The following is a 72,089-nucleotide window of genomic DNA, read 5'->3' as shown; positions in this document are numbered from 1 at the left end:
TTACAAAGTGATCAATTCCTTTGGCATAATGTGCCAAGGTATGAGTTGTTTTGTTTCCTTCACGCCGAACATGCTGCACTCGTGATTGTCTGAAGTTTTGCAGCTTAAGGTGAATGCCTCCTATGCAGTTTTCAATAGTAATCAGTACCATGGACATGTCTGCAAAAGCTCCTGAGAGAGCCAAGGAGTCTGTCTCAAAGATGGCCTCCTGTATTCCAATGTCAGTGGCGAAAGAGATTACTTCCTCCATTGCTTTGGCTTCAGCTTCAAGTGATCCCAGTGGTAGTGGCAAACGCTTGCTTAAGGCAGCAAGTACTGAACCCTCATGATCACGCACGACGACTCCAATTCCAAATGATTTGGAATTTTTGAAGATTGCTGCATCCGTGTTGACTTTATACCATGGGAAAGAGGGAGGAGTCCACCGTGAGTCCTCGGCAGTCTTGGGCTGAAGGCGTCTGAAATGTGCTACTTGGAAATCCGCAAGCAGAGTTTGGGCTTAGTATATCATCTCCTCGCTGGATTGTCGTGGAGATCCAAGCCGAGGCTTGTTTCTATTGCCCAAGTCAACGTGACAATTAGCTCAAGCATATCCTTTCCCACGTGTTGCATGAAGATAAGGTGCCAAAGAAAATCCACAAACTCCCTGTAGTGGACGCCTCTAATATCAAGTGGTAGTCTTGCTTTTTCCCATGTCTCACGTGCTTTGTCACAATTCCAAAAGATATGTCAACCAGTCTCCTCATGCATGGCACAAGCTTTACAAGTGACTTCCTCTAGAACTCCACAGTGGTATAGATTAACTTTGGTGGGTAGTATATTGCGACAAGCTCTCCACGTGAAGGTTTTGATTTTGTTTGGAATATTGAGGCTTCAAATGGTGTTACAAAACAAATGATGATCCTGGTCATTTGATGCACGACCTTCATAGGCTTGAGAGGATAAGGATAGAGCTAGCTTATAGGCACTATTGACTGTGAAAATACCTTTTGGATGGTAGGCCTAGATAAGACGATCTTTGGCGTGACTGCAGCTACATGGGATACTAAGGATTGCGTCGGCATCTTCAGGGAGAAAAATGAGGTTGATCAAGTCAAGCTTCCACTCTCTTGTCTCATCATCAAGAAGGGTACATACCCGTGCATCCAAGGGGATTGTGTTTGGCGTGAAGATGGGTTGAAAGGTGGATTGCCTTGGGAGCCATCTGTCAAGCCAGACTTGTGTTGTTGTGCCATCACCAATCTGCCATCTATATCTGGCTCTAACCAAGTCTTGGGCAGCAATGATGCATCGCCACGCATAAGAAGGTTTCGGGCCTAGTTCTGCCTGAAGTAAGTCAGTGTGCGGAAAGTATCGAGCTTTAAGGACCCCGTAGACTAAAGGTTGGGTGATTTAATATGGGAGATTGGGCAAATAATGTGAGCATTTGCTTTTTACTTACCAAGTATTTGATAAATTACATAGTTTTAAAAATCGGTACAGTGAAAGAACGAGAAAAGGAAATAGTTACCAATTTCCTAGTTGGACCGAAGTTCGACAAGTGGTAGAATCGGTGACAACATATTTTAAGTTTTTTAACTAAGAATATTCAAGTTAAACATATATATATATATATATATATAATTTTAAATTTTAAACATATATATAAAATTTAAAAAATAATGTGAGTTTAGTTTTTGTGTATTAAATTTAGGAAATAAAAATAATAAAACCCACAACCCATATATAAAATTTTATAACAGTTAAGAATCAAATTAACAATATATAATATATATTTATTATTATTATATATTTAATACTTATATATATATATACACACACTAAGTACTGACATGACATAGTTTTTTTTTTTTTTTTCCTTCTCCTAGCTATACTGAGTTTTCCTGTAAGGCTGTGTTTGTTTTGACTTCAAACTACTTCCGGAAAACCATTTCTGTAAAATTTGGGTGTTTGGCTGATTAGGAAAATTCGGTCAACTGAAAATAATTTCACCTTTGACCGTAAAATACCCCTCCCCAGGCGGAAATCCATTTCACCTTTTATTTTCCCTTAAACCAATTTCCAGAAAAGAGAGCTCTCTCACACAGCAACTCTCCAAGCTCTCTCACACAGCTCCAAGCTCTCTCACACAGCAACTCTCTCTCACACAGCAACACAGCAACTCTCCAAGCTCTCTCACACAGCTCACACAGCAACTCTCCAAGCTCTCTCACACGCACTCAGCAGCAAGTCTCCAAGCTCCAAGCTCCAAGCTCCAAGCTCTGACCACACACCGATGAGCAAGCTTCGATCCACAGACCGACGACCTCCAAGCTCGAAGCTCCGATCCACAAACCGACGACCTCCAAGCTCGAAGCTCCGATCCATACACCGACGACCTCCAAGCTCGAAGCTCCGATCCACACACCGACGAGCAAGCTTCGATCCACACACCGACGAGCTCCAAGCAAGCTCCGATCCACACACCGCTGAGCTCCAAGCTCCAAGCTCCGATCCCCACACTGACGAGCAAGCTCCAATCCACACACCGACGAGCTCCAACCTCCAAGCTCCGATCCACACACCGAGCTCCAAGCTCCGATCCACACACCAAGCTCCACCATCTCCCTCACGCAGCCGATTCTCTCCATGCACAGTGAGTTTCCCTTTTCCATTTCTCAGTTCGATCCCCTAATTTCTCAGTCCGATCCACCCTCATTTCTCAGTCCAATCCACCCTCTCATCACTTCATTTCTCAACCCGATCCACACACCAAAAATACAAAAAACTGAAAGGGCCGACCCACCCTCAAACCCATAAACAATCCAACTGAAAATCATCAGTCCCTCATAAACAACCCAACCTTTATTATTATTATTATTATTATATTTTTTTTAGGCTATGATTGAAATTTCCTCAGTTTTATTTGTTGATAATGAGTATTGGGTGTAGCTGATGTTGAGTGGGTTGCATAAATTTGATGTGGATACTGTGGGTTTGGGTATAAATTTGATGTAAAAATAGTTGCTGTGGTGGGAGTTGGTTATTGGGCACAAATTTGATGTGGCTATTGTTGTTCTGTGAGTTGTGAAATTTGATGCGGCTATTGTTGTTCTGTGTTTTTCTTTTTTTGGGAAACCCTTTGTTCAGTGTTTTCTATAATAACAATGCAATGTGATTTGTTCATAGGTGTAAATATTGATTGTGATGGTATTATATTGTGTACGTTGTTGATGATACAATTATACAGAAATATATGTGCATAAAAATTTTGGTACTCGTTATCAATGTGGTTTGGATATTTTCTGTTTGTGACTGTTTTTATTTACTGTGTAATCAATAGTATGCTTGTTTACATACCTCTTAGACCACAGTGTTTGTGATTTTTTAGATGAAGAAAAAAACCAAAGCCGCAATTCTTGCCTCAGTTGCATCTGTCCTTCTTGTGGGTGTTGCATTTAGGGATGGCAATTTTTACCCGGCCTGCGGGTACCCGGCCCGGCCCGACCCTAATGGGCCAGGTTTTACCCGGTCCGATTAGAAATAGGGTCGGGTATGGGTTTAAAAAAAAAACCCGAAGCGGGTCCGATGTGTTCTTCACATGTTCTTGATTTTTCATCACATGTTCATGCATAAACACTAGTTTTGATCTTAAATCCACATCAAAAATATGAAAAATATGTTTGTTTCATAATTCTTTAAAGTACTTGAATCTAGGATATCACCGTACACACACATTCACTAGAATTTATTTGTCAATCCAAATGAAATGCTTAATAAACTGAATTAGGGATTATCATATGCACACACTTTAAATTCAACATGCAAATTGATTGATAATATATTGGATGATGTGATATGAATGTTGGCTATCATAGTCTAGAAGACCGATTTCACCGGGCAAGGTGGGTGCCTAATACCTTCCCACTTTGTAACATAGCCTCTGAATTTAGATCAAAAGTTAGTAGATCAAATGTTTATCCTTGTAATTTTCAATTTCTAGATTGTAACTAGGAAATAAAGCCATGTACTTTATCTTAAATTGTATCTAGGACCAAAGTCATGTAATTTTCCTATGATCAAGGTACATTCAATTTCAAATGAATAAAATGAGGAATTTTTCAATTTTGGTTTTCTTATTTATTCCAATAATTAAATAAGTGGCGACTCCATTGTAAAACCCTTAATCTAAAGGCGAAAATATAATTAGTCGAACCTCTATTTTGAGAGGCAATAACACGACTCCACCCATTTATGTGGGTTAAGTCCAACACACCTTAAAACGGGTGCCGGGAGCGCGGTCTCTCACAGAAGCATATGAGTGCAGTACAAGTAAGAGTGTAGTACAAGAATGTGTGCTATACAAGTAATCTAGTTGGACCTGAAGCCCACAACACTATACACGTTAACAATATGGAAATATAAGCCATTTGATATTTGATTTTTGTTCGCAAAGAGCTTCTTCTCTCTTTGGTATTTCTTGGCATTCTTTTTGAAGCACTTCCTCTATTTCTCTACCTCATTGGAGTATTCTCTCTTTTGCCTTGTATCCAGGGGAGTCAATCTCGTACCGAAGGCTGTACCGGTTTGGCTAGCGGAACGATATATTTCGGTACCGGTTAATACCGGTGTACTGTTTCGGGTTTACCGCTATTTTATATATTTAATACACACACACAAACACACACACACACACACACAGAGATATATATATATATATATTATAAATGTGCTACGTCCATAATATATTCTCAATACTTTTACAACAAATCATATGTGTGTTATTTTTTATTGGTTCTAACTTGAACATACTACTAAAATAACTTTTTTGCCCTACCAATAAAAACTCATAACAATCTAAAACTTAAAACTTGTTGTGAAAGTATTATAAAAATATTGTAAATAAATTTTTTTTTTTGGTACACGTATCTCAATTTTCCACTACCCTCTTCCAACAAATTTTTTTTAATAACTCACTTTTTTTCACCTCCACTCATTCTCTTTTACTTTTACAATTTATCTTTCTTTATTTTTATCTTGATTTTATCTCCTCCACATGTTTACCTCCATTGAGTCTTGTCTCATTTAAAATTTCAAAAAGCTAGTCTTATCTCCTTACCTTTGGTCAATCATCACGTGGGCGCCCAAAGCAAGACTCTCCGAGAAACACTTAAGACATAAAAAAGCAAAGAAGAAGAAGAAGAAGAAGATTACAGGAACACAGAGTCACAGACATTACAAAGACTACGAAGAAAAATGGAAAGCTAAGTAGAAAAGAGACTGAGATACAAGAGAGATGTATCAGATCAGGAAATTTGTTAAGAAATTATCTTAGGTGAGTGAAAAAATACAAAGAAATCTATGTTTTTGTTTCGGGTAGGTATCCATTTTCCGGCCGAAATCCGGTATTTCTGCTGGTGTGTAGAGAAAGTCCACATTTATTACACTTCTAATTTATTCTTTACTTTTCCCCCTTTTTTCCCAAATAAGCTTATAGCTTAACCCAAGCTTTTCTAGATCTATTAATTGAAAGAGTTGTAAAAGTTGACATAATGTTATTTATGTATATATATATATATATATATTTTTTTTTTAATAGGACATGCTGTTCTATAATTTTATTTGAACCTATATGGTTTTTTTCCTAACTTTGAATGCATATGAATTTTGCCAAAAGTTTTTTGTTTTTTGCCTTATACCATGCCCTTTGAATTTTGCTTATTTTCAGTAGCCTATCTGTATAATGTTTATAAAAAATAATTTATTTTAATTTAAAAAAATGCGGAGACAAAAAACAAAAAAACAAAACAAAACAAAAAGTAAAAAGTAAATAATATTTAAGCAAAGTTCAAACGCACACTCCAATTGAACATGTATCGATTGAGGCACTTAGAAAAATAGTTAGTAATAAATAGCAAGTAAAGGCGAAGCGGCTATGTATGGCCTATTAGATTATTGTGGGCCCTTATCAGTAATTATTTTGGCGGGTGGTATATGATCCTTGTAGGGACCACCTATTGGAGGAAAAATCGTGAATTTTGCATGTGGACCCTCGTATGTTGGTCATTATTCAATAAAATAACCCTATTTTGAAGGCATTGCTCATCTCTTTTTTATTTTAATTTTCCTTGTTTCTTTTTGGTGAGGGGAGGGGGTATATTTTTGTTTTTAGTTATTATAATAACTAGCTTATAATAAAATTTTTTTTTAGAGGATTTTAACATATGACATTTACTCTTGATGATAATTTTTTATTATCAGATCAAGACACCAATCAATTTTTAGTGTAATATCTTTGTATATGCACAAATATATTTAAGAATAACTATGGACCTATGGTTATATATGAAATGTTTTTTACAAAGGTTAATGTTACTTTATTTCTTTTTAAATATTTGCAACATAGCAAGAAGTTGAAAGGGCTGGCGCTTGAAAGAATCTATTGGCATGGTAGAATATTAAGATTCTTTGTTTGGGACATATTTGATGTAATTGGCCAATTTTTTAACAAAACGCCATTTACTTGTAATTGGATAGATCTATAATGGGTTTAGTACTTCAAGAAACAAATGTTCAAGTTTAGTATTGAAGTCATGCAAGTCTGACAAAAAAACAAATGAAGATGTGCTGCTCATTAAAGCTCGACAAATGTCTCGACAGAATACTTTCTATCGAGGTTTAATGTTGAAGCTCGACAGAAGTTGTATCTGTCGAGAATTACGAAATCAGAAATTTCATTACACTCATATCCTTGAGTATTTATGTAGAGTTTCTTTTCTCATAACCCTAGACATATATAAGGATTATTTTAAGGGCCGTCGCACTTGATACAAAGGTTGTTGTACTAGTTGTTACATGCATTGTGTGACCAGAGACAGAAATTTCCCTAGTTCATCATATTCTCTCTAGAAGCTATTGCGTTTTTACACCAAGGGTTTTGTGACCAAGAAGCTTCTTGATCTTCATTGTTGTATGAACTGAAGAACTTTGCTACAAACATCTTCCTCAAGTTGGAGTGTTAGTCACGTATTAGGATCCGTGCATCATTGGTTAGTTATATACTGGGATTCGTGCATTGAAAAGAGAGATTGCCGTTACAATATAAGTCCAATTGGGTATTGGGGTAAGGGTTCAGTTGTAGGTTGGTATTAGGTACTGGGATTCCTTTTACTTGTAACCATTTGTTTTGATAATAGTGGATTCTTAGGAGTGGTGACCTTAAATTCACCCAGTGGGGTTTTGTCTTGGTGGTTTTCCCCATTCATAAACAAATCATCTGTGTCAAATTTAATTTCTACTGCATTTAGTTATTTGGCGATTTGTTTGTGCTACCACATTATTGCATGTTAAATTGACTTAATTAATTGACTTGGACAATTAATTAATTAATTTACCAAAGGGGTCAATACATTTTTGGCCTATTAACTGAGGTGGCGTGTGAGAGATCAAATGGACATAGTTTTGGTGGCATTAGGTAGATTGGAGCAATATATTTATGATGGTGGTAGTAGTGAGCAATATATTTCGAAGGGAGTTAATGGTATGGTGGCAATATCGTGCTTTTAACGACAATTGAGGGATACTAGAGAGTTGATTGTGATAGTGGTATGTAAGAGGAGGTGAAGGCTAGTAATGTCAAGGAAGGGAGAGGCGGCTTTTGAACAAATTGAAAGATTAGAGTTGTAGCTTTGATAGCATGTTAAAAGTTAAAACTCTAAAACAGAGAGAGAGAGAGAGAGAGAGAGAGAGAGAGAGCCTATATACTAAACCTTGATTATTAACTATGATTGGACTTGGGTCTTGACTTGAATTAAATTTGATATCTTTAAGTTTAATAGTAACTGTCACACACAAATTTGATGACCCAATTCAATAGCAACTTTGAGATAAGGCTCGAATATTCGAATTCTTGTACTCTACTATTCAAATGGATGACAGTGCATAACAATTACGTGATACCCTATTGAACAAAATATACTAATAACTAATTTATGACTAGTATAAAGCATTTCATGATTTTACAATAATAATATTTTGTCCACAATATTTTCATAATAATTCTACTATAAATTATAAATAATAAGTTGTTATTAGTTATAATCTCACATTTTTACCCATTTATAATCGCTTATTATCTATAATTTATTGTAAAATTAGTCTAAAAACATTATGAACGTAGCATTATTTGTTATTCATTTAATAATAACCAAAACTCTTGAAGTCAAGATTGGCGGAATAGATGCAGTACTGATGTAGTTCCCGCCATAAACTATAGTGCAGAGGAGGTGGAAAATCTAGAAGATGGTAAGGGAGAGAAAAATGAGTAAAGATATGTGGGTAATGTGGACATTTAAATAGGGGCATCAACCTTTTAAGCATGTTAGAGGATTAGATGCCTCCTTTGTAGGGAGCCTGACTTTCAACGCTAAGGTGTTAGACAAAATACAATTTATACTCTACCGAAGTAGGGACTTATTAGATCAACAATCACTTCAGCTACCCCCTTAGTCCTTGTACCTTTTCTTCTGTGAGTGCTGTTAGTTGGAAAAAAAAAAACATTATTTTTAGGGGCAAACACATGGGATGGTATAGCCCGTTTTTGTATATCTTTTTATATTACATTATCCATAATGCTTGTACTGTCTTACAAACTACAGAGTACAAACTTAAAGGGTTTATATTTTTCACTTTTTTTAAATTATTAATTTAATTAATATTCCTATACTTTTATTTGTTTATTTCTTTGTGTTGCATCCTCTTCTCTCTAATTATGTATGCATAAAAAAGTCCACTTGGGTAAATTTATATTTATCGACTTATTTGATTATAATTTTTTTAGGCAAAAACAAGTTCTGCTTACCCAAATAAACCAACAAATGAAAAAGTAAAAAAAAATGATCTATTCCAAACACACACTAAAACACTTGCATCAATGCTTTTATAATAGAAAAAGTACCACATTTTGGTCAACTAAACCAAAAAATCACTCATGTTAGATTATGCAAAGTTGGAATTTTATTTCGAAATAACATTAAATATTAAAAAAATTTGTTAGTTGACACGTTTCAAAACAATGTTGAAACTAGCATCTCGAGTGTCTAAAACTCGAGTTTCAAGATAAAAATCGAGTTTTTAAGTCTCGATTTGTGTAGATCAAATGTTGGAAATCGAGTTTTTGAGACTCGAGTTTGGAAATCGAGTCTTAAAAACTCGATTTTCACTTCGGTTTTTGCTTTTTGGATCTCGAGTCTTAGAGACTCGAGATGCTAGTTTCCTACTTTCTTTATTACCCATCTTAACTTACTATATTCTCCCTCCATACTATGCTATTCTGCACATTACCCTTGCAAAGTTGTATAAAAATACATAATTGTTATAGTAGCCATAAAAATACATAATTAAAAATTTACAATCCACTATTAATTTCACAGTTAGATTTTTTTAAAATAATATTTTACATATTTTAAGGATAAATGAAGAAAGTAGTCAAGTAGATAGTGATTGTTGTGTGAAGAAAGAGAAATAATTTTAAAAAATAAGAATAATTGATAATTTAATAAAATATAGTGTAAAATAGATAATTTGATGTGAGGTGTTTTTTTTTTTTTAAGATATAAAGTATTTTGAAAAGTGAGTATGTAAAATAGAAAAAATAAATTTTTATACTAAAGTAGATAAAAAATTTTGTACGAACATTTAAATAGAACAATTGGCTAATTTTCTGAATGCAGATAAAAGATGGTTCTAAAAAACTAGTAATTTTCGAAGAGATGCTTCAAATGTACTGATCCTGTTTTCAATGCAGCTTTTTTTTTTTTTTTTTCTTTTTTGGGCATCCTCAATGGAGGAGGATATTAAAATTTAGAACCTACAAGAGTATCTTAGTTTTTTTATTTGCTAATTTGCTACCAAGCTCAGCTCAGGTTGGTGGGACAGCCCTTTTAACAATTTTTTATTTTTATTTCGGACTGTAAACCATACAGACAAGTAAGTAGTAGCTTCTCAAAATTTGGTCCAGTGGGCTTTTTTTTCTTTTTCTTTTTTTTTTTTGCCTAGCCATCTCAGTTCTTCCACTGGTCAAGGTACATTACTGGCTCCGAGTTATATAAACATCCGAGGTGTATAAGGTTTTGCAAGGTTTTATTTGGACTTTTGGAAGGGATCCTAACTTGACCAATTTATGGTTTTATATTGCGTTCATCTTGCTGTTCTTTTAATACAACTCATAAACCACTCCTAATAAATAAATAAAAAATTAACTCATAAACTACACCCGAATTAAATCTGTGATGTGACCACCGCGTACCATGATGGTTACTCAAGTGAGCAAGAGTTAGATTTTAAGTATCCAATAAGTAGGTTAAGTAGAATTTTAAAAAAACTGTGATATCCCTTCCTGGTTACATTTTTTTATGAAGCAAGAGTATGCAACTTGATCCAAAAACAATTGGTTAATAATGTTTCTTATAGGTCTATATATATATATATATATATCTAAAAGAGAATTAATATCTGCCGCCGATAAGGATGCTGAGGAAATAGTTGATGAAGTTCTTGAAGAGTTGAGAGAGGAGGGAAGATGACATAATGTGAAGGTGGCAGAGAAGTCCCCGAGCTTGCTGCCAACACTGTGAATGAGTAGCACAGCTAAAACCGCAACATATTGATACTAAGGATTTGGAAGAAGAATAAGAAGAGAGACTTTTAAGTAGCCCAGCTAAAACCGCAACATGTTGATACCAAGCTTAACTTTTACAATTTACACTATAACAACCAGTTCTGACCTAACTAAAAAGCAATATACAACATTCAAGTACAGCAAGTGAATCTATTGAAAAAAAGAGTAAAGTTTCTTACATTTGAAGTTCAGAAGAAATAACAGGCAGCTCAAAAATTGAAGAGCCAACATCAGCCTTGCATAGTTACATAGACAATGAAACAATCAGAGTCCTACCTATTAGTCTCCTCAATTAATTAGACTAGTCTGCCAGCTTCAATTTCAGACACCACCGCCTACATTCCTCTTCTCAGCTATTATTCCACCAGAACTCCACTGAATACACGGTCCATTGTTTGCTGATAATGGAACATAGTGCTTACAAATATAGTAATGTACTTGCTAATACACACATATAACTGTACAGTGTACACATGTATTTCATATAAGGAGGATCTACAATTTACAAAATTTGTCTCCAAACTGTTTTCGGATGAATCTTGTTCAACCCATTTCATGACATTTTATATAATTTTATATAATTATCTATGTATGCTTGTGATCAAATGAAAATTAAGTCATCTAAACTGGTTAGATTATTAATTATTTCACGTGATTAAAAGCACATGTAGATGGTTATTTTGATGATCATGTAATGAACTTGAAGAATATTCCTCCTAATGCAGTTTGGACAAAAATTCTGTTAATTTAGATTAGAAAGGCATGAAACACAGATACTTCCTAAGCTTTCTCTTTCTGGCAACAGCAGCCGTGTTTTCTTGATCTGCAGCTACTATTTGGCTACTGAATGGTAGGGTCAGATTGTGAGAATTTGATGATGAACCTTCATTCCTGAGGTTTGGCTTTGGAATTTCGCTTCCTTGACGGTGCACAGCTGGTTCAGGTGTAGAACTATCAGTTTTGAGGATTTCTGAAGGTGTCAACATTTTTTCTCTATTAAGAGATCCTGCAGAGCAAACATAAATTACATTAATTGATGTATATTATTATAGAGAAACAACAGTAGCAATTGATAGTAGAAGGATTCCCTGTTTACAGCAATAAAAGAAAGTGTAACAAAAGCTCAGATTTTAGTATGGGCATCAAATTTGATGAGAGTGCTATAATAATTGAGCAGGAGAAATTCAGAACTCAGTAGAAGATGGTTGAACTGCAACAGATTAGAGACATACTGGGAATCTAAAAGAAAGTAACTAATGCAATTTAAAATCCTAATCTCACTAAAAATGCATCTGGTCTCACTTGACAGCCTAAGGGCTGAACAATAAGATATTACTAACATATTTACCGCAGAATGATAATACATGAAGAAACAATTGTCACAATGAAATCTATAACAAACAGCTCGAATGGGGCTTACAGACATCTAGTGAGTCTTGAACTCATGATCTCACCCTCTATCTTACTGTTATAACTGGAGGAACTGTCATCTAATCTATAGCTCATTGGTGAATGGACTTAGGAATTCACAGTTGTGGTGAATAAAAATTTGAACTTAGCCAAGGACAAAAATGCTAAACTTCAGCTGTAACATGATACTATTTTATTAATTCCAAATAAGTTTCTTAAATCAAATCGTAATCACATTGGAATGGAATGGGAATATCGTTGTAGTACATCAAACACTAATCTTAAATTAAGCAATTATGCCAGGTATTGAACCGGAACATTTCACAGAAATCAACACTTTTAAATCTTCAAGCCATGTGGCTGCTCAGCTTAAGCTACAGACAGCATGAAAGTAACAAATCAAGTCCCTTTTGATAAACACCATAATAATATATGTAAGTGTTAGAATTATAATTAAATGATTAAATTCACTATTTCCTGACAACTTAAGATTTTGGGACAATTGCTAATTTATTAGGGTATCAAAGCAGAAAATCCTAAGTTTGATCTTTGTTACTACTCTGCCTCTTGTATAAAATGTTAAAAGTCCAAAATGTTGGACCCCATTTATTAAGGGGGAGTTTAGGCCTACACGTGAGGGGGAGTATTAGAATTATGATTAAATGATTAAATTCACTATATCCTAATAGCTTAAACTTTTGGAAAAATTGGTAATTTATCAATAAGAACCAGTACCTTGGATTTACTCGAGTTCAAAGATGTATGTGTTATTCAAGAAAGATGATAATGATACTAATAGTTGTCATAAAAACTACAACAATTAAAGTGGCGTAGAGGAAAGTCGAAAATGTTGACAGACCTGAAGTAGCTGGAAGCACAACCACCTTGTTTGGTTTGACAGGTGCAGATACATAACCAGCATTCCTCTGGTTATTTTCAGAATCTATTTCTTGAATCAAAGCCCCTGAGTCAAACCAGTCATCTGATGATTTGGTCACGCAACTTGATTCTGAACTTGAAGAAGGGGATAAAGGATTCTCAAAATCCAACATTTCAATAAAACCATCTTCAAAATGGTCCTCTACTTCATGCAGATTTTGATGCTGATGATCTGGAGATCTCTCCATCACAGCCAGCATGACTCTGTTGTCATCCACACTTACCTACGAAACATAATTACACATTAAAAAAGAGAGAAAAAATAAACCACCACACACACACACACAAATAAAAGAAGGTTAAGTGTTACAAAGTTATAACTCTGGGGGGTCAATTGTGTATTTCTATAGTTCAAGGGGCAAAGTGTAAAATGGGGTATTGTTTAGGGAAGAAAAGTGTAATTTCCCCAATAAAATTCTTCTAGATGAATCTTTATTGTGTCAAAGAATGCCTTATGTTCATTGTGTTATCATCAAGAATTGTCATTGTCTTCAAAGGTCTATTAGAGAAAAATCCTCATTTAATCAACACTTAGCAATTAAGAATATACAAACTTCTAGGATGTGGAAAACCAAAGCAATATTCAGCTCTAATATAGGTAACTCTTGACAATCAAAATCCAGATCTACTCCCAATTTACAATTACAAGGATACCACCTTTCAAGTCACTGTGAAACGCAGTTTTGCCTTTCTTGTCAGGTTAAGTGTTCAGCCTATTGATCGACACTGCACCATGCCAGTTTTGACCCTTGCACCCCTTCTCACCTCTCTCTACCCGACTGGACAACACAACGTGTCCGCAACTTGTGTTTGGCTAAGCCAAATTTCTAGCTTATTTGGCTTGTCTGACTAGTTACAGCTCTTTAAAGCATATTTTTCTAAGCAAAACTTTAAACTTATATTGTAAGCTAAATGTAAGCTGATAAAAATAAGCTATCCCAGACACACACTAAAACAGTATACCTGACCAGAAATTTCCTTGGTTTAAGGCATTTGGTATATTCTTGTTTTAAGTTATCTAAATGCATTTGCCAATGAGCTCTAGCTCAACTGGCATCTCCTCCCCTTATAAGTCCTGGGTGGAGGGTGAGATTGTGAGTTCAAGACCTATTAGTGCATGTGTAACTTACCAATTAAAAAGAAGAAAGAAAACTAATCTAAATGTCAAGGCCAGGAAGCTGAGGTTGACACACCTGAGGCTGGCTTGTGGAACTTTGTCCAATACTATTGTCGGCATTTGGAACAACTGATTGAGTAGTGTGAATGTGATTTTCACTTGCAGTATTAGTGCTACCCAGTTTCAGCTGCTTTTCATGGTTTTGGCTTTGCTCGCCATCACAGAAGACTCCGCACAGCGAGTTGCTTTCCTGCAGATTTTTCACCAAAACAGCAGTTGTTTGGTGTTGATAATAAAAGAAGAGGTTATTATGTGAGGTAACAAGCATATAGTGCTAACAAATTCCATAGAATACCTTCATGTTGCCACCTTCAAACTGTCCTCTCTGCATCCTGTATTCATGCATCACCCAGTTGGTTCTACGCTCATGAGGCCCTTGGCCTTTATAGAATTCAAATGTAGTTCTCAAACAAGTGGTCATAGAGTCTAAGACAATTTCATAGGCCTCTCCTTTGATACTCCATTTTCCATGCTCATAAACTCCATCCACCTCAGAGTGAATTAAGAACCACATGCCTGCATATACCAAATTACCAGAGATTACACTTAAAATGGTACAAAACATTAAGTCAAAACCCAGGAATATATTAATAAGAGAAATTTTTATTCAAAGATGAACACTAATTGAGCATATGCAGAAGGAGGAAAAAAAAAAACTGAACATTTTTCTTACAATAAACATGTTCTCTCTGAGTATAACAAAAAATTCTTTGTCTAATAAGTAAATGCTTACTAATACATATAGCGTAAAAGATTTCTAAAATGCATAAGTGAAACACCAAATGTTGTGGATGAGTTAATGTCCTCAAATTTATGCAGACTACGTGGAAGAAATAAAATGGATTTTTTTTTTCTTTTGTGATAAATGTCAATATATGCGATATCAGCACAAGGGCCAGCAACCATAATGGCGAACAGAATTTACCCAAGACTGTAATCAATGCAGTAAAATGACATAATTTTGGAAGTAGAGATGTAAACAGTTAGAATCTAAACACACATAATATCCAATGCCTCAATCCCTCAAAATTTTACCAATCACTAAAATCAGAGTTCAAATAGGTACTAAAAACGAGTGATATTTTGGGAAAAGAAGAGAGGGGGGGGTGGGGGGGGGGTTTGAAGATTCCAAAATATATAAGCTACCAAGATTTCTACACTATCAAAATATTATAAATTAAAAGAACATGAGACTTACCAGGGGGCAGATTTTCAGGGTCATAACGAAAAAAATCAGAATCTTTTATCAAATTGCTGGGGAGATCTCGGAGATCTCCCTTGTTGATTTTGTACAAACACCCAATGATTTTCTCAGCAGTCGAATGTGATTCAATACCACTGGGAACTGGTAGAGGACACATTGTCAGACAATTCAAAAGGAAGGGAAACAAATCTGCGACCTGAATCTGTCCCTGCATAGATTGTAAAACAAAGGTTCATCAAGCTGCCGAAGACAATAAATAATTAGATGAGGTAGTCATATGTTGCCAATTCAGAAAAAGAAGAAAAATGAAGACTACTATTGTGGAACTAAATTATATGTTAGTTTCAGCATGCGAGTAAACTTCAATTTCATGAAAGATAATCATGCTGCATCATCGGACATGGTCCTTTTGGGACCAATATCAAATGAAACACTCAAACACAGAAAGAATAACAACAAACAAAAACCCAATTAGAGTATCCTCAAGAATTGGATCTGATATAAAATCTAAAGTTCGAATTTTAAGAGACCCAGACCAGTATCAGCTACCTGTAAGACTGTAAGAGCACCCCAATTGCAAAGTTCAATGCTTGGGACAAGATTTACATCCAAACATAATAGACAAACATGAATTAACCAAAAACTCTGATCTAATCTCAATTAAACAGTATATACAAAGTCTAAAAAGGTAGTTTGGCATTCAAACAATCCCAGAGTTGACTAACAAATGCTCTAAAACAAGAAATCAATAACCAATATGATTTTGCACAAATATTGTGCTTGACCCGACCAAAATTCAGAACAAAAATTCTTACTCACAAAAATTCAAAGCAAAAAACAGATAAATTCATCAAATTCAAACATCGATTACACTCAAACCAACTCTTACCAAAATAACAGAGTTTATTCCAAAATTAAATTTCCAAAATTTATCACAATACCAGTTTGATTCATAAGGGTTTTCTCTTTAAAAAAATTTAAAAAAAAAAAAATCTAAAACTTCTGGGCTTCCTAAACTTTTCTATAAAAAGTAAAATTTTTTTTAAAAAAAAAAATTTGAAAACTTTCCTACGCTTTTCTTTTTCCTTTTCTTTCACTTTCTCGTTAAACAAACAAAAATACCCAATAAGGAAAAAGGCCATGAATCAAGAATAAAGGAATTGAAGATCTAAAAGGGAAATCTAGGACAATTAATGAAATTATAAGACAAAACCAAACAGAAAATTAATGAGAAATCAAACCTTAGAGAGAGAAAAAAACTTCTAAGAGAGATTGGTCACAGAGAGAGAGAGAGAGAGAGAGAGAGTGAACACTGAATAATTACTACACCAATAATCCCCAAAGCAAAAAATGGATGCAAGATAGGCTCTTGTTATTTTATAGGCAAAGCTCTACTCTAGTGAGATTGACTTGAGATTGACCATAATTAAAAGCAGATTAAGTAAATTAAAGTAATTAAAACTAGCCGCCGCAATTAAAAATTTAATTACCACTCATTAAAAAATTTGATTACGTCACCCACCGTAAAGTTTTTACGCGGCAAACTCCTTGCTGTGCACGCTATCCCATTATTAACGGAAAATTAATTTGTTTTATGCATGGGAAAATACATATGGGTGATGTGTCAAATTGTGGTTGGTCTTTGTCGATATTCTAGTGACAGGTTTGTCAGTTTAACCTAGCATATGTGTTCAGACATCGAAATGTGGCAATGATTTTGTTGCAATTTTCAGTTACAACTGGTTCGGAGATTCGATTGCTGATAAAGTAATCACTACGCCTAAACATGGTACATGTCATATGATAGATTAATGCATGCATGGCACATTAAATTGGACATCATAAGTGGCCAAATATTTGGAAAACATTAAATAACATGTCACTCATGATATGTAGCAATCGAATAGTTTTTACCCAAATATATATATATATATATATATATATTTGAATAGTTTTTTGCATTAGCTAGCCATACGTAACCTAAGCACCTAAGCACGGACCAAAAAAATTATTATGATTTAGGCATAGCCTCAATGTTAGAGGAAAAAGTGTCTAAAGAATATATTTAATATAGTGAAAGTTTTTTTTAACTGAATAATATAGTGAAAGTTAATGGATGCACCGACTTGCATTTTCAACTCACAATTTCAAATGTTATTCATTTTTCAGGCGTGCTTGTAAGTTGGCATGTGTAAACTTCAGTAGAATTAATGATTATATTTAATTAAAGAATTTAATATATATTACATCTAAAATAATGAATCCTATACCTAGGTTTTATCTTATTTAAAGACTAAAGACAAAGACTTTTTTTTTTTTGAGCGGTTGTGTCATGTATGTGACTTGGACAAAATGTTTATCACCGAATTATAAGAAACAAAATTATAGGTCCATTTTGCGTAACCTTATTTTGGTGAGGTGAAAATAAGTTGAAATTTAACTAACTTGTAACTAATATATATATATCACTGGTGCTAGATATGTTCCTGAAATGAAGCTTTAGATGCGCATCTTGAAAAAGAAAGGGTTGTCAAACTGGCAAAGAAAATCTAAAAATCATGTCAGTTTCAGTACATGCATGTAATCCTAAGCTTCATAAAGACAAACACGTGGTATCCAGGAATATTCTCCCTTTGGTATTTATATCAAATGAAAAGAAGATAACAATAATAAATAATAATAAAAAAGTCAAAAACCAAATGACAGTGTCCTCCAATATTTCAGATAGGATTCGATATAATAATTTATATAACTTAAAACTCAAGCTCCAAGTTTTAATCACCCAGACCATTATTAGCTACCAACTAACAGCATGATCTATGCTTTGGGAGACCATTTCATTCATACGTAATAGGCAAAGATATGTTGATGATAAGATAAACACTAATCCAATCTCAATTAAAACATTCTTAAAGGGCATGCATGTTGTCATTCAAGTTTTCCCACAAAGGTCACAACACATGGTCTAAGAAAATAAATCAATAAATATTAATATGAATAATTAATGCTTAAAAAAGAAACATAATTAATATTCAGAAAATAATCACTATCTTAACTAGATGTCCCTGTGACTCGAATACGAACACTTTGATCAATAAATATTGTGCTTGAGCCAATTAATGTTCAATTATTCAAGTATTGGTTTTCATGAAAATTAATTCTAACAAAAAATATCTGAGTTGAATATTATAATCAATTATAGAGTTTGGTTCTTAAGGGGAGACAAAAAAAAAAGGCATTGACTAAAACTAAGATTCCAAAATCTTTCACTGTTATAGATCCAAAAGAGTTGTGCTTTTCTTTTCCATGATTTTAAATAAACCCCCCAAAAAAAAAAAGTCATATTCCTATTTCTTTTCATGCCCCAGAAAGGAAAAGGCAACTAATCAATAATAACGAAATCGTGGTTCGATTTATATCAAGAAGTTAATGAAAGATTAGAATGTAAGATCGTAAAACTAACCAAAATTAATTCCCAGCTGATTAGTGAAATCTAACCTTAGAGATGGCTAGAGATCAGAGAGATTGCGGAGAGAGTAATCATGACTTATATTCCTTAATGAACAAGCAAAATCAGAGGGGAGGGGTTGGTATTTATAATTATTGATACTTAACTGTGGTTAACTTTTGACCCGGCACACAATCAAAATTGAACTGTACGTACTCCCTTAGCATTTAGCCAGTTAGCACTTAGCAGTGTCAATGTGACAATGTGTTATTAGCCACCCTCTATAGGCCATGGCGCAAAAATGGAGGGCACTTAAGTAGTGGTGTGGCTACGTGCTCTTAACCATGATTAACTTTTAACACAGCACACAATTAAAACTTGATTGTCGACTTAGCTGCGTCATTGGCCACCGACCCAAAATGTGAGGGGATAGGGTTGGTAGTAACTATATATATTATATATAATATAGAGTTGAAAATTTGATACTTAATACTACTATTAAAAGTGGCTAAATTTGACACTTAATACAAGTTAGTAGTGGTGTGGCCGTGTGGGTGACTCTTAATTAACCATGTTTAATTTTTAACCTGGCACACAATTAAAGTTGGGACTGTCACTTGGCCACCCACACTGAGGCACTTGATTACGTGGTCTTTCAGCATTCGCTGAGCTCATGCATTCTTTGTTATAAATTTTTTTCTCAAAAAAGAAAAAGGAAAAAAAATTACACATTAATTTATTAGCTTGGAGTCTTTGACCCACTTTCCAATCGTATCGCGCATGGGAGATTTATGAAACCTTCTAGATGATGACGTGTCACATTATGGTTGGTTTTGTCTATATTCTACAACAGGGTTCACATGAATTTAGTTTTTTTTTTTTTTTTTTCCTTAATACTCTTATCGGACAAAGTGAATTTCCTATTAAGTTTCCCTTAAAAAAATATATTTCACATTTCTCTCTCCCACTATCTAACTAAAAAACAAAAACAAAATTGTCCATATATGATATGATATATACTCCACAAGATTGACGTACGGCCAGGCCAAATTATTTGATACGCTAAGCTCATACGTCTAAACGTCGTAGGCATAGTTTTTTTTCCCCCACGTATTGGATAAATGCATCACAACTTGGCTCTTGGGTACATCACATTTCACAAGATATTAGAAATCAAATCATGTCACTCACTACATATAGCATATTGAAATATTTGGATAGTTTATATTGTTTTAGTCATATGTGACCTAACTTAGCTTTTTAAGCTTGGACAAAAATGATCATGATCATGACATGACCTCAATGTTAAAAGTTAAACATCAGATTGAAGTTCATTGTTTCTCAATATATTTAATCACAACACTAAGTGCGAAGTGACTTTTATAGCCATGAAGGGAGATGTATCATGAATGTGATTTGACCACATTTTTATTGTCGATTCTATAAAAAACGAAAGATATGGAAGTTATATAAGTCAAGAAGCTTGCAGATTTAGTTATTGAGAAAAGAAAGAAAATACTTACTTTTCTTAATTTAAAAAAAAAAAAAAAGAATACTTACTTAATTAGTTAAGGAAGTAAGGATATTGGGTTGAAAAAATACTAATGATGTAACATATTTTGTTATATATGACTTTACAATACAAAGTGACATGGTAATGACCGTCATAATAGATGGATTTCAAATATTATAAGTTATGTTATGATAATGACTATAATGGATAGATTTCAATTATTATAAATTGTGTTATGGTAATGACTGTAATAGATGGATTTCAAATATTATAAGTTATGTCATTTTTTCTATCTTTATCCTTCTCTTAGCCAAGGCATAAATTCATTAACTTTGTTTTATGCATTGTAGAAGGCAGATTTCATGTTCAACTCACCATAAATATGCAAAACTTGATTCCTAAGATGCCAAATAGTCTCTTATTTATTATTATTATTTTTTTTCTAAAAAAAGAGAAAAAGAAACTCACAGTCACGGATGTGATCACTGCTTTCAATTCACTTAACCTTATCATGTATGACGTGGAACTATGTGCACTATAGCGAGACTTGTCAGTACTCAAACTCAAAACATACTCCTAGACTCAAGGTATGATTGGTCACAAAAACTTCGTACCAACACCTCAACAAGCGGATAAATCCTAAACAGAAAATAGACTCTATGCTAATTATTAATTGTTCCGCAAATGTCAGCAACACTGAAATTTTTTTCAGGTGGAGAGAATGCAGTACTACTATAGTAGTACTTCGCAAGCAAGCAAAAGCACTCAATATTATTCCAACAAGTCTACCCATAAACGTTGCAACTATATCGACCACAAAGTGATCTCCAATTCCTAATTGGCTAGTTGTAAAAATATAATTAATTAAATAATATAGTTAAGCAATTAAAAGTTAAAAAAAGAAGAAGTGAGACACTTTGAATGTAGTCACTCATACCATATGTTATTGGAGACGTGTGGAACAAGGTCACAAAGTTGTGGTCAAATTTTAGTGGACCCCAACTCAAGGGTCTTATATTAGATTGTTATGATTGGTTAAAAAAATTAATTAAAAATTTGTAATAAACAGGAACCGTTGCATATAATCGTGCTTTATGAATAGATAGATTAAAAAAAAAAACAACTGAATTTTATATAAATGGTGCGGCTTTTTCTTTCTTTTTTTATGAATATAAATGGTGCATCCTAAACCTCAATTTCATCCCCTTCTCAAACAAAAGAAAAAAGTTCATCTGATCACACCGTCAAAGCAATTGGGACCGTTGATAGAGGTGGAACTTAGTTAGTCAATGAGTACTGACACAAGGACCCGAGGTATATTATGTAGGGCTTATCCATCCAGAAGGTACTTCTAGAATGGAATAAATTTATTAGTTTTTCATTGAAAATAGAAAAAAAAAGAAAAAAGAAAAAAAGAGAGTGGAATAATGAGAATATGCCCCGGCAGAGTCGGCACTGCCTTACCAAAATTTTGAACTTCAAACACTAATAATAATAAAGTTGCTCTCTGGGATGTTGGGTTACACGTGAACGATTTTATGGCTGGTCAGTGTCAAAAGAATTATCAAATAATTTTTCTAGCTAAAGAGAATTCCTATCAATAATATATTGAAATGTACTTGTCCAAGCTATGAGTTAACATAATTTCTGTGCTTCTTATTTAGAAGAACATTTAGAAAACGAAATGAATTAGAGGTTTTTAATGGTAGGTTCTGAATTTCTAGTCCCTAATCCCACTAATCTCATTGTAACTTTGTAAGTTAAGGTTTATTTGATATTTGTATTTTAAATTTGGAAAATTGTATAATTTCTTATTTTGTGTTAAAAAGAAATGATAGAAGTACTATAATGGTATTTGAGCTATTTTAATTTCATTGCAAAATATGCACAAGATTTATGCTTCATCATGTGTTTTTTGAAATATGTCTAAATTAGGAAGATTAAAGACTTGTTTAGTAGCAGTGTTTAAGTAATGAAAATTGTTATTTAAACATCTCAACATATACTTTTATATTTTTTTATTCGCACGTATTCTTATAAAATTTAAATAACGTTATTAAAAATCTTTTATGAAACCTGGGCCTAATGCTTCATTATTGACGATTACACTATGGCGTTTCAAAATGACGTTTCAAAATTCGCACAAGATTTATGCTTCATCATGTTTGTGCTTATCCTCCAAACCGACTCGTACGCTTGGACTACTTTAGTATTTTCAATGACAACCTTTTTTTTTTTTTTGAGTAGTTTTCAATGACAACCTGGTTTTATAACATCCCATCAACTATAATGCAGAGAAGAATATATCAGTGAGAACACACATTATTCTTTGACTATTTACGAAAGTAAAGCAATTACTTAGGCATGTGCCACACACTAAACACAGGCATAGCTCCATGTATATAGTTTATTATATCCGGTTGGCATATTATATTACAGCTTTATAAATATCATGAGTGGTGAAAAGAAGGAACCTACTAAAATGTATATTTCCTCAAATCAGTCCAAATCCATCGTGATAGATTTCAAGTAGTATGTGTTTTCATCCACCCATAAAAAAAAGTGTTATTTATTTATTTGTTTTTAGATTTCATAGAATTGAACATATAATATTTTAGGAATATTGTTTTTTTATTGTCGCAGTTGGTGAAATTTAATATCTTATCTTTTATTTTATTACAATTTTTTTTATTAATTGAGTTAATACTCAAATGTCCTAAATTATTATCGCGCATCATTAGTGCGGTGGTCACTTCACAAGTCTAGATGTTTGTGAAGTGTGCATAGTAAGGACTGACGTTCAAGTCTTCAATTAGCAGACGTACGTCATAAATTGTATTTATTATTGTATTTATAATAATAATAATAATAAACCACTCAAATATTCCAAACTGTGACAGAGTTCAAGAATTAAAGTTTTTATTTTGTTTTCTTTTTAATTTAAAGAATTAGAGCCGTTATTTCTGTTGTACATACCCCAAAAAACAATGAAATGAAAAGATACTTGTCCTTAATGCTCTCTCCTGGATGCCATACTCTCTTCAAATTTGTAAGAGAGTATAGTTTAGTCAATAAATAGTATTGCTCTGCTAAATGAATTGCTTTTGCTTTTGGCCAAATTTTAAACACATAACAACAACAACAACAACAACAAAATTGTATTAGAGGGAATGGTAGGTTCTGAATTTCTAGTCCCTAATCCCACTAATCTCATCTTAACTTTGTAAGTTAAGGTTTATTTGAGATTTGTATTTTAAATTTGGAAAATTGTATAATTTCTTATTTTGTGTTAAAAAGAAATGATAGTAGTACTATAATGGTATTTGAGCTATTTTAATCTCATTGCAAAATATGCATAAGATTTATGCTTCATCACATGTTTTTTGAAATATGTCTAAATTTGGAAGATTAAGGATCTGTTTGGTGGTAGTGTTTAGTCAACGAAAATTGTTGTTTAAACACCTCAACACGTATTTTCATACATTTTTTTATCCGCACATATTTTTACTAAGTTTAAATAACGTTACTAAAAATCTCTTATCAAAATCGAACCTAATGCTTCATCATTGACGATTACACTATTACGTTTCAAAATTCGCACAAGATTTATGTTTCATCATGTTTGTGCATATCCTCCAAACCGACTCGTACACTTAGGACTACTTGAGTATTTTCAATGACAACCTGGTTTTATAACATCGCATCAACTATAATGCAGGGAAGAATCTATCAGTGAGAACACACATTATTCTTTGACTATTTACGAAAGTAATGCAATTAATTGGGCATGTGCCACACACTAAACGCAGGCATAGCTCCATGTATATAGTTTATTATATCCGGTTGGCATATGATATTACAGCTTTATAAATATCATAAATAGTGAAAAGAAGGAACCTACTAAAATGTATATTTCCTCAAGGCAGTCCAATCCATCGTGATAGAATTCAAGTAGTATGTGTCTTCATCCACCAAAAAAAAAAAGTGTTATTTATTTATAGATTTCATAGAATTGAACATATAATATTTTAGGAATATTGTTTTTTTATTGTTGCAGTTGGTAAAATTTAATATCATATCTTTTATTTGATTTCAATTTTTTTATTAATTGAGTTAATACTTAAATGTCCTAAATTATCACCGCGCACTATTAGTGCGGTGGTTACTCTACAAGTATAAATGTTTGTTGAGTATGGGGTGGAAAGGGCTGGAGTTCAAGTCTCCAATAGGGAGATGTATGTTATAGATTGAAATTCTATTGTATCTATAAAATATAATAATAATAATAATAATAAACCACTAAAATATTCCAAAGTGTGACAGAGTTCAAGAATTAAAGTTTTTATTTTATTTTCTTTTTAATTTAAAGAATTAGAGCCGTTATTTTTGTTGTACATACTCCCAAAAACAATGAAATGAAAAGGATATTTGTCATCCACAGTAGTGGAGCTAAAAATTTAGCTATTTGGCTCCACTAAAAGTTATTTTATTTATTTTACCTACACATATGCTGCAGCAGTGGATCTATTTTAGCTTTCAATACAATAAAATAATATAAACATCACAATAAAATAATATATCATCTACAATAAAATAATATATCCCACTACCCAAAAAACATTCACAGCACCAACCACAATCACCTCTACCATCAGCCACACCCATAACCACCACCACCACCATTAGTCCACAATAGGGAAAAAAAAAACAACCAACCCAAATCTTCAATTTTTTTCCTCAACCCAGACCAAACAAAATCACTAATCACAGACAAAATAAAAAATCACCAATCACAGAGCTGGGCTTCGATGAGGAGGACAGTGTCGACGTGAGTTTGATCGGCAGAAGAGAAGTGGGTTTGAGGCGGATCGGCGACATGGGTCTGACATGTGCGGCGGTGAAAGAGGCAACGCTGCCAAGGAAGGAGAGGAATCCAGAATTCGCTGGCTCTTGATCGTCGAGGAAGAGATCATTTTGAACTCTAAACCCATTGTTTGCGCACATGATCGTGAAGCCGAGCATCAACACCGAGATGAGGAACGATCTGATGGAGAACGTGTGGCTGAGAATGACGAGAGGCTGATTGTAAAGTCTAGGTAGCGAGGAGAGAGAGAGATCGGCTGTGAGGGGAGAAAGAAAGTGAGAGACGATTTTGAGAGAGTTTGAGGGAATATTATTTTAATTAGGGCCGAGAGTAAAATAGTATTTTTTTTGTTTAGCTCTCATGAACAGTGCACATTTATTTATAGATGTGTACTGTAGTAATGGAGCTAAAAAAAATAGATTTAGCTCCACTGCTGGAGTATGCTTTTTGATGTTTGAGGAGCTAAAAAATACCAATATACCAATATAGCATCACTGCTGTGAGTTCTCTTAATGCTATCTCCTGGATGCCATACTTTCTTCAAATTTGTAAGAGAGTATAGTTTAGTCAATAAATAGTATTGCTCTGCTAAATGGATTGCTTTTGCTTTGGCCAAATTTTAAACACATAACAACAACAGCAACAAATTTAAGAATTTTTTTTTTTGTTTTTGTTTTTGAATTTTAAGAAATTTTAATTTACTTATTATGTGATTATATGACATCAATTTCGTTCACTTTCATGATAATTGTTAGAATTTATATAATTCTATATACAAAAATAATAACTATCATATTAAATATTTTTGTGTATTGCACGGTCCATGGCCTAATGGGCCACAGGCCCAAGTATGTCCATGAGTCCATGACGACAAACTACGAAGGACGCAAGTGCAAAACCCTAATCGGAGTTGACGGAAGACCCGAAAATGACCGATAAGCTATCAACGCTCTTTGATTCCGGTATTTACTGGTTCGAAAACTCGAACGCGGTTTTCATCGATCCGGTTCGAGCCATGAACCGTTCATACACCCGGTTTAGGGTTTCTCCTTCTGCGTACTATCCTCGCTTCTTCGAATCCAAACCCACGGGTCAAGAATCCGAGGTTTCATCCAATTCGAGAAAGCGAAAGCGCAAGGAGAAGAAGAAGAAGCAGCCTCACGCTCTCAATGAACGCGAAAAAATCGCCGATCAACGTCACCAGGTATTTTACCAAACGTCACCGTTTTTAGTTTCCGAGAAAATTGTAGGAAATTTAAGCAGTTTGAGTCATTTTCCAAGAAAAGCATTTCCTGGAAAATTGTTTTATTTTCTTGTGTGAGCTGGAAAACGTTTTCCGGTGTTTGGTATGCACAGAAAATTAGTAATATTTATTGTGTATTTCAAAACACGAGAGAACAACTGTGAGATTGAGATTGTTAATTGTATTCCAGAAAGGCAAAACTTAGGTACATTTCATTAGGTGCGGTACATTAGGTTTCCCAATTAAATTTAAAAGCATAATTGTGTTGAGTTTAATTGCGCTTAGAAAAGAAAACACTGTTTGTGCGTGTGTTTGAATCTAATTGAGGGAACCTCATGTTCAGTACCTAAAAAACTGTACCTAAGTTTTAGGGAAAATAAAAGCTGAAAATAAGCTACACTAAGTTTTATTAGGATTTTTTGATGCTGCCAAACACTGTAAAACTTGGAAAACTACCTATAGAAAACAAACGGACGTTAGTTGAGACCAATTTTGTATTTGAAACATATTGTGGAAGAGGGGAGAATTAGGGTTAGGTGCAGGGTTTATTCTTTTTGTTGTAGACGGTTCTGGAAATGATTGAGGGTTGTGAGGTTGGTTATGCTTGTGTTGCAGGAAGTAAGGCCTTTGTTACTGAAGGCGCACGAATGTTTGATGAGAGAAACTGATCTATTGGAGGTAATGAGCAATCTGCGGAGTGATTTTGATTCCTCGAGAGGATGTAGGGACTCAGTTTCGCCTGGTGTTCCGGAACAATCTTTTGTTGAATTGGGACAGGTGTGGCAAGCCCCTCTATATGAGATAACTCTTAATTTCGATCAATGTGAGAAGCCAAATGCTGATGGAGGTTAGTTTCATTATCAAGAATGTTCCTATAACTATGAAATATGTAGGGAAATGAGGATTGAATTATATATATGAATTCACCAAAGTTTCCTATTGACTAAAAGAGATTTCGGCTTATTGATTCTTAGCAAAAACCCAAAACAATGTGATATATTTACTTATTGTGTGTTTGGATAAGGAATTTTTGGGCAGAATTTGGGCACATTGTGAAATTTTATATTTTATAATAAGTTGTTGTTATTGGGTGGAAGTTTCTTACTTTATATTTTTGAGGCTTTATTTCCAATTTCTGCCTAAAAGTGCAGCAGAATAAATTTGTAAGAGCTTTGGCCACTATTGGTAACCACAGTTTTAGTGTCTTCCCTCGATGTCTTAGAAACATTTCTTGGACTGCCCTTGCATGAGCTTGCAAGTTCTCTCCTTGTCTATGTGACGGAGATATGAGCTTGTTGAAATCTTTCCATGAATTATTGCATGCTACTGAGTACTGACTAGAGATGATGGAGGAACTATTTACTCATATTGCTCCACTTGTTGGTCCATGCCCAGACTTTGATACCAACTTTGTATTCTTAACTGTGATTTCTATCAAGTTACTAAATAAAGATTTATATAAATATTTATACTTAAACACGTCAGCTAGGATTAGCTTAGATGGGATTATTTGATCAAGTCAATGCTATTTATATTGGTTAGTTACAAAATAATGAATAGGTGAGAATTATTGTTTCAAAACATGCCTAAAAGCTTGCTTTGGAGGCATTGGTTTCCCTCCATAGTAAAACCATCTGTCTTCCTGTGTGTGCTGCCATTATTTGCTCTTTCCAACACAATAGGTGGCTGAGGTGGCCATAACACACACACTCTCTCTCTCTGGGTCCCAACTTTCTCTTTCTAAACATTCAAGAAAACAAGCTTTGTAGAGTTGAGCTTCTTATCATTGATTGCGATAAACTCCTTTATATCTTATCGATTTTATATAGTAGTGGTCAGTGAAGTTTTTGTTGGTGCAGATGATTGAGACTTCTTTCGGTATGAATTTTATATTGAAAAAATGAAATTAGTTATTGCTGGGATTTCAAATGAATGGAATGTGAATCCCATCATTTGTGAATTTTAGCGTGATTAGCAAATTTTTCATATAAACACACGGTTCAGGTATTTAGTTCCAGTTGTTTGTCTTGATTTTCACTTTGGGATAAGTGATTAAGACAGATTTCTTGCAGTTGATTCTCAGATATCTGCAGAAGTTTTGATTTCATAATGTCCTAATTGTTAGTAACTATTAGAATTGATTTAATTATCTTTGTTTTGTTAGTGGCTTGTAAAAGGTGGGTTTGACACTTGACAGACTATATTTTTGAATTTTGTGTTCTAGTTTTCATGTGACATTGTTTCCCCAAGTTCTGCCAACTTATGTTCAATTCTTGATTTTCAGGTTCCCCAATCATGCAATACAGTGAACAAAGAGTGCTTCCTATCTTTGATAACTTAGTTCTCAATGAGATGGGTGATGATGTTGAGGCTGAATTTCTTAACAGTCGATATGTAATACCTCGAGAGAGCTCATTCTACATGGTATGTTGACTTTTTACTCCTTTTTTATCATGAAGGAAAACTCCCTAAAATATTTCTGTTCTGTTTGGTTGTTGAAGTTTCTAAGTTCACATTTTCTGCTTCTAGTTCCTGGGAAAAGATGAATATATATATATATATATATACAACACCCCCTCCCCCCCCTCTCTCCAATGTTTGACCCTGTTTTCTTTTGAACCATTTGGATGCACTTTTCAAAATTGTTTCAATTTGATCTTTAGTTGAATCATATGCTTTTTAAATGTCATATGTACAATATCCCAGTAGGGTTGCATGTGTGCTCAAATACTTACATTCAGTTCAAGCGTGTCTTACACATCTTTATATGTTTTGTTTTCTTTTGTCATGTGGAAGTCTGATCTCGGGCAGATTCACAACCTGATTCCTGGTAATGTTTGCATAAAGAAGTTAATTATATGTTGAGTCTACCTTAAAGTTACCATTGTAGTTTTACTTCTAAAAATGGTAAGCAGCCTAGATCTGTAGCTAAGAACCCCAAGATAATTGCTAAGGAAAATCAACCTAGTTGGTAATGATCTTCCATTTACGTTTCCTTCTAATTTTGGTCCTCTCTGTGTTTAATTAAATCACAAGCTTTTCATGGTCATTTAAATTGTAAGACATGTGATGTGGAAATTATTGGCTAGTGGGAATGATCCTCAACTTGTTTATACTTTATAATGCACACATGTGCGCCTTTCATGAACCACTGTTTTTATTGACCCAGTTGGTTTGGTTTAATGCCAACTTATCACTGTACCTTATCATATAAGTTGGTAATTTCATTTAGAGTCTATTAATTTTTGGCAAAGTATTGATTAAGTCAGAAAAGTCTTGTTAGTTCTACTTGTTATATGATGTTTAATCTTTTATGCAGCTGACTCTGGTTGTGGCTTCAATCTTATTGTGATTGATCCACCATGGGAAAATGGAAGTGCCCGTCAGAAGTCAAGGTATCAAACATTCTTTGCTTAATATACATGCTCTCTAGCTTTGCAAAATATTCAAGCTGTTGATAATTCTTTAATGATTCTCCAGCAAATGCACTCTTGTATCTGGAACAAATATCATAAAAACTGTTCCTTCAAAAACAAGGCACTTCATATACTTCAGAGAAGGTTAATTTTGTCAATTGCATTATTTTGAAGGGAAACTACCCTACTGAGAATATAAGTTGTTTCTTTCTTCTTTTTCTTTATCCAGAAAGTTGTTTGATTGACAGATCAAGCAGATTTTTTTCAAGCAGATAAAAATTCTTAGTACTATTAGATTTGTTTTATCAGTACATGAATCAAAATGTAGTGGTCGATGACTGATTGAAAATTGTTGTTTTCTCTAATCCTTTCATGTTAGAGTCTCATATGGCTTGTGAGGAATTTCACAATGGTAGCAATTATAGATCTGTGCTAAATAGAGCAGTAATCAAGCTGAACTGAGTATTGATGAAAAACTCTAGTCAAGCTTCACTATCTTGTTTAGATTCAGCTTGAACACGTTTGGCCCAAGCTCGAGTTTCAGTTTGGCTTGGCTTGCTATAATCAGCCAAAGAGATGACCACAACATAGATATGTTGAGAACAGCAAAGATATGAACATTGAAGGCGAATGATGAAATTTTCCATATTGTCTCTTCTCAGAAAAGAGCAATTATAGATGCTAAAAAATATCTTTATTAACTTATTTTGACAAACCCATATACTGAAATGGTTTCAACAGAACTAGGTGTGGGTCGTCTTCATTTTTATTGATAATCTGGCCATGGGTGATGGAGAAAGAGTCTTGAGTGATAACTATACAGAAACCTTTATCATTGTGGGTCCTCTTCGTTCATCTTTTTTTTTTTTAAATTTATTTATAAATTGTTAATGGCATCTTTGTTGACTATGGTCTTTAAGTTGTTTGACAGCTAAGACTTGCTTTTTGGTTAGCTAAACAATTTTTCGTTGTTTATTTATTTTAAAAAATGTTGGGAGGACTAAAGAGGTGTAAGGAATTATGTTTACGGGGTTGGCCCAAAATCCTTCACATAAATGGATTTTTGTGGGGTTTTCAAGCGAAATCCTACGGCAAACCTTATTAATGAGTCTATATCTAACCTAAGTTTTGGTTTGTTGAGCTCTATATTCATGAACAAAATAATTTGCTTGAGCTTAGCTTGTCTACGAAACAAGCCTGAAAATAAAGATTGAGCGTGGTTTGTTTATAAATGAACATAAATAGTAAAGAGCCTTGTAGCTCAAATGGCAACTCCTGTTGGTTCCAGTGGAGATGTCTAGGGTTCAAATCTCTCATCCTCCCTATTGTAACTATTGATTATTAATATAATAAATAAATAAAAAGAACATAAATAAGCTTTTTTCTGAGCTGAGTCTGAGTTGTTTATGAATAGTTTGGTTTGTTCACAACCCTAATGTTTTAAATACATTTTATGAGCTACAAGATTGGAATTACTATTTTTTGTGACTGAAGTCTAAGTTGAACAGTATTATAAGGGATATTATTCTCAACAATTATGTCTGTTTTTTGGTTCAATCATCATAATAGGTACCCAACTTTGCCCAACCATTATTTCTTATCGCTTCCTATCAAGCAACTTACTCACACAGATGGAGCACTTGTAGCCTTGTGGGTGACCAATAGAGAGAAATTGCGTGGTTTTGTTGAGAAAGAGCTCTTTCCTGCTTGGGGAGTCAGATATGTGGCCAGTTTTTATTGGTTGAAGGTGCTCTCTCCCTCTCTCTTTCTTTATATAATCATGCAGTTAGCCTTTACCTTACTTTTCCCTTCTCCAATTGTTGAGAAAGTGCTTACACTGAATTTTGGAGTGAACTATTTGTTAGTTCTTGGAGTTTGGGAGCTCCAATCTATAAAACCTCCTATTTTTATAACCTCATTAGAATCTTTCCACATATTTTCAAATCTTTCCACGTCATATTTTCTTTAAATGGTAAAATAATTAGTTCCATAGACATGCATAATCATAATAAATGACTATTAATAACTACCATATTTAGAAAAAAATAAAACAAAGGGAGAAGATCATATTTGTTTTTGTAACTAGTATTTCATTATATTCCAGTCCTTGTCCTTCAATTGCTTTATGAAACAATATGAATCTCTCTCTCTCACACACACACATACATGCATGCACGCACAAAGTCCAACACATGCACACATACGCATGGGCATGTACACCTGCATGCTGTCGTGGATTAGGTGTAAACCTTGTAAGCCAAGTTTTGAGAAAGGTTGAAACTTCTCATAATTATTTAAACCTTTGAAGAGCAATTTAGCAAGTTCTTTGGGTTGCCATATTGGTTCTTCTTTGTTTCTGAGATTTTATATTTGAGATAGAAGAATCATGATTTGCTGAAGAAAAAGCTTCACAGAATGTCTCCTTTGTTGTTAGCATTGATTATACTTCTCCTTTTCCCAAAAATTATGGGTTAAAAGGATTTCTCAACAATGCTTAAATTTAATATTTGGAGTTTTGTTAGTCTCTTTTAACAGTAATTTTGTTCTTGGAGTTCGGGAACTCCAAAATTTCATTGTCTCTGAAATTCAGAGTATCTATTGCTTCATGAATTAGTGCTCTCTCTCTCTCTCTCTCTCTGTCTCTCTGTTACACATGCACAGACATGCATGTAAATGAAGTTTTGGAAAAGGTCAAAACAGCTCAGAAGTATTTAAATTAAAACTTATAGTTCGAGAACAAGCTGAAAAGTCATCTTTTACTGCTGTCACTGGGACAAATTGGGTCTGCATTCTGTACTGCTTGGCAAAATACACACACACCTACACATATTCCAGGGGAGATAACTAACATGAATATATGACATATTGTGCCAAATTGTGATTTAACTTGAGTCTTGTAGGTGAAAGCAGATGGCTCGATGATTAATGATTTAGACCTCTTTCATCATAGACCATATGAATGCCTTTTATTGGGCCAATGCCATAGGAAGGTGAGCCTATATTATGCAGCTAGTCCCATTTTAATTGTTGATACCTTCTGAGTCTTTGTTGTTGATTCTTTTATATGTTTGCCACTTGTGCTTTTGATCCTTTGCAGGCCATGGATTCTAAATGCCTGTCAAAATCTAAGCCTGTACAAGATAACCAGATAATTATCAGCATCCCTGGAGATTACTCAAGGAAGCCCCCAGTTGGAGGTACTTTTGTCTTGACATAATGAGTTTATAATGTTAAACCAGCAGTATATCATACATACATGGATGAAGTTTATATACAACGAACTTTGGAAGAATTCCTCCAAACTGGATTATGACAAGTGTCTTTGGTCATGTGAGAAGCACATGGCCAATTAAGTGTGTTTATTAGACCCAAACAAGTCTTACCTACATAGTCAGCCACCCCTCATTCTAGAAAATATATATCTCTCTCTATCCGTTCTATCTCCTCTCTCCCAAACTCCCAAATTGGGCCTCCATGGCCAATTATATCGAGCTCACTCCTTCACTTCCATTGCATGCCGCTCGCCACTGCCACTGCTACTGCCACCGCCACCAATGGTGGCTCCAAAGATCAATCCCTCTCTCTTTCTAAAGCTGAACTCCCATGAATGAGTCTCAAGCTCCTCTCACAGACCAGCACTCTTTCTTTGATCCAAAGCGGAGGGCGCCACTCCACTATTGTCTCAACTCAGCCTGACCGAGTCTAAACCCTATCCTCTCTCTGAAACCTGACCCTCAAATCTCCCATATCTATCTCTACCTTAAATTTCTCTCTCTGGGGATGTTTCTGACTGAGCCATGGTAAGGATTAGAATGAGTGAACAGTTATGAAATGTGTATTTGCAAAAGGTGGATTTTAGGGGCTGAGGAGAACATGGGTTGGGTTTGTAAGGCACCAGTGGAGAGAGAAGTGGGTTAGGGGTTGCAAGGGAAGAGAGAGAAAAGGGTAGTAGGAGAAGGTGAAGCTTTGTTTGTGTCTGATAATTCAATTTATTGGTCATGTGCTTTTCACATGACCAAATGCACTTGTCAATTTTTCATTGTGCCACCTAACCCAGTTTGGAGGAATTCTTCCAAACTAGGTTGTATATAAACTTTGTCCCATATATATTCAAAATTTACTCATTTTCCTAATTTATAAAATCTCTAGTTAAATTATTTTGTTTTATTGTTTTGATCATTTTTAGTCTGTGGCTATATCCAGCTCAGGATATAGTTGAATATTCTGTTTCTTTTAGAACAACATGAGCTTGTTCTCTAATTGAGAACTACTTTTTGGCCATTGTTTTAACTAGTTTAACAGAATCTATGTAACCATTGAATTACATCTGCTTGTTGATTTTGTTTAGGGTTGCTGATGGATTATGTTCCAGGGTTCAAGCCGGCTCGATGTATAGAACTATTTGCTAGAGAAATGATTTCTGGATGGACTTCTTGGGGGAATGAACCGCTTCATTTTCAGGAGTTGAGATATTTTATTAGGGATTGATGAGTGGTGCACCTAGGCAAACACAACTTATGGGGACCTCAAACATAGTTCAATAGTTCCTTATTTAAGTTCATTTTGAAAGATGCAAATACTGTTCTTGCTGATTTGTTATTGTGATTAAATGAGCTGGATGGTTAAGAGTTCCGCTTGAAATAATGTATCCATTAAGCTCCAACCACTGCCAGTACTTGGAATCTGTATGCGTGCCTCTGCCTCGATTGAGGTCCAGGATGCCCATGTTTCAAGTCTATGAGGATGTAGTATATCTAGTGAGTGAGTAGGAGGAGAATATTCAAATGCTGTGCTAGTAGATTGTATTTTCCTTTGTTATGTGGAGGCATTGAAGTTAGCATATTTAGGAATTGCAACGGGTCGGGTTCGGGCCAGGTTATTTCATACCCGGACCCGATCCGTGGGTCTGTTCTAAAAACCCGAACCTGGCCCGTTTATTAAAGGGGTTTTTTCTTAACTCTAAACCCGACCCACTGGGTATCCGCTGGCCCCGCCAGCCATGCCACAATTTGGGCTCAAACCGTAGCCCAATCCAAAAATAAATAATAAAATTTGCCTGAAGCCTATACTGTGGCCCAATCATTAAAAAAAAATGCTTGCCCAGATTCATTATCTTTGAAAATGTGTTTGCCAGATTCTTTTTATTCTTGAGAATGTGTTTGCCCAGATTCAAGGCTTAAATTTGGGCAAACATATATTTTTTTTTTTAATACTTAGGTAGAGAACAAACATAAATTTCACAGTTACTTCTCGTCGTGAAAGTCGCAGTCCCATAACATTTGCATTTGGATATTTTTGGACGGTCTTGTAGTCTTGTAGTGCATGTATTGTTTCTTAATTGAATAATCAACACAACTAAGAACAAACATTTTCTACCAAAATTTATTGGTACTGCTGGATCAAAAAAAAAAAAAAAAAAAAAAAAGGAGAAAAGTCAGAGAAAATCAAAGAATGAAATTGAAAAACAAAAAGACCTACCAGGAAATTATGGATGAACAATGACCAAAGATTTATGATTTTCCCTTTCAAAATCTCAAAAACAAACACAAATCCTAACACAAACACAAACACAAAAATTTCAAATTTATAATTTTTCCTTTCAAAATCACAAAAACAAATTCAGATTTATGATTTCGTCATTCAAAATCAAAAACAAAAACACAAACACATGCACAAAAATTTCAGATTTAAGATTTTCCCTTTCAAAATCACAAACACAAACAACTCACATGATTGAGATGAAATGAACCCAGAAAAAAAAAAAGAAAAAAAAAAAGATAGAGAAAGAGGTGGTCTGGTGGAGACACATGGAGGAAGCAAGGCGGCTAGGATGAGGCAGTGAGGCGTGGGAACATATGGGGCTATGGCTGGCGGCGGTGATGCAGGGATGAGAGTGAGAGTGATTGAGGGTAAGAGCGTGAGGGAGGGAGGGGGGCGGCTGGCATGAGGCTGAAACTAGAGTGAATGAGAATAAGAGAGGCTAGGGTTAGGGTTAGATTATAAGTTATATATATATATATATATATATATATAGGTTTTTTTGTAATTTTATTTTTATTCTAAACGGGTCAGGTTGGGTCTGGGTTCGGGTACCCGCAAGTCGGGCAAAATTTGCCATCCCTAAGCATATTTGCATGAAGGACAGAAGGAGGATGATAGTCATAAATTGCTCTTAATTTTGTTAATTCAATTGTTTTTATTTAAGAGCATTCACATAAGTGGAGCTAAAAATTTAGCTATTTAGCTCCACCAAAAGTTACTTTATCTATTTTATCTACACACATGCTGCAACAGTAGATCTATTTTAACTTTCAATACAATAAAATAATATAAACATCACAGTAAAATACTATATCCACTATAATAAAATAATATATCCACTACAATAAATAACAATCACAACCACCCACAACCGTTATCGCTGCCACTATCGTCGCCGCCATCGACTCTTCCACTGCCATCGTAATCGCTATTGCTGCCACTACCGCTGCCGCCACCAACTCTTCCACCACCAACGCTTCTGCCGCCACCACCGACTCTTCCACCGCCAATGCCGCTGCCGCCGTCACCGACTCTTCCACCACCGCCGCCACTGACTCTTCCACCACTGCCGCCACATGATAGCAAATAATCGTCTAGTGTTAACATGTGATTTTTTAACCCCAAACTTATACATTTTTTTTTTACTAAAACAATATCTCAATCCTCATGATAGCAAATAAGAAACTAGAGTAACAATAATATTTTGTTTTAACCCCAAATTATATATACACAAATTTATCTTTTGACTAAAATAAATTTCTCAATCGTCATGATAGCCTATTATTGTCTCAATTGTCTGGAAGCAATCTTGAAACAATGTGAAATACGAAATGAAGGAACTTTATAAGAAAACATATAAAATAGAATACATATTATAACTGGAAAAATGTAGTCCATAGATTACTTACATACATATCTCAAACTAAATTACAATAAAACTCACACACTCGCACAAGTTCCTATGACTCATGCTTCTCAACATATAAAAAAGAAGTTCTTAGGACTCGCCTTGCAATTGCCATAAATGTTCAATGAGGTCCAACTGAAGTTTAAAATGAATTTCTCAGTCTCTAATGCGTCCATATCTCTCAATGTATGACACAAATCCATCTTCACATAACACTTGCANGGCATAGGACCCAATTCAAGCATTTGAAATGAAAAAGTAACACTTGCCAGGAAAACAAATAAATATAATAAGAATATAATTTCCCAATTATTCCAAATGCAAAAAGGTAGTGTACATAGGGTCTCCAGTAGTACATGGTGTAGGGGCTTTTTTTGTATTATGCTTTAGGCTGGGCTGCCTCATGCGGTGAAGGGCCCGGATATTTTGAGTAGGAGAGTTGAGACTGGTCCAACTGTAACTCACTTTAAGCCGGTTTGTGCGCAAAATTGGCCTCGTCTGCCAGGAGAGTACTTACAGCAGGCAGAGCTGTTTTTTAATAGGTCACAGCAGGCAGATATAATAACAAAAGAAGATCGGATATAGTGTTCTTTCCTTGATGGAAAATAACCAAATAATCTCTATTTTTATGACAATTACAGTAATAATAATAGCTTTACAAAATGAGTGAAAGATTAAATGACAACATGAATTAATCAAAGAAGTGATATCAAGTTAAGTTTGGGTCTGTAATGGCAAAGACCAAAGAGGAAGAATGCTTCCTCTCAATGAAACTAATCTCCCAGGAAGATATCCTGCCGCGGGGATTAATGACTTTGAGGGAATCAGACCTAAATGATTAGTGCCCAAAAGAATTACTATTGTTTAATCGTCTTCCAGAGAGTGGGATTTTAAGGGGGAGAGAAGGGAATCAACCTACTGGTGCATGCCCATTATGCTTCTTTTCTTTGTTTTTCATTTTCTCTCTTATCTTTTCTTCTTTCCTTTCTTTTTCTTTTGTTTTTTCTTTTACTTCATAATACCTCTTTTTTTCGATCCCCTTTACAGGGCACGACAAGGGTCCTTTTATAGGGCCTGCCGTGACCAGATTTTACTACTTTATCCTTTTAACCGCTTTTGTTTGGTTTGGGAGTACTTGCCGACCACCCAAAAGCTCGTCTGTGTATCGCTCACCCTCGCCAGACAAAGGTAGGTTTGTGTTGTTTGTTAGTCCGCCGTGGCATCTTCTCCTGCCACGGCATAAATGCTTTTTTTTTTTTCTCTCTTTGGTATGCACCCAACGGTTCCTCTCTCAATGTTGCCTCTTTTGGGCGGTTTGTCATCTTAGCAGGACGTACCTCCCAAAAGAGTTTGGGCAGGAACCGCGAAATAGATCTTTTCCCCTCTCCCCACCACCAAACCACACCCTCCTTTACCTCTTACCTCTGACCCATGGCCCCACCACGTCTCATATTGGCTGGGTACAGGCTGGTGATGCCTGGGTCGTGCGCATGCTTTTCTGTTATGTATGTTCAAAATCTGTCTGTTGCTCATGCGTTTGCCGTGACCTGGAGCTTTGTTTGCACAGTCTGCCGCACTTCTCTGTTCTTTTACGTGGGCCGTTTGCATAATTCATTATTCCTTATAAGGGCTGGACTTTACGTGGTACTGGGTTTCTTATTTCTTTCAGCCTACTTCTTAATTACCTTGGCTACCGGCCACATTACTTGGCATTTTCTGCCGTGGTGATTTGCTTCTATTGGGCCTCTTTTTAGGCTTGCCGTTCCATTCTTTCCCCCAATGGCTTAATATGGCCGTTGGTGTTCTTACTTATGGGCTCCAATGTCCATTTCTTTCTCCCTTGGGCCTGCGGCCCATTTACTTCCTTTGGACTTCCTCGACCCATTTACTAACTCTGCATTTCCATGGGCTTTTACTAACTTGATTGGGCTTCCCCGGTCCAATTTCCTCATTCTCATCCTTGGGGTTCATGGGCTTGCCATCAACCCCTACTTTCTTTGTTTACATTGCCTTGGGCCTGTCGCGGCTCATTCTCACTTTTCCATACCATATACTGCACATGAGTGCCATTTCTCTCTTTCTAGGCCCTTTGGGCCCATTTGCTTCCTCAAGACCCATTTGTTCATGTTATGAGCCTGTAATCCATTATTCTTGCCCCTTGAGCTTAATGGTTTTATTCTATGCTTGCCACTTCTATCTGCCTGCTTTGTTGAGTTGGGCCTGTTTTACAAAAATGACGCTCAACAGATGGTTTACTACTTTACATTATGTTAAAAAGAGTAATACGTGGCTTACTACTTTACATTACTTAAAAAGAGACTATGTAGTATGTACTACTTTACATTGGGTTAAAAAATTAAAAAATAAATAATAAATAATCAAAATATAGAAGTAGAAGCAAGAAATTGTAAAACATCTCTAGGGCTCTATACCATTTGGAGAGTCACTAGTTACTTTTTATTTTTGCCTATCTATTTTTTCATATACAATTTTTTAATTGGCTCTCTATCATTTCTCTATTCCAATTTTTTCTTTATTCTTTTTTAATAATTCTTTATTCTTCCTTTATTCATTCTCAATAATTATATTTTTTAAATCTTCCAAAATAACAATTTCCATTTTTTTGTTTTGTTTATGTTAATATTTTACAGGGTAAAGAGTGTATACTTATAAAAATACAATGTAATCTAAGGGTGCATTTATCCAAATATATATATATATATAATTAAGTTTTTTTAATAAAGAAATAAAAAATAATTAGTTGGTATACATGTATATGTAATTTTAGAAATTACTAAATGCACTAAAAAAATCACAGCTTCTGTCCTAATATACCACAGAGAGAGAGTAGTCAAATGGGCTAATGTTACTTATAGTGAGGGTATGGGCTTCTCTTGTGTTCAAAATGTTGGTCTATCCCATTATGGACCCAAAAATAAAAGATACATAAGCCCATATTCACATATCTATGACTATGACAATGCCAATCTACTTAAAATAAAGGGTAAATACAATGTGTAAAGTATCTTCATAAATAATTAAATAAACTATTATACCACCGCACACCCTTAGTGTGATGGTCACTTTATAAGTATAAGTACTTGTGGGGTGTGGGGGGTAAGAGTCGAGTTCAAGTTTTCAGGAGAGAGCTCATACACATATACACTTAGATTATGCTAAAGTAGAAATTCTATCTTGTATAAAAAATAAATAAATAAATAAACTATTATAAACATTCTAAACATGGAAACATTTTCTATGAAAGCCAAGGGTCTTACTTCCGAACATTTAATAATCATTTCAAGATATCCAGTTTATTGAATCCTTCAATTAAAATAATTAAATGAAACTATTATTTTTGGCAACAATAACATTTCTTTTAAGCCCTTGCCTGGATCTCATGTTTTTTTTTTTTTTTTTTTTTTACAAGATAGAATTCTACTCTAACCTAATCTAAGTGTATATGTGTGTGTGAAGCTTCATCTTGGAGACTTGAACACCAGCCCTTACCCCCCATACCCTACAAGCACTTATACTTTTGGAGTGACCATCGCACCAAGGGTGATACTTGTGGTGAATCTCATGGACTTAAAAAGAGATATTTATGGTGATATGTGTCTCTCTCAAATTAAAAACTTGAAAGTTTGGATGCTTTTTCAATTAATTTTCAACTCTCTACTCTCTAGTACTTGAATGCCTTGTTGCTGGTTCACTTCTTTGGGTTACTCTCTATTTCTAACAAATAAAATATTGTTCTTTATATAGCTCTTCAGATTTCAGAAGCAACAAAATGTTTTAACAATAGCATAAACTGGTTAGAAGACTAAAATTGATTGCACTTGTATATAAGAAAAGCTAGTTTCAACATCAAATTCTCTTAAAACAATTTTTTTTTTTTTTGGAGAAAGTTTTAATTTATGGTGTTTGCTCCTGATGATACTCTTTATTATCAGATCAAGACACCAATTAGTTTTTGGTATAAGTTGAGATTGAATCCTAGATTTCTTATTTAATAATTAAAGACTTTACTAGTTGATCTAACTGGAACTTACTCCCTTAAAACTTAGAGAACTTAAAAATTAGGTCAAGAATTATATGATCTTCACCTAGTATACACGGGCTTTTTTACCCACTTTAAACGAGTAAAGGCTGCGACTTTAGTTACATGCAGCATGTCGCAACTATAGCCCAAGCTAAAGTTATGACTTTTTTTCTGCTGAATAAAGATTTAGTTGAAGAGAACAAAACTTTTGACCATTGTCAAGGTCATAAAGGATGATGTATGTTACTATGCATTCCATATACCTATCTCACAATACGAGTACAAATCCTTAGTACATAAAAAGATTGAATTTAATCGTAATGAAAAAAAAAATATATTTATGTTACATCGATCCATATAATCATGTATTTTAATTTAATTAAAAAAAAATACCCCACTTAATGAATTGTACCTAAATTTTTTTTTTTTGATAAAAATATCGCATATTTGGGTTGGGTTTATTGCATTTACCACAAGAAAGGGCCATTAGCCTTATTAGCACTAACAGATAAACTCATAAAAGTTTCATATTCTAACTTTATCTTTTTCAGCCTAAAATCTTTGACTCTGTCACTCAAAAAGAGAAGAAAGCAACAAGCCAACAACATGGCTCATCCTTTTTATGAATCACTCTCTCTCTCTCTCTCTCTCTCTCTCTCACCCCACTTTACGCTGATCCATCAAAGATCAAAACTCACTGAAATCCGTCAGATTATGACTCTGATTGATCAGTGGATCTGATCATCTCTGCCCATGTGGGTCCCACTAAAACGGCTTGGGCCCCACACATAATTTAATAATTACATCACAAGGCAGTTTCATGAAAATTTCCATGCATCATAGACACTCACTGATTTCCATACACTCACGTGCACTCACAAACACAGTACTCACAAATCCCAACCTCACAGGTACACAATCCACCTCAAACTAAACACAAACCGACCAATCAGAAAACGAGACCACGAAAACTACAATACACGCGCGCACACAGGAACAAGTGAAGAAAATTATAGCTTGCTCAGACAGAGAGAGAGAGAGAGAGAGAGAGATTCTTCTACACATCCAGCTAGAAAAGGCAAAGCCTATTCCTCGTGAGTGAGAGCACATGGGTTTAAATCCTCTGTGACGCACATACAAACATACAGACACAAAGACACACAGAGTCACAGAGAGAGAGAGAGAGAGAGAGAGAGAGAGCAAGAGAGAGTTTTGGGTGGTGGGATTGCCGGAAAATGACGTCAGATGGGGCGACGTCAGCGACGGTGACACGGAGGAAGCCGTCGTGGAGAGAGAGAGAGAACAATAGGAGGAGAGAGAGGAGGAGGAGAGCTATAGCGGCGAAGATATTTGCTGGGCTTAGAGCTCAGGGAAACTTCAATTTGCCAAAACACTGTGATAACAATGAAGTCTTGAAGGCTCTTTGTGTTGAAGCTGGTTGGACTGTTGAAGAGGATGGTACCACTTATCGCAAGGTACTAAACTCTTCCTCTTTGTTTTTGTGTTTTTGTTGTTTTTTGTTTTTTGTTTTTGTTTTTAATTTGGGTTAGATCTATGTGAAATGATATGTAATTGGGTTGTGGGTGGATCATGATTTGGGAAGAAATGGGCTTGTTTTATTTGGATCAAAGTTGTTTCTGTTTTTCCTCTTTGTTTTTTTGATAGTATTATTAATTGTTTGTTCTAGAAGTGATGAATTTGCATTTTGCAATATTTTTTCAGTGTTAACTTGGTGTAATAGTTATTATAAGTTTTAGAAGAGGTTGCTCTTATTGGACAAGTTACAGAATTCATGGTTGTATTATTAGTTTATAGCTTAACAAATTTAGTAATTTTTAATCTTTCTATCCTAAAAAAGAATTTTGGAATCTAAAAATGGGCTCAAAGAAGCTCTTTAATTTGATAGCTGATCATTTTGACTTGGCAAATAGATCTCCAGTGGAAAAAAAAAAATCCTGAAAGAGGAAATTAAATTTTGGGAAAACTACATTTTAATCCCTATAATTTAGGTGTGTAACAAATTAAACTCTATAGATTTAAAACTAGCAAATTAAATTTCATTCCATTTAAGTGGAATGGTAAATTGTAGGGTTTAATATAGGTTGAGGGTTTATTTGTTACCCCTCTTAAATTGTGTAGGATTTATATTTAATATGAAATTTTTCCCATTTTAATTTGTCATTGCTGCTAAATCACTTCAGCAATGTCTTCATACCCATGTATCGATCATGAGCTGATGATGTATTGCCCTTTGGAATTTGTACAGGGATGCAGGCCACCTCCAATAGATATTGTAGGCACCTCCACCAAAATCACACCATACTCTTCCCAAAATCCGAGTCCACTATCTTCATCCTTTCCGAGCCCTATTCCATCATACCAAGTCAGTCCATCCTCCTCTTCCTTTCCTAGCCCATCTCGTAATGATGCCAACAATTCCTCTTTCCTCATTCCATTGCTGCGGAATGCCATTCCTTCATCTCTTCCTCCTCTCCGAATCTCAAACAGCGCCCCTGTAACCCCTCCACTCTCATCACCAACTTCAAGAAATGCTAAGCCAATCCCCAAGTGGGAGACCATTGCCAAAGAATCCATGGCCTCATTTAATTACCCGTTTGGTGCCATTTCTGCCCCAGCAAGCCCAACTCACCATCAGCTTCATACTCCAGCTACTATACCTGAATGTGATGAGTCTGATTCATCCACCATTGATTCTTGTCAATGGTTGAACTTCCAAACGTATATGCTTTCAACATCTACAGTCCCAACCTCTCCAACCTTTAATCTTATGAGACCTGTTGCTCAGCAAATTATAACCAACAAATCAATCAATGAGATGGGGAGAAGTACAGAGTTCGACTTTGGAGGTGGACAGGTTAAGCCATGGGTTGGAGAGAAGATTCACGAGGTAGGATTGGATGATCTGGAGCTCACACTTGGAAGTGGGAAGGCTAAGATTTAGTACACTTGTGGAATATCTGGGTTGCGGAAGAATATAAGAAAAGAGATCATATGCTTGTACATGGTTCACTGAGCTTGGTATCCAACTGCATTTTGCAGTTGTGAGTCAATTCTTTTCACTGTGAATTGCATATCTTTGAACCAAACTTGTAATGTGGGACTATAATTTTAAGTTTGTTTTATTCCTTTATATAGTGATAATCACTTAATTTGTTTGTGATGTTTAACAAGTGTTACCCATAGATATTGTGCATTACTTCTGATTGGATTTACCAAGTACTGACACCTCTTTGGACTATTGAGACCAACCTGACAAAACCATAAGTTTAATCTTTAAGAAAAGCACTGTTCTGTTCTCCTCCTCCTTAAAAATAATAATAATAATTCAATAGTTACAACGGGGAGGGGGATTTAAACCCTAGACGTCTATGTTAGAAGTACTAGAAAGTGCTACTAGTTGAGTTATAAGACTCTTAATATTTTCTATTCCTTATTGTTCAAGACTTCAAGTGGTCATAAATTATATTGTTCATGCAACACACACACACACAAACAGGCTGCTTCAATTCTGTTCCTATGTTGGGTGGAAGCTCATATTTTGGATGGTTTGTGACATTCTAATAGTCTTGCGGCCCTGAGAAGTGGTTGGCCTTATAATGGATGAGCCGACAAAGCCCATGTTCATGCTCATATTCATATACCTTCATATGTGGGAACATTAAAATAAAAGGAACTAAAAAATTTGGGAATTCCAATTTATGAAAGAGCTGTTTTGTAGCAAGGCCATTTTGTGCTGTCTGTGATGAAGGATCTGGTCTTATCCATATCTCTTAGCCTAAGTTGACTTCGTTGTCATTTGGGGCATGTGATGTGGCTGCCTAGCTAGTCATGGCTTTCTTTGCCTTAACTCTTTTCTTAGTGGGGTGAATTGGTTTCAAATCATGGCATGCTTTTATTTTGCTCCAGATAATTGGTTACCACCACTTCATAGGACCCCTTCACTAAAATGATCATGCATTATTAATAATTATTAAAAAGCTGATTGCCAAATAATATGGCATTTCTTAATCGAGTTACGTACTGTCCAAAAAACCCACAACATTTTCAAATCCCTGTGGCCCCTCCCACTTCTCTTGGTCTTGGAATTCTATGGCAAATCAAAACCCCACCCAAACTCACTCTTTTTGGGTGGGTGTTTTGATTTGCCATAACAGATTGCTAACTCGAACAGTCTTATTACCCAGCAACCAGCAAGATCTCAGCATTGCCTAATGTTAGATTAAATGATGTTACATTCACCGTTTTCTAATTGTTGCTTGAAATTTTGAGACAGTTGGTAATTTATCATGGTATTGGATTATAAGGTGCATTTACTATTTTCTAATAATTAAAATTTTTGGGACAATCTAGAATTTACCATCTAAGATATAAGCTCCCTGAAACTTCAATACACATTGTACATAATCAAGTACTTCCATCATTTCCATCCGGCAGCTTATTCAGACATGATATATTTAAAAGAAATGTTATGTTCACAATATTTTCACAACAAATCATAAGTGATAGACTGTTACAAGTTGCTTTTAATAGATAAAAAAAGTAATTTCAACAGCAGGTTTAAATTAGAACCAATAACAACTTATTGTTTATAATTTGTTGTGAAATATTGTTGACATAACACTTTTCTATATTCAAACCGGTATCCTCTAAATCTCACCGAACCTACTCAGCAAACCCCCCATACCTCCACTGGCCAATACTTTTCACGTTTGTGACTTGGGGAATTTGGCTAGCATGGAACAGCCTCATTTTCAAGCAGATCATGACAACAACATGCTAGACCATTCACATGAGTTACCAATACACAGCACAAGGTTTAGGGATATTATTCTTGAGGTGGATTCTTAATTATCAGTATTTATATGATGAGTTGGCGATCACATTGTAGGCATCCCATACTCGTCTCTTATTAGCTCGTTTTAAAGCATGTCACATAGAGGTTTAGGCACAAGCTAACTTTTGTGTGAAACTATTGGCGTCAAAAGGACGTAATTAAATAGCAAGAACAGTATGAGATATAGGTGGAGCCTCGAGTTTTTCTTGTACCTTTTCTTTGTGGGATCTCATGTATCCCGTTTAGAACACCCCAAAAGAAAAGAAAAAGTCCCCTTTCTTCACATCATACCCAAAAATTTCACTATTGTAGCTCAAACTTGAGGGGACCAGACACAACAGAAGGCGCTATAAAACACTAAACCATCAAATTGCATACGAATAAACATAATAACAATGGAACTTAATTACAGAAGACCAAATGATGAGAACAGCAAGTTTATGGCATCTGCCCTAACAAGAATTTTTACAAATGGTATCCTAACACTATAAAGATGAGCTAAACATGAGAGAAGTCTTAGGTGAAGGTGCATTTACTATCAAACAGCATCAAAGGAGAATTTTTCTTTATAGCATTTAAGAAAACGTAAAAACGACACTATGCAGACTTTTTGCTCTTCGCCTCTCTTACGATAAATTTCCTAATTAATTGGATTTGTGTGATTAGTCAGGACAAGATCAAAGCTCAGGCAACTCATTAGCATGTATTCTCCAGAGCATCAGTCAGTACCTGTGTATCCTCAATCTTGGGTTTCAAATCCTTCTTGAGATTTGAATTACATTCCTGGTATCTGAAGCATGTTAAGAGATGGTCATTGACGATTCCTGCTACTTGCATGAATGAATAAACAACAGTGGGCCCAACACAACGGAAGCCTCTCTGCATCAAATCCTTGCTTATGTGGTCTGCTTTTGGTGTCTTGACAGGTACTTGCCGTGCATAACGAAATCCATTTCTTATTGGCTTGTGGTTCACAAAGCTCCAGCAATAATTACTGAAGGAACCAAACTCCTGCTGAACCTGCCAGAGTAAATAATATGGATATGTATAAGATAATGCAAAAGGCATAATTGTTTTTACTAACATTTTTCATAACTATTGGAGGTTGAAAAGTAGTTACAGACTTTCACATAGATCCACCATTGACACTACTTTACTGTCTTTAGAAAAAGGTTGTAATGTTTTTTACAATTTTGACTTTGTTGCGCAATTTCATAGAACCGAAAGAGGAGTTAGGACAAAGATTCAAACCTTATATAGGGAAAATCAATATTCACCTTTTTATGCAAGCTTTAAAATCAGAACAATGTTTATTAGTTTTGGAGATTGGAGAAAAGATGTCTTAATCCAAAATCCATCAAGTAGAAATTTGAGGTGGGTGGGACATCAATTGCATAATCATTGCTTGGTAACCCCATAACCTTGACCTGATTATTTATTACCTTAAACAAAAAATGATTATAAATTTGGGAGACTGGAGAAAAGCTGACTCTTAATCCAAAATCGATCAAGTAAAAATTTGAGGTGGGTGGGACATCAAATGCATAATCATTGCTTGGTAAAACCCATTTTCCTTGACCTGATTAATTATTACCTTAAGCATTTGTTTAGCATTTTCTACAACTGCACGGAGCTTTGGTTCAGATAGCAACAGGCTGCCATTTACTTTCAGGGACATCAACTTCTTCTCAGTAAACTGTGCGATGGTTGATGGGACAAAATTCTCAAAAAGTTTCCTGCCAAATAAATCAACAAACAAACATCAAATTATTTGTATGTAGCTTTTTCCCCCCCTGTTTGACGCTTTAGTGAATAGAGGGAGCAGAAACAAAAACCTGAATGTGTCTCTCTTGTTAAGAATTGCTGGCCAGCTTAATTCTGCTAATGCTTGTGAAAAGACAAGTAGCTCAAACAGTTTCCCATCATCATAAACTGGAACCCCCCATTCCTCATCATGGAAAGAAGTATAATTTGGGTCTGTGGCAAAGAAAAAAAAAGCACCAACTAGGTGAGTTACATCAGATTAGCTTACAAATGAAATACATAGCAGCATGATTTTACTTCTAATACATAGAGTTTGTTAGTGAATTAGATGCATAACTAGAACTCATAATGTACAGGAATTAAAGTGTACATTAACTTAAGGTCATTTATTTCAATCTCAATTGACTTATAAAAGAAAAACCTATATGTAGACTCGTTAAAAATGTAATGAGGAAAAAGTATTATTATCATATCAAAATAGAAAAATGCTGCAATTGGAAAATTAGATGCAACAGACCATCCATTTTTAACAAGCTTTTGGTCTCTTCAAAAATACATGGTTATTGCTTAACAAACACACCAAAATGACTTAAGTTGAGGTTGATCTATCACTCATGCATCCTCGTCATAACTGACCATGTCAATTCTGGTAGTGTTATTGAACACTTGAGACATGGCAGTCGCACTGTTATATAATCAAGATGAAACCAATACCATATCTTTTAAACCAGAAGGGCATGGCTTACTCCAACTATTTGGATAGGCAATGAATATCCTACACTGATATTACAACCTGCTATAAGCTTTAGAAGTGAATCCATTTTCTCTGCTGATTGTAACTAGTTTACTGATCTTGTTTGTTTTCTTTGGGATTTTTTTCACACAATCCCCACCAAAAAGAGATAATTAACAACTCAGTAGCGAAGCCACATGTACACCATGGCCACTCAAATTCTTTGTTCTAACAGTAATATAGTTATATTTCAAGTAATCCTTAGGAAAAATAGCATTTGGCCTAAGCATATTTATAGACAATACCCAAAAAATATTAAATCTTTATCCTCCCAAATTATATGTCAAGTGATGATGTATATATTTGGGTGGGTTAACAATGTACCCGGTGTAACTTTTCTTAATATTACACCAATAATTTTGTACTGGATGATTTTTTTATTTTTTAAACTCACCATTGGATTACATTGTCTCTCTATACCCTCCATGCTTCCAAAATATCAAGCTCATAAGAGATCAATAACTATTTCAACTATAAAATTTTTAAATTTCAAGTTTTTTGTACTTTAAAATTATACGCAAAGCATGAGTCTTAATCAGATGGTAAATAATATTCAATTAGCATGTGCGTTCAAAATAAAGAGGATGTGTAATCTAACAGTGAGATTTTAATAAAATTAATCCAATACAAAATTATTAAGTGGTGTAACAGTAACCAAGAGTTACCAAGAGGTACACATTATACCCGGTGTGGTGTGATATTTGACAACATCTTGTAGTTTTGTGATATTTATTGTTTAGATGCAGAACAATAAGATTCAATTTATAATGAATCCTTATGTGTAAAATTACATAACCACAATCCCCCAAAGAAAAGTTTCTAACCCTGCCACTTTAATGATTCCTATCTTCAGCCATACATGATATATAAACCCTTAATTGGCTAAGTCCTATTCATCTTTGTTAACCGAGTCTTATTGACTTTGTCAAGTCTTTCTATTTAAGTCATAAAGAAATACCATGCTAATATGCTATGTGAAAGAAACACTCCACCCATCTTGCTAAAAAGGGAAAGCGAAATACATAAAGCAGATCCAAATCAACTGTCTTAAAGTAAAGCTAGTTTAGGTGGTGAACAGTGACAACTAATTATTAGTGAAAAGCAACAGCCTCATGAAACGAGAAAGGGAAAAAAACTTTGGGCTAAGGGGCTTGTTTTGTTCTTTTATAAGAACCAGTTATAGCTTCCTGTTCTTCAGCCATATAGGAAAAACGTGTATGATGTATGGCAGTGAATTTTGAAAACAGCCCAGATTTGATTTTCTTTCCTCGTTTATGAAAAACACAAAAAACATAATGTACACTCTTTACACATAAAAGCATTAATTGACCCTATCAAAAAAAGAAAAAAAAAATGCATTAATTGACTTTCTAGACAGTTCTCAGATGTTCGCAGTTATTAAACACTGTCATGTAGTAACATGATTCATGTTATAAAGGGCATTCAACTGTTCAAAAAGGAAACACTTTAAATGTTGTACTTTGACAACACGCAAAACAAAGTCCAATTCAATAGCATGCCCATGCCTCACCATAACACACAGACACACCTGCCCCCTTTTTCACATTTATTACATGCCGTCACACCTCTCTCTCAATGTTTTAACATAAATTCATGCTTAATTTAATTACTACAAATTTTATTACAACATATCATGTCATAATTCATATACCCTTACAAACAAAAGTAATTCAGACATATATTTATTTATCGGTAAATGCCGCGTACACTGATTGTTACACAACTGTATACACACTTTCATTTTGATCTGAAGTAACGATTCCAGTACAAAATAAAAGTGTATACGAATTGTGTGCAACAATATAAAATAAAAATTACATTTTAATTATTCCGTTGTCAAAGTAACACCAATCATATTTACATGTACTCAAATTTTAAGAATTTAATCATTTTCCTTAACTCATAGTATTAACATATTATAGGTTTCTCCGAAAAAAAAAAACAGTTAAAAGTGTTTAAACGAGCATAACTGACTTACCAGAGTGAGTTGTTATCCAATCGCAGCGTTTAGGAGGACCTGAAATCTTCGGCGGCGACAATGTTGCCGAAACAACGTTATCAGGAACAACCTTCGCAGCCTTAAACCCTACACGCCTTACAGGCTTCGTAGAACTCGCCGATTTTTTGGCCGAGGAACCGCCGCTGGAAGAAGAGTCCGAGGAGCACGAGCTGTCAACGGAGCCGTTGTTCCGCACGACCGGTTCTGGAATTTTCGGAACCGGCACCGGATTTCTCGGCCGCTGTGGCTTCTTTATAGTATTGTTGTCGGATTTCCGCTTCGGTTCTTCCGAAACCCTAACTCTGTTCCCCGCCGGTCCGAGTATGGACCGGGTTTCGGAAACCGGTTTAGCAGTAGCAACAGACATTATTGGTTTGTAAAAAACTGCAAAACACTTTCAAAATGCAAAGTGTTATGAGCTTTGAACCTTGAACTTTGAAGTTTGGAGTTTTATTTTTAAGCTCTGAAAAAACAACAATGGTAAGCACTTCAAGCTAAAGTTCGGTTTGTTTAGTGAAATTTTTGGGGAGGGTAAAATGGTCAAGGAATTTTTGGTGAGAGTAGGAATGGAGTGAAGGTTTTAGAAGCAGAGAGAGAGAGAGAGAGAGGAGAGAAAGAAACAGAGGAGCGGAGAGAAGTGAAGACTGAAGAGAAAGGCGCAAAACGACGAGGTTTTAAAAACGTAAATATGGAACGGGTAAGTTACCGGTAATAGCCGGTGGATAGTGCTGGTGTGTGAGTTACCTTTTACCGTTTTGGTTTTGAAAGGGATGGGAGAAAAATCTGGGCGGTTGGACCAATTCCCGAATTTGCCACGTCTGGTAGTTTGAAATTGCAATAGTGCCATCGTCTTGGTCTCTGTTTATTTATTTATTTTTAAGGAAAATATTAAGCAATGTCGCATTTATTATTGAACAATTTTATGAAATATTTTATAAGAAAATATTTTTAAAAAACAATTAGTGTTTCTATAATTTTTTTTATTATAAAAGTGGTATTAAATTTTTTAAATGATTTGTTAATAATTGTTCTAAAAACATCCGTTAACAAAATTCTTATTTTTAAATTTAGATTAATTGAGTTCTATTCCAAAAATTATGAGTTAAAAATCAATCCCTACTAAAATATAAAATTGAACAGTATTCTCAAAGACCCAAGATTGATTAATAATAGGAAAAATTCTCTCCATCTTAAATTTTTTTATCACTAACAATTTCATTCAGAGAAAATTTTGAAATTGGGTAATGTAAAAATATCAAATTTCTCCCATTATGAGCTTGTGATTTAAAAAAATATTAATAATTCAATCCACAAAATTTTCTTTTGACAATATATTTTACATATTATTAATGGGTAATTAATATTTGTTCATGTTTTATCGACTTATTGAGAAGTGTTAGAAAAAATAATACTTTACTCATTTAAGAAGACTAAGATGTTAACGTTTGTTTAAATATGGTATTTGACAATTTGTTATCTGCTTATGGATTAAGAAATCAGTACATTTCACTTGCAGTTTAGAAAAAATGACCCTTTACCCGCTTATGATGATAATGTCTTTTGGCAGCGTATATCAAACACTAACGAAGTGAATCCAAAAAGATACGTATGCTAGGTGTGTGATCTAACTTACTGTAGCTTGTTTGTTGTGCTACGCTTTAAGGAAACAATAATCCCTAGAGCTTAGATCCTTGTTTTTTTTTTTTTTTTTTCCCAAATTCAAGGCTATTGTTGAAACTAAGTCATCTAATTTATGGCTTTGTTTTCTTTTAGTTGCTTATGTCTCTATCGCCTCCTTTATATATATATATATATATATATATGAGCATAAGCTCTTATTGGAATGGATACTAAGAAATAGAGAAACTTCGATAGTAATGATTTAGATGGTAGATCCAGTTTTCCTCCATCCAAAGATACAACGTTTATTTTTTTGGATCAATCCAAAGAGGCAACTTAAGGCCCCAAAATTTTAGATAAGGCTTTAGAGTTGTTGTCCTTAATCGTATGCTAGACAAGTTGGCATCATACCTACGATTCATTATTTTAGTTTGAATACATAATAATAGAGTTACATGCATCACGTACCCCACAAGAAATCACTAAGTTTAGGGAAGATTGAAAATGTTGGGAAAATAAAAAATATAGAAAGATTTTAATCTTTCAAAATTCATCATCTAGTGATGTAAATAATGTATATACAAGTTACAGTGTCTTTGACAAAACCTTAAACGCAATCTCTTTCTCCCTCTCTCACCCTCTGATGAGGAGGTTTTGGTCACTAGGTTGACATCATTAAAATACGAAAATTAGTAAAATTAACAAAATCAAACAAAGCCAATCTCTTAGCTATTTGTATTGAAAAATCTCCCATCCATCTGTATCTAAAAAATTTTGACAAAAGCAACTCTAGCAGAAGTGGCAGCTTTATTTGTAGCCATCTCTGTAGTTTTTCTCGCAACATGCAATTTTATCACATTAAGAAGTGTGACAGTGTGATTAGAACAACACTAGATAATAAGGAACATGAAAATAATGAATCAATGGGATATTAATATCAATAAATATCTAAACTGCTCAAAGGACTATATCAACTAGTTAGTGGGGTAAAACATGATTAAGGGTGCCAGCATCTTATTAACTGCATCTTTTTTCTACCTTTCGGAATGTATACATACCATATTCCTGCTTAAAACTTTCATGTCATGGCCCTTTAGAACAGTGACCAATAGCAAAGTGATGGATGCCAAATACATGGATATCATTGTCACAATCATTATATCTGATAATGAGTTATGGGCACCCAAACAAATGGTGAATGGAAGACCAATTTAACAAGATAGACAGGGGTGTAGCCAAAATTTTTGTTTAGGGGGGCCAAGTTGCAGCACTAATATATTTATCAAGACAACCCCACACGCACATATATACAATTTTTTTTTTATTATATACACACATTTTTTTATTTGATAAGTTATATATATACACACACCAAAAAAAAAAAATTAGTATTTTCAATCACAATTATGTTTGATAGCAATCTTTTATAAAATAAAATTCATTTTTACCACTTTTATAGTGAAATTCTTAAAAAGTTTCATTTTTTTTTATACAAATTATCAAATTTTATACTAAAGTAAGTAAAATAATCTTTCAATTGAAGTAATAAAATTTTCAAAAACATAAATGATCTAAAACTTGGAGGGAGAAGTTAAGCTCCAAACATATTTGAAGCTATCTTGCTGTAGCCCATTATGTGGCAATTAAGGAGACATTTCATGTGTAGTTTTAGTGGCAATATTTTTTTAATAAGTCAATGACTTGCTAATTGCCACATGATAGGTTGAAAAAGATATAGATTCAAATATGTTTAGTGCCAAACTTAATCAAATATTTAACAGATATAAGATCACATTTTACAATAAAAAATAGAATTGCGAAAAATAATGTTATGTCTCTATAACTATTAAACCAATTTTTTTTTTAAGAGCATCATTAGACTAAATCAAATATTTGGGGAGGCTCAACTCTTATTTTTGTAGACTAAATTTTGAAAATATTAAAATAATTATATATATATATATATATATATTGGGGCCATACCACCCCCTCCCCCCTCCCCCCTTTTACATATAGCTGCGCCTCTGAGGATAGACATTTATGTCTATGTCTGAAGTGGATACCAAAATAACGCAAAGTATTATGTAATGGGTAGGTAGTCAAGGTGACATCATAGAAAATTACTAAAACTGTATGGTCAATATAAGGTGCATGGACATTAACCATGTTAAATGGCCTTTAACATGGATCTGCAGCTAGTGTTTTGGACATATGTTATGCTATGATATTTGAACCAAGACTCACTAATTTTCTAAGGTCAGTATCATTTTAGAATTCTGTGCAAGTCTAAAATCCCTCCATACATATGTTATGCTATGATATTTGAACCAAGACTCACTAATTTTCTAATTTTCTAAGGTATGCATGATGAAAGAATGTGAATTAGCCAAACTAAAAAATTAAACTTTTGAGAAACTTGAGTGGATTGATTAAAAATGAAAGTCCCACCTTTAAGAACTGATGAAGCACCAGCAAAAAGTTGGTAAAAGACATGGTATGACCTCTCGCCATTGATCAGTCGCATTACTCTTGACTGCTTAAAGGAGACTGATAAGTTCATAAATGAAAAATGAATATATAAAAGTTCCAGGCACTTATATGGGGCAACTTGTTTCCTTTTCTATCAGACCTGTTCACAATTATTATCGATAAATTAAGCATGAGGTTATAACAGAAATTAAGTCAGTAAACTCGATTGGTATGCATCACAAAAATAGCATAACATGACAACAATTATTCAATATCAAACATGCTTACAAGTTTGGATTTTAATACCACATATCTTCCATATTGAAGTAAAATGAATGTCAATCAACTTCCTCTGCACAAATCAGAATATAATCAACATATTTAAACAATTAAACCAAATTTCATAGCTCTTCTCCTATCTAAATTGGGAAAATTGACGGTAGTCATTAATTATCATTGCAAAATGATGTGCATGAAATATATACGATAAAGTACTCACATATCTACATATTTGGCCTTACTTTTATGTTATTTTGTGACTGATTATATAATATCTTTGTGTTGCAGATAACAAGGGCTTTACATGCAAAGTGGGGCTAGGCCAATTGAATCAAGCCAACTTACATCCAGCTAGGCATGAATATTAAATTTAAGTCCAATTGGAGTAAGGAATCAAAGGAAATTTGCACCAAATCCAAGTCCAATTCAGATTAGGATTCCAGCCTGCACATCAGTTAGTATTTTTAGCATAACTTTCAGCTCAGATGTCCAATCGAGATGATTCAAGTTGGGCTGGAAAGTTAACTTAAAGGGATACAACTTTGTAGTTTACCAGAAGCCCTAATTCTGACGTTAAGTGGGCCTAAATAGTCGGTTAAGTAAAGCCTAAAAGTCTGGGATTTTCTCCAAATGGGAATTCAACTTGTAATAGGATTCATTGGCCTATTTAAAGGCTTTTTAGGGCAAAATTCGGAGACAGAGGCTAGTGCTAGGGCTGAGATGCAAAACAGAAAATTGGAGCAAGAGGCAGTGCCGCATGTGGCTTCTCTGTAACTTTTCTCCATAATAGCATTGTGACTATTTCTTTCTCTATTTTATTTGTCTAAGTTTAATGTTTAGTATTTTATTCTTTTGTTTTATTTCAATTACCATGAGTAGCTATATTTATAATTAGGGTTGAGGATGAAACCTTGTTAAGGATTACTAGTAATATTTATGTGATTTAATTTTTCCCACAATAGTTGTTCTTTAATGATTTAAATTGTTCTTACTTCATATCAATTGACTAAGATGGGATTCTAGATATGAGTTCAATCAAGTTTTTCTCATGATTTAGGATTTGTCTTAATTAATTGAATGCTTGGTTTATTAATTCTTGATTATAAAATTGGATATTGTTTATGATTTGACTGTCAATGGATACAAGTTATGATTTGATTTTTAGAATTGGATATATCTTGTGATTTGTTTGGCTACGGATACAATTGATGATTTGGTTTTATACTTAAGAAGCGAAGAAGAACATGCCTTTGATTTTTAAAATAAGGATTTTAACGAGAATATTTTCCATGATAGCAAGATTGATTTCTAGATTATCATGTAGTGAGGTAGGAAAAATTAATGATCATAAATATATGCTGATATGACTTGCAAGGCGGATTCCAAAACCTTAATTCCTTTCCCTTGATTGTTTACATCTTTTTATTGCTTTATATCTTTTGCTTAGTTTAACTATTTGCTTAGTTTATTTAATTTCAAAACAACCAATTTTTAATTAAACTAGATTAGGATTAATTTGGTTAAGATTTAATTTAATTTTCCTACATTCATTCAAGTCCCTGTGGGTTCGATCTCGTTCTTGTCAAACTATACTTTGGTACGGTTCGTACACTTGCGAGTATTTTAAAATTTCACAACACAAAACTTTAACAATCATCTCCCAACAAAAATTTTCTGCTATAAACAGTGAAAAACCTAAGAGAACCTTCCGCAATGAAGAAAAGAAAGAAACTCACAATCGGCTAGAGTTGTCATTCCTTGAGGTTTTTGCATTCCCAAATGCTTCCAGTATATAATTTGTCCAAAGGATTTCAGACTCTATCCCATAACTGCCACCACCAAGAGCAATCAAGTATTGCATTACAATTTTAGCTGTCTTAGTTTTTTCAGCTCCACTTTCGCCACTGTAAGAAATCAGAAAGAATAAGAGAGAGAGCCCTCACTAATGGAATCTTGAAACCTTCATAGAGAAAGGACCTGAGTACCCAATTTGTATATCAGTTCCAAGTAGCACATTAACTAAGGAAATGTTAACCAAATAAAAAAATTTTAATAAAAGCAAATCTAACTCTTAGTTCAGTTATCAGAGAGAATCAAGCAAATGAAAGGAAATGTTAATCAAAGAAGCACTTTCAATAATTTTCCTTTTCACATTCCCAAGAACCAAACATATTTAAAGAACACTATGAACAAACACAAATAAATGTGATTTTGCTCTTTACCATTGGTTGGGTCAGTGAGCCCAACACAAAATGTGGTAGTGAAGTCAACACCAACCCAATACTAACCACCACACATAAACCCCTGTTCATGCAACCCGTTGCCTCAACATAACCCACTTCAAAAATTCCAGCTTTCTTTTTTAGCAGAACAGAGTTTTGTAGTCTTGCTCAAAGATGATTCCAGTCTAATTGAATACATAGCACTTAACACATAATTGCGTCTGCTCCTTAAGAGCCTAATATTTGAATAATCTTCTTTTTGTTTTCTTCATTATTTCATCAACCAAAACCTTCATTTAATTAAAAAATACAAAGAATATTCAAATTAAAAGCTAACTCAATTCGATACCCTCAAAAACCCTAATACCCAACTCAAAATCATTTTTTTCCAGTATTTTTTTCATCAATCAAACACACCATTTAACAGCAGCAATGATGACAGTTCAAATTAAAATCTCAATACCCAAAATTTCTAATACCTCAAAAACATAAGAACCTAACACCTAACACCCAAATAAAAGTCTTTTTTGAACTACTTCATTTTAGACCAGTTAGGATAGTTTCAAAATAAACCCACCAAAACAAAGCAAATTAAACGGTAAGATATTTCACAACGTTTTCAGTTAAGTACAGTTAAAATAGATTAACCCACCAAAGCAATTGAACGGCATCGGTGTGACTATTTTTTTTTTTTTTTTTCAAAAGACCTCAGTCCAGTCCACTTAGAACTATTTCATGTTGAATCATATAACGAGTTCCACACTTCCACTCCGTACCTAACACCCATATGAGAGAGCAATGATATGCAGCCAATACCCATATGAGAGATCAATGATATGCAGCCATATGAGAGAGTAGTGATATGCAGCCAACACTGATCATTTAGAAGTTAAGAGTTTTAAGGAGTTCATCATTGAGAAAATGTGAGAGAACATCTGCTTCTTGGTTCGCCACCAGAATTGAGAGAAGATTTGCTTCTTTGTTTTAGGTTTTTTTTTTTTGGCTTTTATACGGTAACTTGCTCTACCGGTAATACGTTTTTCACTTAACATAAATCCATGGTCAGGATTAAATCCATGAAAATGGACGGCCAAGACTTGCGGGGCTACCGCACCCACTATGGGTACCAAAGAACAATCCCCAGACAAAACTTCTACCTCTTGAGTTTTATTTGATGAATGAATGCAGCCCAACACTAAACAAATATTGATTAAATTATAGTTGATTGAGACTCTTTAAGATTTTTCTTTTGTATTGCCAGAACAGCTTTTGAAAGGCTTTAATTTCACATCCTCATGATCATCTCAATTTCAAAATTTCAAAAATATAAAATTTTACTTGAAACAAATTGAAACCCAAAAATCACAAGTTTTATTTTACTAAATTAATCAAACACTAAATAAATTATAATTAAACTGTGATTGATTTTCTCCAATTTTTTTAAAACAATTTGGCTAGTTTGAATTTTTATTCATTATGTTAATCAATCATGTATTTTTTAGTAAAATTTTCAACCACTAATACTATTTTACATCCCATGGTCAAAATGCAGCAACTAATTATTTAGGATGTAAGACTGATTTTTATTTATTTATTAAATAATGATAATAAATTGGGATATAGATGTAAGACTGAATTTTTTATTTTTTATTTTTTATTTTTTATTTTTAAGAAGAAAATGTAAGACTGAATTGATGCATGGTAGAGTAAATTGCAAAAGTTATAAGGATATGTATGGTATTTGAGTCAAAAGTAAAAAGTATAGGAGAAATTTGGGAAGTGGCGGTAGGAAGAGCAAGCAAACCTTAGGCTATGTGTCGCATTCAGTTGGTAATGTAAAATGGGTGCCGTGTGACCTGTACTTTGGTGGGGAAGTTCCTTACCGTTAACAAAAAGAATCCAAAGTCTCTCTACCAAAAAAGGGAGACAAATAAAATAGTGGGTAACTAACGGCTATATAATATGACCTGGTCTATTCTCGAAAATGCTTAAAGATGGACTGAGTGATAGCCCATCTTTAGAAATATCAAATGCGATGGGCTTCAAAGTTGGAGAGGAGCCCTAAAGTTAAAAGCCCATAAAGCTTATGAGATTGATAGATGTATGTGTGGCCCAGTTGCTTAGAGAATTGGAATAGTTGACAATATTTTTACAAAATTTTTACAATAAATTTTAAGTGATATGTTATTACTGGCTGTTATTAGTGAGCAAAAAAATAATTTCAATGATGAGTTTTGAACTAGTAAAAACTTATCTCTAGAATTTGTTGTGAAAATGTCATAGACGTAGTAGCAATTCTCATTCAAATATCTTTACGTGGTTTTAATAAGTTGGCTAGGTTGGTAGGATTGATCAAATTACCTCTAAATTATAAAGAAATGTCATACTCACTTAACAAGAAACTGTAAGGAAAAAAAAAAAAAATAGAGAAGAATCCACCAAACTCCAATGTAGTTGGATTGATTAAGTTTTTATCTTTGCATTGGGGGAAGCCAAGAGAGATCCAATATGTTAAGTGGGCTTATCATTTCGGTTAACTACAATGGGCCAATTGACACTCTGATATCATCCAAAGCGTGCTATTGAGGAACAAGTAACAATCAAAGCGCCAATGGGCTTTTTGAATTAACTTTCATGTCTTATGTCCATTATATTCATTATAAGTTTATAACATGTTCAGTGCTAACAGATACTTTTAGGACAATTATTAATAAACTAGAATAGAAAAGTTTTGACACAATTTTTGACACAATTTTTATGAAAAATATATAAAAAATGTTAATAGCATTTATTGTTTTATCATTCTCTCAATCAAATATTTTTAAAAATAGCTCATAAACCAATATCCATAAGGCATTGGTCAACATTTCCCTTTAATTTTTTATTTTTTCTCAACAAGTGGATTGAATGTGTCGAGTTAAGTTAAGGTTGGGTTTTTTATATTTTTCAGCCCAGCCGAATCTCGTTGGGTTGAGAAATTGCCAACACAATCCCTGGCAGCTCTAAAAATAAACCAATCTCTAAGGATTGGCTTGGGTTGGGTCATTGAGTTTGAGTCATTCTTCAAGCCTAATAAAAAAAACTTTTATTAAATTATTTAAACTCATTATTCAATAAATTATTACAATTTATACAATTTGATTTGATACAATATTCCAACTTTATAAAAAATAATTATCAAAATATCAAAGTCAATCATAATCAAGTATCAAGATCTTGAATAAATAAAACCAATAACTTTAAAACACACATTTTTAAACTATATGGATTAGGTCGGATTACTTAGGTTGAAACAATTAGTTAACACGTGAGTTGAAAGAAAATAATTCATCTGGTAAATATTAGAACTTTTTGAATCATGAATGTCCATGCATATATTGTCAGTTACAAACTTACAATTGTAACTTGCAAGCACAATATCACAAATTAAACACGGCCGAAATAGGGATTTTTTTTTTTTTTTTTTTGGTATGCCATCATCAGTGGTATTTCTACAGTGGTTACTTTTCATCATTTAATTTAGGGATAATTACACTTTACCCACCTGTGGTTTGACCCGATTTCTATGTGCCTACCCGTGGTTTAAATTTTGACACTTTACCCACCTGTGATTTCCTCCGTTAAAACTCTGTTACCCACCTCTGTTAAAAAGAAGGCTAAATATGTATTTTTGCACAATTTTTATGTCTCTCTCCTCCCAAAACATAAAACACATAAAAATTCAAGAGAAACCAAGATCAAAAAATGTTATTGGTAAAAAGTATTATGCAATTTCTTAGAACTTCAACTTGTATTTGAACTTATAATCTCAACCACAAATAAACTAATTATACATCTGAAAGCATGATAAAGCCAAGTCGTAAGAGAAAAATTAGATAAAAATTAAAACTCCAAATCTAACTCAACAATGTTCAAATAAATCAAATCAAATCTCTTGCTACTCATGTCCAAAAACTAGAAACCCAGAAAAGTAGAAAACCCAGAAAAATTCAAACAACAAAAATTGAAACTCCTCATGTCCAAAAACACAACAACAACAAACATTCTACTTTTTGTTGTTCTCTTTATAGTTTTTAAAAAAAAAAAAAAAAAAAATTCTTGGCAACTAAATAGTAGCAGAGTCAAAGTTTGAAATCGCTGCACACAGCCAACAAGAAAACTGTCCCCCTTAACTCAAAATTCTGGCTCTGTCCCTCGTTTCTTCACTAAACTACATAGCCAACAGGAAAACTGCCTCCCTTAACTCAAAATTCTGGCTTCGTCCCTGGTTTCTTCACTGAACTTTAGCCTCAAAAGCTTGAGATGTTACTTTTCTAAATATTTTCAAAACCTTGCTTACTAACAAAATAATTTCTATAATCACACTAGAGAGCAAATCACAAGCTAGGAGCTTTGGGATGACTAAAAAATCTTACTCAAAGGAGATGCTAAGAACTGTTTTGATCCCTTGACCTCTGATGATGAAGCACCCCAAATGGTCTATTAGTAGTAAGTTAGTAGTATCTTAAGTCTTAAATCTTCTTTTCCTAGCTGTCATTTTCGTTGGGTCAAAAGGGAGTGCAATTCAACTGCACATGTTGCTGCTGCTTGTAAGGGGGATTGTCCATCTGTTCTGATTTGTGTGTATGTATATATATTGTGCAGATTATCACCCAAAAAAAAGTCAAGGAATGCTTGAGGGCTTCCTTTTGCCAATTCAATTTCCTATTTGAGTTTTATTATCAGATGCAGTACTGTTTGCATGATTCCATGAACAGTACTCAAATACCAATGTTTGATGTTTTTCTCTCAGGTTCATCCAAAAAAAGAAGAAAAAAGATGTTTTCCTCTCAGAGAGCTTATCTAGTTTTTTAAACTAGTTTGATACAAATCAAAAGCTAAAATTTAAATAAAATAAATGGATTAATTTTTTTTTTTCTAAAACTTATAGCAAAAAAGTAAAATAGAACCTATAATAAATAAAAAGTCCTAAAGTTTTGAGCAAAAATCATAAAGTGGGACTCACAAATAATTAATTGGACTTGACCATTTTACCAAAAATATAAAAGTAGCACCCACAATCAGCATTGGCTTAACAGGTACCACTTTAACAGGCACCACTCCACTATACAGCAATCAGCTACAAAGCAAAGAAAAAACAAAAGGTTTTGGTTAGTAAGTACCTCAAAACACAAGCACCTGCACTATTTTACTATTTTATTTTATAACTCACCCAATATCCTAGTTTTTATTTTTACATATAATTCATTAAAATAAATATAAACTACATCAATAAATAATATAAAAAATTTAGTTTCTCTCTCTTCTCTTCCATCTCTCTACCTTTTTTGTTTCTCTTTTCCTTATTAAAATAATATATATATATATATATATATATATATTTACATCCTTGTGAATAGTGTGTTCTCATATATGAGAACCATCTGGTAAAAAAATATAAAAAACCTATCCTTGGATGTTGGGCAATTTGACATTGTTGGTTGCTAAAATAGCAAGTAGGGGATTTTTACACTCCAATACTAGTGCTTTTAGAAAATTTGTTAATAGAATATTTTAGGAAACTTTTAATATAAAAAAAAATTAGTTTTTTTTCCCTCAAAAAAGAAAATTAGTTGTTTTTTTTTTCTTTTTTCATAAACAATTTTTAAAAAATATTTTATAAATTAATACCCTTAAAGCATTTGTTAATAAACTTTAGTTCCATAAAAAAATTAGTTAACTTTTTCAAGATTTATTTAATCACGTGGACCTGCAAAATAGTAATTAAAAAAAAAAGAGTATGAAGTTGGCTTACTCTGATTTTTTTTGTTGGTTTCTGTTTGTATTGTTGTTTCTGTTTTGCTTTTAAGTGAATCTTTCCTCTTATACTTTGTTTAGTTGAATAGTGAAAAAAAAAAAGCACTTCTTTTATGTATGTTTGGAAATAGAAAGGGAAAGAAAAACGAAAAGAGAAGAATTCTTTAGATTGTTTGGTTTGCAAAAGGAAAAGAAATAGAAGGAGAAATATTTTTTTTGGTAAAAAAAGTGTTCAAAGTAAAAATTTACAGTTGTGTGCTTTTAACTGGATTTTCTCTCCATTTCCACCTGGGTGAAAATGAAAACGTCAGCCTAACTAATTCATTTTCTTTCCTATATCCCTTCCCTTCCCTTTTCATTCCAACCAACCAACCAAGATTGGTGTGGTTTCCTTTTAAGAAGACATGAAAGTCTGGTGCGCTTGTCCATTCAGCTAAGTAATACATTTCCAGCACTTAGCTTCTGCCCACTGCGTCAGGCACTGAAAGTCTGATTGACAAGATCATCGGCCATCGGCCATCGGGGTGTGTTTGTTGTGGATATCGAGGTGAGTTTTTTTTTATACAATAATTTTAGACCTACTGCTAAGAATGATGATTTATATCCGACCCGCGGATACTCGACCTAGCTTGACCCTAATGGGTTGGATTTTACCTAGCCTGATAGGGTTAGGTATGCGTTTAATAAAAAAACCTGAAGCGGGTTCGGGTCAGGTTTGGGTTTTTGCAAAAACCCGACCTAACCCAACCCAGACACAACCCGACCCGACCCGTTTATATATAAGTTAAAAATACTAAGATACCCCCATATATATATATATATATAAAAGTTAAAAAAAAAAAAAAACCCTAATCCCATATTCCCATTCTCACAATCAACCGCTACTCCCTTTCTCCTCTCCTACTCTCACTCGGTCACTCCCTCTCACTCACCCCTACACCCAGTACCCACATCTCATTTCAGCAATTTAGCTCACGCCTCATACAAGCACACTCACAACATAGCCACAGTCACCTTACTCTAACACTCACTCTTAATCTCATAGCTCACATAGTCACACGGCCTCCATCTCACTCACTCTCAAGCACTGCCGCCCAAGTTCTCTGCCTCTCACTGCCGGTCCAAGGTCTCACTGCCGTCCCCAGCTATCACCGCCGACCTGCTCTCTACTTCTATTCAATTTTTTTCTTAAGTATTTCATAATCGCATTCCCTTGTAAATCCAAAAACCAACGAAAACCCATAGTTTTCTTAAGTATTTAATAAATTTTTTTTTTCTTTTTTGGATGAGCTCAAATAAGGTTACTATCTAAAATCGCAAATGTAGTTTGGTTTCTTGATGATTTTGTTGCAACTATGACAGGCCAGCAACCATATTTGGAGAGAAGTTCATTTTTATTACATACTTGAACTTGTTGAGTGTTTGGTTGGATTTTGTTCTTCAGTGAATTTGAGTTTTTGTGTGTGTAAGGACTATTTTGGTACTGTCTTTTTTTTTTTGGTTGGGCCGTTATATGGCTTGAATGGGCTTGAATCTAGGCAAAAAATCTTAATGGGCATCCATTCTTTTTTTTTTTTTTTTTTGGTTGGGCCACAATTTGGGCTGCTGCTTGGGCCCAAATCTGGTTGGGCTAAACGGGGCCCGCAAAAAAACCCGGCCCGCCTGGCTCGTTGCCATTCCTACCTACTGCTAATTTATCAATCGCTAAAGATATATGATATCAATCTTTAAAGATCCACAAGATAAACGGTTTGGACATTGGAGACAAGGTGGGATTGGATGGCAATGCAAATCCCCTTCTCAGTTCTGCACTTCTTCTTTTTTTCTCTGCAAAATCATTATGGGTATAGACTGTTAAAAAACTTGAATTCCATAATGCACAAACTATACCCAAATGAGACCATAGCCAAATTAATGAAGGTTGTTTGATTGAGGGGGAAGTAGAGGAGAATAGTGTATAATTGATCAAAAATAGGTTAATTTTAGGCCAAATATACTTTACTCTACTCTTCCTCCCTCCTCCCTCCTCCTTAATCCAAACGGATAAGAAATCCTACGGCTACAAGCTCTCATGCTTGTAAAACCTAAAAGAGTTTTACTAACGCATGCTCTTAGGGAAGGTTTGGTTTGTTGTGATGTGCCTTTGATGTGATGCACATTACGACGATGTGACGTTAAGGTTTTTGGTTTATTTTATTTTTTCTAACATTATCATAATTTAAAACTACAAAATATATTACATCATCTTAATCTCATCACCTTTCTAAACAATGTAATATTGTATTATTATATTGAGATTATATTAATGTAAAATTACAATAATGTAATATTACGGTGTAATGTAACATCATGGCGAACCGAATGCTCCCTTAGGGTATACATTAATAAACCATTTTAGGAACTTTTTATAGGAAAAATGGAAAAAAATGATTGACTTTTGAAAGCTACAATTTGTGTTAAAATACAAGAGCTTGTTCAGACCCCCAATTAAAAATTACAGCTAGATTGTTTTTACTCTTACTTAATCAAAGTACGGAACAAGAGTAAATGTGCGCAATGAACAGATACTACTCTAGTGCATACACATGAACAACAAACAATAAAAGTAAAGCACAAGAATAAGGGAAGAGAGATGCAAATACAAGATAACACCAAGATGTGTTATCGAAGAACTCAGCAAAAAACCTCTCTGTGACCCTTTAAGTCGAAATCGATTCACTAGAGAATAAAGTTGGAGTATACGAATAACAAAAACCCTCCAAGCCTAGTCTACCCAATGTACTTGAGCCCTCTAAGCTCCTGCTACCATCTGACTTCTTGGAACCTTATCTTCTCTAGCTTTCCAAATCCTGTAATATGCCCGATTACATCCGCCAAGCCTCACCAGCTTCTTTTGGCAAATTCCCAAAACTTCCCAAGCTCCAAAACACTCTCTACACTTTAAAAAGGTGTAAGTTGTATTTGGGTACAAATCGCCTCTCAAGGTATGACAATAGGAGAGGGAAGGAGAAGATGCTACAATGATTTCTCACTAAGGATGAGTAGCTCTCTCTCTAAAAGATGGGTGTGTGTTGTAGAAAACCTATATAGGGTTTTTCTCTCTAAATAGCCTCTTTTGCTTTTGTGGGTAATGAGGGTATATACACTATAGGTGAAGGGTAAAAAAGTCACACTTAAAATTCTCTAGGTAGAGTGTTTCGTGGGTATCTCACGGGTTCGCCCTTTTCGCGAGACACTCACGAAATTGACAGTTTGACACGACTTTTTAGCTTCTCGCATGTGCTTCTCATGTGGCTCTTTTGTGGGTAGGCTTCTCATGAGATACTCGTGAAATCCATTTGTTCATCCAATACATGCTCGATTCTTCACCAACTTAATACCAAACCCAATACAATAAAATTCCACAAAATACAAGGAACAAAATTAAAACAATTACAACACTTTTTGTCATGAAATAAAGCCAACATAAAACATAGTTGTAAATCATAACTTTACAACTTTTTTGATAGTTTATTCAATTTTTCATAAAAAAATTTCATAAAATGAATGATTAATGTATGCTCTAAGGGCACAGATTAACTGGACCCAACATAAAATCTTAGTATAGATTAGCTTATGAAAAGACTAAAATGGCAATTAGGCAACAGATGGAAAACCCTTTGTTAGTTAGTTTGAAAATAAGCTATCTAATGGACCACTAAGGCTTACGGGTTCATTAACAAAACAAGAGACCAATCTTAACGGCCGGTTTGGATGGAGGGAGTAGAGAGGAGAACATGACATGAGAAAGAAAATTAAAAAATTACTCATTTTCGTATAGTGTTGGAAAATCCTTGAAGTCATGAACACGATTCACGAGGGAAGTTCCAAATTAGAAGAGTTCAAGAAACTTAGAGCATAGTAGGATCAAATGTGTAAGTTCTACTTTAAGTAGAAATTAAAAATAAAAGGTTTATTCCAATATAGAAACTTTGATATTAATAGTGAAATTTTATTTTTTTTTTTTTATTTTTTTTTTTAAGAACAAGAACAAAAATAAGGCTTTCATTTTTCCTAGATCTCTTATTAAACTATCAGAGACTTTCCCAGTTGAATTAATAGAACCCACTTCTACAGGTTTGATTCTAATAAAAGTTTTTTTTTTTTTCCTTTATATTCGTCCATTGGCTTTTACTTCAAACAAAAAATCACTGGTAAATATTGCTCATTGCTTTACTTGGTGATTTGTTTGTTGTGACATGTTAATTGGAAATCGAAGAACACTGGAATTGGTTAACTTAATACAATCGACTTAATAATGCCAAAATCTTTTAACGAATTCTACACAGTCCTTTCAACCCTCATCATCCCCATTATTTCAAACTACATCACGTGTGGTGATGACAACAATGTTCAACAATTGATAGTGATTGATGATCAATAGACGTTGATGATTGAGCAAAGGGTGGCCTAAGGCAACCAATGATCAATAGTTGGTGGTGGCAATCAGTGGTAGACAACTGGTTGATGATAATGGGTGAGTAGCAATATTCGTCAACAATGTGGGAAGAGTTGGTAGTGACATTATGGGTGCATTTGTATAAGTGGTTGAAAAGCTGTATTTTGAGTTTAAAATGAGTGTTTGTAAAAAAGTTACGAGAGGTTGAGGTTGTAAAATAGATTTTTGGGTTTTAAAAATACTTTTTTAATCTCCCAAAATGCTTAACTAAACAAACCCTATAAAGTACTTGGGAAGGTGGTAGTGTGAGAGATAGCGCCCCCGGCCTGCTTTTTTGGATGTTGGGCCAAACCCACGTGAATTGGTGGAGTCATGTTATTGACTCTTAAAATGGAGGTTCGATTGATTTTATTTTTCCCCCTTTAGATTAAGGGTTTTACAATGGAGTCGTCACTTATTTAATTGTTGGAATAAATAAGAAAACTATAATTGAAAAATTCATCATTTTATTAATTTGAAATTGAATTTACATTTGATGAACACAAGGAAATCAGTTGGTTGGGTGTCTCAGGCATTGATCTCAAAGTTAACTGGAATGTCCTGAAAAATAAATTCAAGATCAGAGGAGACTAGGGAAGACTGGCCAAGGATCCTCCGATGATAAAGTCAGTATTTTCGAAATTCCAATTTGTATGGAAGTGTCAGAATGAATTACTTCTTCGTAAGGGAATGCTTATATAGCGTTTATGAAACGGTTACTTGTTTAATAATCGTTCCTATTGTCAAGGAGTTCAGAAGGTTCGGGGGTAACTTCCATAATTGCCATGGAAGTTACCTTATTTGGACTGATGCTCCATAACGGTTAGTGGAGGACTTGGCTTGTCATGGTGCAATTCGTCCTTTATGCCTGGTGGAAATCATGCTCGTCAAAAGCTCAATACGCTCAGGGCCAAATGGACTCGTCCATCCTTTATTAAGGATAGACAAGGTTACTGGGGACGAGCATGTTTCACGCGTCCCATCTCTCCATTCTTTCTCATGGACGACCCATATGGATGAAATAGGACTTGTGCATTTTCAATACACCATCAATATTGATCATAGGAAATTACATGGCTTTGGTCCTAGATACAATCTAAAATAAAGTACATAATCCTAATTACAATTTAGAAATTGAAAATTACAAGATTGCTCGATGAAACCGGTTTTTTAGACTATGGTGGTCAACATTCATATCATATCATCCAATATGTTATCAATCAATTTGCGTGTTGAATTTAATGTGTGTGCATGTGATAAACCCTAATTCAATTTATTAAGCATTGCATTTGGATTGAAAAATAAATTATAGTGAATGTGTGTGGATGGTGATATCCTAGATTCAAGGATTTGAAAGAATTATGAAACAAACATCTTTTTCATATTTTTGATGTGGATTTAAGATCAAAACTAGTGTTATGCATGAACATGTGATGAACAACCAAGAACATGTGAAGAACACATAAGAACATTCAAGAACATTCAAACATATTTAAGGGAATTTAAATAATTACTATCATGTTTTAATCTTAAATTCTCATCATGGCAACACAAAAAACAAGTTAGGGAAAGAGATTATACTTTTATGCAAGATCCATACATTGGAAGAGGATACTCTTGGTGAAGGTCCTAAGGGTGGAGGAAAGAAGAGCTAGGAGAAGGAGAGTGAGTCTTACTTAATACCTTGAGTCTCAAGAAGACCAATATATGACAAGATTACTCTACTTCACTAGAATTCAAAAGAGGAGAAGAGGAGGGGGGAGGGGGGGTTTGTGTGCTTTGGAATTGAGGAGAGGGGGTGTTTATATAGTAATAGTGGAGAAAATATGAACAGAAGGTCATTTAATGAGGGTTGACAAAGAATCATAAATTTAGACCTTATTTTAGCCTTTAGAAAAATCTGGTGCATTAAATGTAGAGATTGGTAGGAGTAAGGAGCAAGCAAAATTCGGTTTTTCCGTAACTACTGTAACAGCTTGTAGAGCCAAATTTAGAAAAAAATGATATCTTACTCAAATCTGATCGGAATTACCTCATTCTTATGCTCAAATTGAAGTCCCAGATGTCTAGTTTCTGATAAAATTAACTTCATTAACAGATTCAAAATATTCTGAGAGATATCAATAAAATGGTGAGCAGATGTCATTTGTTAGAAAACAATTTCAGCACAATTAACAGTAATAGGTCCCAAATTAGTTTCCAATTAGCATTAATAGGCTCTAGTCACTCCCATTTCAGACTTAATTAGTTCCAAAATTACCCTAATTAAAAGATAATTGCACAAATTACTCATTGAATAATTAATGTTTAACTATCTAATTATTTAGGTGTGTGCAACCTTACCATAAAAAGTAGTCCTAGTCAATCAAATTATGACACATCATTAATCTGAAATTGATAATAATTATAACCAATTGGAATCAATTTTTCATAATCACATATTGTTGGACTCAATTTGTGATAGTGCATCTTGGCCATTAAAACTTGATTTGATGATAACTTTCAATTTGATGGTCCGATTAGGGCTTATGACCAGTCGATTTAATCATTACAACATCAAGATTATTTTGGTGAAATGAGATTAAGGATCTAATGACCAGAATCAAGATGCATATTTTCAAGGCAAAATTTTCCTTTTACCCTCCATGTGAGGTTAAGTGCGGGTTGCAAAATAGGGTGTCAACATGTAGTTACTAGCTATGTATAAATATTAAGCTATGGGAGAATGGAAATTAAGCTAATATTCTTTTAAAAAGAAAATGTTTTATGCTTTTTAATGTTTTCATTAATCGCCGAACACTTTTTAGTGACTAACATTTTTTTTTTAGATAAGTAGATAATTGTGGAGAGGGGGTGATGTTGAAACTTGGAACCGCAATCATGAGTTACTTTAAAAAAATACAATTATTATTAGACTATTACATACTTTGACCATTATTAATATTATTTTAGTTGTACACTTGTACCATACCAAAAACAGTAAAGTACTGTAGGGATTTGGATCTAGTACAATATCTAGGGTGTAATTACCCCCACTTGCTCTCATATCAATTTTTACCATTCTCATTTTTTTTAACTTTTTTTTTTTAATTTAATGGTTGATTTTAAAAATGACTTTTTTTTCACTTCCATTCTCAACTATTTGCACCTACTTTCGACCCATTGTACGGTTCTCACCGTTTCGTACTTTCAACCGACATGAAGTTTGACTCGCAAGTGATTTACTTTGTGCAAAGGTAAACTTTCTTTACGGTAATCATTAATCAAGTTGTTTAGTGGGAGAAAGTATATGATGTTTCAGGAACTCCACATCAGCATCTAATTGGTGTTTCTAAGCCCAATAATAAAATGACACTTGTCTAAAAATAACATGTAAGCATACAACACCTTATACACCTGAAAAGACAAATATGCCCCTGAAAATTTTCAAACCCCACCTGGACACCTTTTTCCCCTTCAGCAAAATCAAAAGTCTCTCTCTATCTTTGCGCTCTCTCACCGCACCACCATCTGCTCTCTCTTTCTTTCTTTCTCTCAACTCCAAAGCTCCACAGCCACTACTTAGCATCGCCGCCAGAGCTAAGCTACCAAACTTCACCAATTCTAATGAGACTGGCCTTTGTCTCTTTGGAAAACCCCAAAATCGTATCTCCTTCTCGTTGCTTCCGACCCCCGATGACGGAGGCTTTTTCCCCTCTTCCAACACCTAAAGTCGCAAGAAGGTTTTCTTGTTTCTCCTTTTATGTTTATTTTCTGTATTTGTCACATATTATTTGTATTTTTTTTCTTCTTCCCGAAATTACAAGGTACTTGCTCTCATATCAATTTTTACCATTCTCGTTTTTTTAACTTTTTTTTTTTAATTTAATGGTTGATATTAAAAATGACTTTTTTTTCACTTCCATTCTCAACTATTTGCACCTACTTTCGACCCATTGTACGGTTCTCACCGTTTCGTACTTTCAACCGACATGAAGTTTGACTCGCAAGTGATTTACTTTGTGCAAAGGTAAACTTTCTTTACGGTAATCATTAATCAAGTTGTTTAGTGGGAGAAAGTATATGATGTTTCAGGAACTCCACATCAGCATCTAATTGGTGTTTCTAAGCCCAATAATAAAATGACACTTGTCTAAAAATAACATGTAAGCATACAACACCTTATACACCTGAAAAGACAAATATGCCCCTGAAAATTTTCAAACCCCGCCTGGACACCTTTTTCCCCTTCAGCAAAATCAAAAGTCTCTCTCTATCTCTGCGCTCTCTCACCGCACCACCATCTGCTCTCTCTTTCTTTCTTTCTCTCAACTCCACAGCCACTACTTAGCATCGCCGCCGGAGCTAAGCTACCAAACTTCACCAATTCTAATGAGACTGGCCTTTGTCTCTTTGGAAAACCCCAAAATCGTATCTCCTTCTCGTTGCTTCCGACCCCCGATGACGGAGGCTTTTTCCCCTCTTCCAACACCTAAAGTCGCAAGAAGGTTTTCTTGTTTCTCCTTTTATGTTTATTTTCTGTATTTGTCACATATTATTTGTATTTTTTTTCTTCTTCCCGAAATTACAAGGGTCAATCTTTTTATGATGATTGATTTGGCTTCATAATCTCACCTTAAAAGGGGTCTACTTTTTATAACCAAGACTCACTTGAAAGATAGACCCTTGTAATGTATGTTGTGGTGTGAGATTTGGGTGTTTTGTTTAGGAAAGAGATGGGTCTGATGGGGTTTGGTGTTATGGTGTAAGATACGGGTGTTTTTGTTTAGTGAAGAGACAGGTCTGATGTGGTTTGGTATTTTGGTTTAGTTTGTATCCCTATTTTATTATCAATGTTTATAAACTTACTTGGGATTGAGCTGCCTAGACTAATATTGATAGTTTCTTACAGGTAATGTGTATATATTGCTAGCAATGTACTTTGTAACTTGC

The 72,089-nt window shown here is 34.3% G+C and overlaps 4 protein-coding genes across 5 annotated transcripts; 2 read left to right on the top strand and 2 right to left on the bottom strand.

The window, feature by feature from the left end:
* Positions 1-10,793: 10,793 nt before the first annotated feature.
* Positions 10,794-16,757, bottom strand: LOC112021369 (NAC domain-containing protein 30). Its single transcript, XM_024053940.2, has 6 exons — positions 16,629-16,757; positions 15,382-15,595; positions 14,479-14,699; positions 14,200-14,373; positions 12,927-13,230; positions 10,794-11,663 (listed from the first exon to the last, which is right to left on the bottom strand). The coding sequence occupies exons 2-6, from the start codon at positions 15,542-15,544 to the stop codon at positions 11,410-11,412; spliced, it is 1,116 nt and encodes a 371-aa protein (XP_023909708.1). The 5' UTR covers positions 15,545-15,595; positions 16,629-16,757; the 3' UTR covers positions 10,794-11,409.
* Positions 16,758-26,082: 9,325 nt separating this feature from the next.
* On the top strand, positions 26,083-34,689 carry LOC112021381 (methyltransferase-like protein 2). 2 transcript variants are annotated; one of them, XM_065768773.1, is made up of 9 exons: positions 26,083-26,416; positions 27,071-27,302; positions 28,740-28,879; positions 29,252-29,285; positions 29,775-29,850; positions 31,441-31,618; positions 32,772-32,861; positions 32,969-33,068; positions 34,244-34,689. In XM_065768773.1, exons 1-9 carry the CDS (start codon positions 26,141-26,143, stop codon positions 34,357-34,359), a joined length of 1,242 nt encoding a protein of 413 aa, XP_065624845.1. In that variant the 5' UTR covers positions 26,083-26,140; the 3' UTR covers positions 34,360-34,689. The 2 variants fall into 2 exon arrangements, with proteins under 2 accessions (XP_065624845.1, XP_023909719.2); XM_024053951.2 differs by having other exon boundaries at positions 26,085-26,416; positions 34,220-34,689.
* Positions 34,690-41,882: 7,193 nt separating this feature from the next.
* LOC112021175 (protein BRASSINAZOLE-RESISTANT 1) lies at positions 41,883-44,043 on the top strand. Its single transcript, XM_024053746.2, has 2 exons — positions 41,883-42,337; positions 43,129-44,043. Exons 1-2 carry the CDS (start codon positions 42,098-42,100, stop codon positions 43,822-43,824), a joined length of 936 nt encoding a protein of 311 aa, XP_023909514.1. The 5' UTR covers positions 41,883-42,097; the 3' UTR covers positions 43,825-44,043.
* A 2,026-nt stretch (positions 44,044-46,069) lies between these two features.
* On the bottom strand, positions 46,070-50,951 carry LOC112021238 (uncharacterized). The gene is made up of 4 exons (XM_024053809.2): positions 50,274-50,951; positions 47,553-47,694; positions 47,312-47,453; positions 46,070-46,737 (listed from the first exon to the last, which is right to left on the bottom strand). The coding sequence occupies exons 1-4, from the start codon at positions 50,659-50,661 to the stop codon at positions 46,414-46,416; spliced, it is 996 nt and encodes a 331-aa protein (XP_023909577.1). The 5' UTR covers positions 50,662-50,951; the 3' UTR covers positions 46,070-46,413.
* Between the last annotated feature and the right edge of the window lie 21,138 nt (positions 50,952-72,089).

This window comes from Quercus suber, unplaced genomic scaffold (genome assembly GCF_002906115.3).
Source record: "Quercus suber isolate HL8 unplaced genomic scaffold, Cork oak 2.0 scaffold_994, whole genome shotgun sequence".
NCBI lineage: Eukaryota > Viridiplantae > Streptophyta > Magnoliopsida > Fagales > Fagaceae > Quercus > Quercus suber.
Note: the sequence above shows the minus strand (reverse complement) of the source record. Positions and strands in the feature narration are given on the sequence as shown.

Coding starts and splice junctions, on each gene's coding strand:
- LOC112021369 (XM_024053940.2), bottom strand. CDS start 15,544: ATGTGTCCTCTACCAGTTCCCAGTGGTATTGAATCACATTCGACTGCT. Junction 14,700..15,381: donor CCCTGAAAATCTGCCCCCTG/GTAAGTCTCATG, acceptor TGGTATATGCAG/GCATGTGGTTCTTAATTCAC. Junction 11,664..12,926: donor TGTGCTTCCAGCTACTTCAG/GTCTGTCAACAT, acceptor TTTGCTCTGCAG/GATCTCTTAATAGAGAAAAA.
- LOC112021381 (XM_024053951.2), top strand. CDS start 26,141: ATGACCGATAAGCTATCAACGCTCTTTGATTCCGGTATTTACTGGTTC. Junction 29,851..31,440: donor AGTGCCCGTCAGAAGTCAAG/GTATCAAACATT, acceptor TCATCATAATAG/GTACCCAACTTTGCCCAACC. Junction 32,862..32,968: donor TGGGCCAATGCCATAGGAAG/GTGAGCCTATAT, acceptor GATCCTTTGCAG/GCCATGGATTCTAAATGCCT.
- LOC112021175 (XM_024053746.2), top strand. CDS start 42,098: ATGACGTCAGATGGGGCGACGTCAGCGACGGTGACACGGAGGAAGCCG. Junction 42,338..43,128: donor ATGGTACCACTTATCGCAAG/GTACTAAACTCT, acceptor GAATTTGTACAG/GGATGCAGGCCACCTCCAAT.
- LOC112021238 (XM_024053809.2), bottom strand. CDS start 50,661: ATGTCTGTTGCTACTGCTAAACCGGTTTCCGAAACCCGGTCCATACTC. Junction 47,695..50,273: donor TTGGATAACAACTCACTCTG/GTAAGTCAGTTA, acceptor TCTTTGCCACAG/ACCCAAATTATACTTCTTTC. Junction 47,454..47,552: donor AACAAGAGAGACACATTCAG/GTTTTTGTTTCT, acceptor TTTATTTGGCAG/GAAACTTTTTGAGAATTTTG.